The 62,364-nt window shown below is 37.3% G+C and overlaps 3 protein-coding genes and 2 pseudogenes across 5 annotated transcripts; 3 read left to right on the top strand and 2 right to left on the bottom strand.

The window, feature by feature from the left end:
• Positions 1–1,766: 1,766 nt before the first annotated feature.
• LOC148697485 (uncharacterized) lies at positions 1,767–8,862 on the bottom strand (annotated as a pseudogene).
• Positions 8,863–24,897: 16,035 nt separating this feature from the next.
• On the top strand, positions 24,898–28,336 carry LOC137722466 (isocitrate dehydrogenase [NAD] catalytic subunit 5, mitochondrial). 2 transcript variants are annotated; one of them, XR_011066765.2, is made up of 8 exons: positions 24,898–25,237; positions 25,779–26,099; positions 26,184–26,345; positions 26,435–26,509; positions 26,795–26,904; positions 26,987–27,059; positions 27,600–27,983; positions 28,124–28,336. XR_011066765.2 is itself a non-coding variant. In XM_068461473.2 (7 exons), exons 1-7 carry the CDS (start codon positions 25,043–25,045, stop codon positions 27,789–27,791), a joined length of 1,128 nt encoding a protein of 375 aa, XP_068317574.1. In that variant the 5' UTR covers positions 24,898–25,042; the 3' UTR covers positions 27,792–28,040. The 2 variants fall into 2 exon arrangements, 1 of the variants encoding a protein (XP_068317574.1); XM_068461473.2 differs by lacking the exon at positions 28,124–28,336 and having other exon boundaries at positions 27,600–28,040.
• Positions 28,337–38,390: 10,054 nt separating this feature from the next.
• Positions 38,391–40,670, top strand: LOC137723564 (adenosine kinase 2-like; annotated as a pseudogene). Its single transcript, XR_015961588.1, has 8 exons — positions 38,391–38,612; positions 38,858–38,984; positions 39,281–39,327; positions 39,438–39,601; positions 39,703–39,773; positions 39,864–39,930; positions 40,031–40,214; positions 40,347–40,670. The product of XR_015961588.1 is annotated as an adenosine kinase 2-like (transcript).
• Positions 40,671–56,894: 16,224 nt separating this feature from the next.
• On the top strand, positions 56,895–58,880 carry LOC137722566 (uncharacterized). Its single transcript, XM_068461598.2, has one exon. The coding sequence runs from the start codon at positions 57,110–57,112 to the stop codon at positions 58,493–58,495; it is 1,386 nt and encodes a 461-aa protein (XP_068317699.1). The 5' UTR covers positions 56,895–57,109; the 3' UTR covers positions 58,496–58,880.
• A 2,584-nt stretch (positions 58,881–61,464) lies between these two features.
• On the bottom strand, positions 61,465–62,210 carry LOC137721980 (indole-3-acetic acid-induced protein ARG7-like). Its single transcript, XM_068460994.2, has one exon. The coding sequence runs from the start codon at positions 62,005–62,007 to the stop codon at positions 61,624–61,626; it is 384 nt and encodes a 127-aa protein (XP_068317095.1). The 5' UTR covers positions 62,008–62,210; the 3' UTR covers positions 61,465–61,623.
• Between the last annotated feature and the right edge of the window lie 154 nt (positions 62,211–62,364).

Raw genomic sequence — 62,364 nt, 5'->3', positions numbered from 1 at the left:
TGAATTGTGTATTAAGTATGATACTCTCTTTGATGAGACTTGTACTACAAAAGTGGAGAAGATTGAGCTGACTAAGAAGGTTGTTGAGTTACAGAAAGAAAACAAGTCTCTTCGTCTAGTCAAAATTGAATTAGATGAAAAGATTGGTTATGTTAAAGCCCATGTTGAGGAGCTGAATGAGAAGGTTTCTAATTGCAATGACAAAGTTGAAAAAAAATGATGTTATTACTACAATTGAAGCTCAGGTTCAAAACTTGCTAAAACCTCAAGAAAACTTGATGAATCAAATTCATGTCTTAAAGAAATAATAATATGATGTATCATAAGGCTAACAGGAAACGGCTACTTGAACTAAATAAGGTGAAGGATAAGTTATTTGTCTTACTATTGGGGTTGAAAAAAGTGACAAGATGCTGAGTATTAGAAAACTACACGGTGACAAAAGTGGTCTTGGGTATGTAGAAAGTGGCTCAAGTTCTATCCCCACCAAAACAAAATTTGTGAAAGAATCTAGGTTTGTATCTCATAAAGTCAAACTATGTCCAAAGACAAGATCTGCTCCTACGTGTCATCACTATGGTGAAGTTGGGCACATTCGTCTAAAATGTAGAAAATTGTACTCTAGAAAGACCAATTTGCTGAAGGGTCAAGTGGATCGTCTGGTCATTAAAGTCAACAAAATTGCTTAGCTTGTTCATTCTTCTTCTTCTGGAAATATTAAGCAAAGTTCAAAGTGGGTTCAAAAGGTCTCAAACAGGTGCCTTGTTGTTCTAAATACTCTATCTATTATCAAACTAAATGGATTACCTAACTGAAGACAAAAAGGCTTTCTCATCTCTTGCTCTTTTTATTGGAGGTGGTGTTATGTTTAGTGGTGGGGACAAGTCTCAAATCTCATGGAAAGTTGATGTCAAGATCCCTAGATTACCTAAGCTTGAAAATGTTAGCTACATTGATGGGTTGAAGTTGAATCTCATTAGTATTTGCCAATTGTGTGATGATATCGCTGATGAAGTGTGCTTCTCAAAAAAAGGCTATTGGATTGTGGATGAATATGGAAAGAACTTGCTTGTACTCCCAAGATCTGGAGACAATTGTTACATTCTTGATGTCTCTAAAGTTGCTGAATACTCCATGTGCCACAAAGCTAATGATGAAACTAGTGTATTGTGGCATAAGAGATTTGGGCATGTGAACTTCAAAGATTTTTAGAAATTGTCCAAACATGAGGTAAGGGGGCTGCCACCTTTTTCTATTTCTGACTCCTATGTTTGCGGATCATGTCAATTGGAAAAGCAATCTAGGGTGGCTCACAAGAGAGTGACTGACATTGGAACAACTAAGCCTCTTCAATTGATTCACATGGATCTTGTTGGACCAATTCAGACCTTATCTCTTGGTGGCAAGAAGTACATCTTGGTAATTATAGATGACCACTCTAGATTCACTTAGGTATGCTTTTTAAGGAAAAAATTTACCTTTCAATAGTTCATCACTGTGTACAAAGTAATGTTGAATGGATCTCTATCTAGCCATCCTGCTTTAGTCAGAATCATAACTGATCATGGAACCAAATTTGAGAATGCTCAATTTGATGATTTCTGTTCAACAAACGGCATCAAGCATGAATTTTCTGCTACAATCACCCTTCAACAAAATGCTGTAGTGGAAAGGAAAGTTTGAGTTTTGATAAAGATGACTAGGGTGCTATTTAACAGCAAAAACTTGGCAAAACACTTTTGGGCCGAGGCCATAAACACCGCCTGCTACATCTCAAATCGAGTATTTCTCAGACCTGGCATTAATGTGACACATTAGACCATCTCCAAAGAAAATATCAAAAATGCCACATGGACATATAACGGTAACAAATGACATGTCATTTACTCCAACCCAGATGTCAAAGATGATATGGAAAAGAAGGCTAAGCTGACATGGACAAAGAGATGTCAAGTTTGAAGCTACCTTTAAATCTAATTTTGTTATTTCCAAAAGCATTCGACTTGCTGATGCGTTACGAATGTGACACACAAATTAAACCCTATTTGTGACAATTGTAGTAATGATGTAAGTAGGGATCGTTCTAACCGGGGATTAACTAGGGGTGCTAATCTAATATAAATTGACTTAAAAACACAAAAGCTAAACTTAAAGACTCTAACAAGACTACTATGACTCAAAACATATTTGAAACACTCAAAACTGCCTAAAACAATCAAATTGACTCAAACAGAATCTAAAACTTGAATTGGACTAATTTGGAAGTGTTTGTGACTCCAAATAGTTAAAAACACAAAATAAGACAGATTTGAATGATTAAGACTCAACAAAATATGGGGGGATTGTGTTTGGACGAAATTAAACTTAATGGGCAGATTGTAAAGAAAACAGATTATAAGACAAATTTGTGATGAATCAATGGATGATGGAATAGCTAAGGGGTTCTTCTCCACACATGAAATATATGCAATGTAAATCAATTTCCAGTTATCAATTCAATAAGTTATGAACCTCGACACTCCAAGTTAATTAGGTCCGCTTAAATCAACCTTCAGATTTCCCTAGAATCATTGAATTGGATGAATATGCATCGCAAACAAATTATTCCTAACAAGTTCTCTATATGAACAACATGATAAAGACACAAGTTAGAATCATTATGTTCTTTGGAAATCATAAGCATCGACAAGGCATTTGTAACTATGAAAAGCATGATACTCCTGCCAGGAATCTACTTAACACAATCGTGACTAGCGACCTTCACTACTTGTGGATATAAATTCATAACTATTAGGTGAAACAAATTTATATCCTAGCACCAAATTCAAGCATGCAAATTAAGCGTGCACTCTCAATCAACATACAAGAATAAGTTCTAAATCAAACAGTTAAGCAAATTGTATTCAAGACTTATGCAACGATAACTGGAAGTAATCAACTTATTTCACATATATAATCATGGTTTCGAATACACCCTTAGCCAAAACGAATTTAGCCAATCATTCTCAAAGCAAAACAAAGATTACATGAATTAGACATTGAAATATAAGATAGAATACACCTAAAATTGTTCAACAACTCAAAATGAAGAGCCAAACAATTGAGTGAAACTGTCTCCTTTCCTTTGCTTGCGGCAGATTGGATGATGATGGTTCCTGGGCTGTTTTGATGATGTAGAATGGATTTTGGGGGGTGTAGAGGCACGGCAAGGGGTGTAGGTTGAGTGTGGATGAGTGTTTGATGGTTGGAAGGTGGTGGAGAACTCGGCAAAAAAGGGTGGAAGGAGGTGGAGCGGCTGCTTGTATTTTCTGGGCGCTAGAATGGTGTTTTGGGGTGTTTTTCTGCCCTAGGGTGTGAATGGACGAATTTCTGTGATGAATGATGGATGGCTGCCTAGGTTATGTGTTAGGGGGTGCGGCAACTTAAGGTTCATATATATATATATATATATATATATATATATATATAGCATGGTAAAAACCCTAGGAATCAGAATTAGGGTTAAACCTAGCAGATACAAGTGATTAGGGCCCTTAGGGCTTGCGGCAAAGGTTGGGAACTTAAGTCCTAGCCCAATTGGTTTCAGATATGGACTTAAACAATCCAAATCCAAGAGAAAAAGGGCCAAATAAAATCAGAATCCAATTAGAAATAGGTTTAAGAATTTTCGTCCAAAATTGGGCCTTCTAGAAACTAAGTGTCTTATGGCTGATTTTGGGTATTCTATAAGGCATAAAAGAGGGGGGGGAAGGTGTGGCACCCTTTTAGGGTCAGATAGGGCTTCTAGAAATTAGGTTTTTAGGTCCACTTGTAGCTAGGATTAAGGTGGAACAAGAATAGGTTACGACAAGATAGGATAAGGTTTGGATAAGATAAGATTGGATAAGGTTTTGGATAATGTTTCCTCTTTTCTTGCACTTTCCTTATCTTCTTTGTCATGAACTTGCCTTTTCTGATTTGTAGCATGCTTCTAACCTCTTTTGATTCCAAATTCGTCCATCCACCTTGCTCCATATACAAGCTATCCATAATAAGCCCAAAACTGCTCTAAAAGGCTCCAAAATGCATCATTTCGCCAAATACGTCTTATGAACCTGAAAACACACAAAAGAAGCTTAAAGAACTAAAATAACTAAGAACTAATAACATAAAAGCACTAAAACAAGCAAACTAAGTCGCATAAATATACTCCTATCAAATTCCCCCACACTTAGCTTTTGCTAGTCCTCGAGTAAAACGGAAAAACAAAACAAAACCTAAACCTTCCAACAATGGTCTCAGGGATTCTTAATGCACATGACATATTTAAGATCATTACTCACATAGATTTTAGTCATCCTTACGCTTAGGCATATACGTAATTATAATCACTACTTACTAGTTCTCATTTAATCAATTTAAAACAACATTTGAATGTAGTAATATGCCTTAGAGAATTCACTTAATTCCTTACAAGATACTCTCTTATTTTCACAAGAATTTCTGGTTACACACCCTACACTAAGTACATGTGAGAAGATTGATGTAAATATGACACTAAACACCCACATATGTTTATAACAAGGAAAGCACTTTTCTGGAATGTATATGAATATGATCTCATGAAAGGAATGCTACTAATTAGATGCGAGAACCAGGGACACCATATGCTTACATAAATTCCAAACTCCACATTACTGAAAACATAATGATCAAGATTGAAGCATAAGGGTTGTAACGGGTTAAGGGTGATTGGCTAACAATGAAAGGTAAGGATAACAAACGTTCTTTAAGCAATAGCAAGCAAAGTAATGAAATTTGACACTTAGAAGCACTTATGATTGCAGAAACTCACTTAGACACACAAGGGGAAAATTCACACAACTCTTAGGGCCATATTCCACGTTTTGGACCCTTTCTTCAACTACCACAAACATGTGAGCATATTTTCACTTATTTCATACTCTTTTTCTTTCTTTTCACAACTTTTTCTTTTCTTTTTCTTTTTCCACGATTTTTTTTCCTTTTTTTTTTTTTTCATGCCTTATTTCTTTTCGTGGCATATCAACACACACACACAAATTCCCCTACACTTGTTGTTTTGCATAATCGAAAGGATTCCCTCTAAGTCATGCTTACTATGCTTCACGAACAAGGGTATGGGTGGTCCTAATCTAGGCTAGGTAGGGATGATATGGGTAAACAAAGAACAAAGTCTAACAATGGCTCAATGGGGTTTATGACCTACAATATATAGTGCATGGGTTGGCTGTTTGGTTGATGGCTTCACTACACACTTCATCTTGATATATATTATGCAATCATGCTTTGAATGGAATGGATGCAAGTTCTACCATTTGGAACTAAGTGATGAAATGCCTTCTAATTAGCAACCAAGCAAGAATAATGAGATCATGCAACAAGTTTGAAAACAAGAATCACAGATTAATACTCTCCAAAGAATGTTTAAAGCTCAAGTCTCTCAGGGTTGTAATGTTATTCTAAGTTCCTTCCTTCAAGCATATTACAAAAAAAAATTTGTTTTTTTTCTTTGGGATTAAACATGAATTCATAAACAACAACTATAACCAAGTATAAACCAAGAATATATCAAACTTCTATCCATGTTTATAACTCTCTTTCACAGCCATGCACATAAAAATCAAATCCTCATCATTGTGTTGGAAGGTATCCTAAGACACAAACACACAAAAACAAACACAAAACTGACTCTTTTTAGTTGTTTCAAACTGTTTTTCGGATTTTTTCAAAGTAACACATAAAAATACTTCAAAACATGTTAAAAACACTTAAAACAGTGGCAAACAAGTTTAGACATGTTAGATGGTAATACCTTACGAATTTCATGCAAAAAATAGCTCAAAACAGAATGTTACCCCCCCCCCCACACTTAAACTAAACATTGTCCTCAATGTTTTAGACTAAACTAACAGCAAAAGAACACACAAATAAACACATCACACAAAACATAAAGTAAGCAACAAAGGAAAAGGTTTAGGGACGCAAATCTGAGTTTGGAGCGATTCCTAAGTTCTTCCTTTGTTGATTGCATGGGTTGCCTCCCAAGTAGCGTTTTCTTTTACGTCTTGCAGCCGGACGATGCCACATTGATCAACCTTCATGGGAACCCACGGCATAGTGGGTGGTCTCCTCCACAACCTGCCCTTCAACATTTGCATAATATGGCTCAATGAATAGGAGGGGATAGTGATCCTCCTTGATGGTGACGTTTTGGTTCCGAAAGTCCATGTAAATGCTCCCACCACCTTGAAATCGGTTGGGCACCTGCACCAAAGAAGGTAACAACCTATTAGTTGAAATGGGAATTGAAATTAGGATTGAAGACTTACAAACATATTGTGGTGAAGGCTCAAAAACGGCAGCCCTATCAATAATGTCACTATGGCTACTTTCGGCCATATTGGGTGGTTGTAGGGCAATCACTCCAAGTTCCTCTCCAATGGTGGTTCTTGATACATTCTTCTTGATAGGTGTGGATCCTTTCGGCCCTATATCCTTATGCACATCAATGGCAAAACAAGAATGACCATTATTAAGATTCTTAATAGAGTCATAAACATTGAATTTAATTATATCACCACCAAACTCCATTGTTAGTGCTCCCTTGGTCACATCAATCTTTGTTTGGGCTGTTTTCATGAACGGACGGCCTATCAAGATTGGCAATGATGGAGCATGGCTCGAATCCTCCATTTCTAAGACATGAAAATCTGCAGGAAAGATGAGATGATTGACCTGCACTAAAACATCCTCAAGGACTCCCTTGGGATAAACGTTAGAACGATTGGCCAATTGAATTATAACGCCATCTTGTTTTAACTCACCAAGGTTCATAGATGCATAAATGGAATATGGCATGACATTAATAGAAGCACCTAAATCTAACATGCATTGTTCAAATCTAGTGTTTCCAATTATGCATGGGATAGTAAAGCTCCCTGGATCCTTACACTTTGGAGGTAACTTTCGTTGCAAAACCGCGGATACATTTTCACTTACTTTCACAACTTCTTTGTTTGAAATTCTTTTCCTAGTTGTGCATAACTCTTTTAAAAACTTTGCTTACCTGGGCACTTGCTTAATAGCATCAAGTAAAGGAATGTTTACTTGGACTTTTCGAAAGGTATCCAAAATGTCCTTTTCGCTTTCTTCCTTCTTCGATTGTGCAAATCTGCGAGGGGAGGGAACATTGGGCAGATTAGTGTTCGAACTCACAACATTTGGGACAACCTTACCTGAGGTGGACGGATGGGAGTGCTTAGATGGCTGCAGCATGGGTGGTGCCACCCTTGCCGTGGGGTAAGTTTGTTCCTCTTCTTCGATTTGTGTCTTCTCATTTTCCTTGTTTCCCACTTCTTTTCCACTTCTTAGTGTGATAGCTTTTGCAGATTCGAAACCACCCTTGGGATTGACCACCGTAGTGCTTGGTAACTTACCATTTTCATGGAATTGTCCCAAAAATTCGGTCATTTGGCCCATTTGCTTCTTTAGCTCATTAACCTTCTTTGCTTGGTTCTGCATTCCCTGCACCATTGTGGTTAGTAACTGATATGTTTTATCGTCATTCATAGACGTACCTGAGTTGGTTTGGGATGATTGTGCTTGAGGAGGTGGTTGTGGTGCCATTGGCCTTGGAAAGAAACCCGGGGGTTGTCGGAATCCACCTTGTTGGGCATATTGTGGTGCATCTCTCCATCTGAAATTGGGGTGGTCACGCCATCCCTGATTGTATGTATTGTAGAAATGATCACCCCTTGGTTGGTTTTGATTCCCATAACCCACGGCATTGGCAGATTCCCACCTTCCATTCTCAATTAATTGAGGGCATTGATCAGATTGGTGTCCTTGAATGGAGCATACACCACAGATTGTAGTTCCTTGCGTTTTGGGGCCTTCAACAAACTGCGATAACATAGACGTAAGGTTAGCCATATGGGATTGTAACTCAGAAATAGAACTTACCTCATTTACATGATGTGGCCGTGAGGTGTCTTTCTGCCCAACACCTTCATATTGTTGTGCATTGAGTGCTCGATTAGCAATGAGAGTTTTGGCTTCCCTGGGTGTTTTGTCCACTAGAGCTCCTCCCGCAGATGCATCCAACATTTGCCGTTCAAGTGGTAAAAGACCTTCGTAAAAATATTGAAGAAGTAGCTCCTTCTTCATTTGGTGTTGTGGACATGAAGCAACAAGAGTTTTAAAACGTTCATAATAAGTTGGAAAAGATTCACCTTGGCTTTGCTGAATTGCACTAATCTTTTTGCGAAGAAGAATGACTCGTGATGTCGGAAAGAACTTCTCTAAGAAGGCTCGCTTCATACTCTCCCATGATGTGACAGTTCCGGGAGCCAACTCATACAACCAATCCTTGGCCTTCTCCAACAAAGAAAAAGGAAAAGCCTTCATCTTCAATATGTTGTTGTCCACGTTCACCGGTGTCATACTTGAGCATACGACTTCGAACTCCTTTAAATGCTTATTAGGATCCTCCATTGATAACCCATGGAACTTGGGTATATGATGTAGCAAACTAGACTTCAACTCAAACTCATCGGTCTTCTCAGGGGCTGCCCTAGGGTATTGGATGCAAAGAGGGGCTGCATTGGCCAAACCCAAGGCAGAAAGCTCCTTGATGGTTCGATTGTCTGCTGCCATGGTTGGTACTTCCTCTTCAAACCTTGTCGTGGCCTCCTCTTCAACCTCAACTTCTTGCTCTTCTAATTCAAGTTCGGGACTAGGAGGAGTAGACTCTTGCAATTTCTTTTTCCTTCTCAAAGTCCTCTCGAAATCACCGTCAAAGTCGAAGATATGCTCACGAACAGGTTGTGAGCTACGGATCATAAACTAGTACCTGCACACAAGAGCAAACAAGGTTAGTAACCAACTTAATAGACTCGGCACAAGTAAGGAAATAATGTGCCTATACACGGCACAAAAACAAAACACACACACACGGTGCAAAATTTAAAAACAAAACAGAAAACTAAACAATTTAAACAAGACTCAAGACAAGGGATTAGCAACTTTGCTAATCCCCGGCAACGGCGCCAAAATTTGATGCGTTACGAATGTGACACACAAATTAAACCCTATTTGTGACAATTGTAGTAATGATGTAAGTAGGGATCGTTCTAACCGGGGATTAACTAGGGGTGCTAATCTAATATAAATTGACTTAAAAACACCAAAACTAAACTTAAAGACTCTAACAAGACTACTCTGACTCAAAACAGATTTGAAACACTCAAAACTGCCTAAAACATTCAAATTGACTCAAACAGAAACTAAAACTTGAATTGGACGAATTTGGAAGTGTTTGTGACTCCAAATACTTAAAAACACAAAATAAGACAGATTTGAATGATTAAGACTCAACAAAATATGGGGGGATTGCGTTTGGACGAAATTAAACTTAATGGGCAGATTGTAAAGAAAACAGATTAGAAGACAAATTTGTGATGAATCAATGGATGATGGAATAGCTAAGGGGTTCTTCTCCACACATAAAATATATGCAATGTAAATCAATTTCCAGTTATCAATTCAATAAGTTATGAACCTCGACACTCCAAGTTAATTAGGTCCGCTTAAATCAACCTTCAGATTTCCCTAGAATCATTGAATTGGATGAATATGCATCGCAAACAAATTATTCCTAACAAGTTCTCTATATGAATAGCATGATAAAGACACAAGTTAGAATCATTACGTTCTTTGGAAATCATAAGCATCGACAAGGCATTTGTAACTATGAAAAGCATGATACTCCTGCCAGGAATCTACTTAACACGATCGTGACTAGCGACCTTCACTACTTGTGGATATAAATTCATAACTATTAGGTGAAACAAATTTATATCCTAGCACCAAATTCAAGCATGCAAATTAAGCGTGCACTCTCAATCAACATACAAGAATAAGTTCTAAATCAAACGGTTAAGCAAATTGTATTCAAGACTTATGCAACGATAACTGGAAGTAATCAACTTATTTCACATATTTTCATGGTTTCAAATACACCCTTAGCCAAAATGAATTTAGCCAATCATTCGCAAAGCAAAACAAAGATTACATGAATTAGACATTGAAATATAAGATAGAATACACCTAAAATTGTTCAACAACTCAAAATGAAGAGCCAAACAATTGTGTGAAACTGTCTCCTTTCCTTTTCTTGCGGCAGATTGGATGATGATGGTTCCTGGGCTGTTTTGATGATGTAGAATGGATTCTGGGGGGTGTAGAGGCACGACAAGGGGTGTAGGTTGAGTGTGGATGAGTGTTTGATGGTTGGAAGGTGGTGGAGAACTCGGCAAAAAAGGGTGGAAGGAGGTGGAGCGGCTGCTTGTATTTTCTGGGCGCTTGAATGGTGTTTTGGGGTGTTTTTCTGCCCTAGGGTGTGAATGGACGAATTTATGTGATGAATGATGGATGGCTGCCTAGGTTATGTGTTAGGGGGTGCGGCAACTTAAGGTTCATATATATATAGCATGGTAAAAACCCTAGGAATCAGAATTAGGGTTAAACCTAGCAGATACAAGTGATTAGGGCCCTTAGGGCTTGCAGCAAAGGTTGGGAACTTAAGTCCTAGCCCAATTGGTTTCAGATATGGACTTAAACAATCCAAATCCAAGAGAAAAAGGGCCAAATAAAATCAGAATCCAATTAGAAATAGGTTTAAGAATTTTCGTCCAAAATTGGGCCTTCTAGAAACTAAGTGTCTTATGGCTGATTTTAGGTATTCTAGAAGGCATAAAAGAGGGGGGAAGGTGTGGCACCCTTTTAGGGTTAGATAGGGCTTCTAGAAATTAGGTTTTTAGGTCAACTTGTAGCTAGGATTAAGGTGGAACAAGATTAGGTTAGGACAAGATTGGATAAGGTTTGGATAAGATAAGGTTGGATAAGGTTTTGGATAATGTTTCCTCTTTTCTTGCACTTGCCTTATCTTCTTTGTCATGAACTTTCCTTTTCTGATTTGTAGCATGCTTCTAACCTCTTTTGATTCCAAATCCGTCCATCCACCTTGCTCCATATACAAGCTATCCATAATAAGCCCAAAACTGCTCTAAAAGGCTCCAAAATGCATCCTTTCGCCAAATACGTCTTATGAACCTGAAAACACACAAAAGAAGCTTAAAGAACTAAAATAACTAAGAACTAATAACATAAAAGCACTAAAACAAGCAAACTAAGTCGCATAAATATGCTCTTATCACTTGCCTTACCTTAAATGCTAGCATATTTAAGTATTATTTTAATATTTTTAAACCAACAATAATCCAACTTTTATTATTTTTGTTTTTAAAAAAAATATAAGTGAAGCAATTAATTTTGGCATACTGGGTGGAAGAAAAATGTTGACAATATGTCAAATTACCAAGTCAGCCACCAAATTTAAATATGATGTTTTGAATTTAACATCTCATTTGGAGATGCTCTTATGAACTCTGGAGGGGTAAAAAGTCAATGGTAAAGTATTTCAAAGTCTTTGGGAGTGTTTATTACATTCTATGTGATTGAGAACATCTAGCAAAGTTTGATACTAAGAGTGATGAAGGAATGTTCTTGGGGTACTCCAACACAAGTTGGGCTTATAGGGTTTACAATCTGAGAACCAAAAACCATCATGGAGTCCATAAATGTCAAGATTGATGACACTGATATCCCTCCCTTTTTGGTAGCTGAAAATGATGATGTATTATTTTCCTCTAGTAAGGATAATGGTGATGCTTCTGTTGAGTCAAGTATGGTGTCAAAAAAGTGACAATGGGAGTGAATCAAGCACTGATTAAGATTCTCGTGTCCTATTAAAGATAAACCGAAGTGGGCCAGAGGTCATCGTGATGAGGAAATTGTGGGTCTGATTGACCAAAGGCGTTAGAACTTGAAGAAAAATAGCTGATGAAGTTGCAAATGTTTGCTATGTCTCCCAGATAGAGCCCAAGAATATCAAAAATGCCTTAACTGATGAGGAATGGATATTAGCCATACAGGAAGAGTTGAATCAGTTTAAGATGAATGAAGTCTGGTCCCTTGTCGATCCTTCATCGAATGCTAACTTTATTAATAGTAAATGGATTTACAAGAACAAGTCTGATGAGTCCGAAAATGTGATTAGAAATAATAAGTCTGATAAGTCTGGTCCCTTGTTGCTCAACGATACTCTTAACTTGAAGATGTTGATTTTGATGAAACCTTCGTTCTTGTTGCTCCTCTTAAATCAATCAGATTTCTTTATGTTATTGCACGCCATTTAAAGTTCAAGCTTTTTCAAATGGATGTCAAAACTGCATTCCTTAATAGATATCTTAATGAGGAAGTCTACGTGGAACAACCTAAGTGTTCTGAGGATCCTCACAAGCCAGATGGGGTGTACAAAGTAAAGATGGCTCTCTACAGTCTTAAACAAACCCCACATGCTTGGTGTGACAGGTTGTCTTCTCATCTTCTTACCCATGGTTATACTCGTGGCTCTATTGATAAAACATTGTTTATTAAAAAGGTTAAATATCATGTTGTGATTGCTTAAGTATATGTGGATGACATAGTTGTCGAGTCTACTTCTAATTCTCTTGTGAAAAATTTATTGATATGATGACAAGTGAATTTGAGATGAGCTTGGTTAGTGAATTAAACTACTTCCTTATACTTCAAGTGAAACATGAAAAGGATGTCATCTTCATCTCTCAAACAAAGTATGCCAAGAACTTGGTGAAGAAGTTTGGCCTTGAGGGTTCAAAAGCTGCTAGATCTTTAATGAGCACATATGCTAAAATTCACAAGGACTCAAGTGGTAAGGATGTTGATTAAACTCTATATAGAAGCATGATTAAAAGCTTACTCTACCTGACTGCCAATAGACCAAACATCACATTTGTTAATGGGGTGTGTGCACGGTTTCAAAGTTGTCATAAGGAGTCTCACTTACAAGCAGTCAAGAGGGTTATCAAGTATGAGTGTGGTACCACTAATTATGGACTTCAATATACTTATGACACCAACAAAAACCTAGTTATGTTCAGTGATGCTGATTAGGCTGGTTGCATTGATGATCGAAATAGTACCTTAGGAGGAGCTTTCTATGTTGGGAACAATTTGGTTGCTTGGCACAGTAAGAAGCAAAATTATGTCTCTTGGTCTATTGCCAAGGCAGAATATGTGGCTGCGGGGAGTTGTTGCACTCAACTGATGTGGTTAAAACAAATGCTCAGTGACTACGATATATCTCAATCCACTTTTCTTGTTTATTGTGATAACATGAGGCAATTGATATTTCTAAGAATCATGTCCAACATTCGAGAACCAAACATATTGATTTTAAGCATCACTTCATTAGAGATCTAGTGGAAGGTAAGATGATTACCCTAAACTTTGTGCCAATTGAAAAACAACTAGCTGCCATATTCACTAAAGCCGTAGATAATCAAAGGTATGAAGATCTTCTACAGCCTATTGATCTTTCTGCTATGAATTAAATTGTTTGAATTGCTACGTTTCCAGGTCATGTCTGTCTTGTCATCATGCTCATCAAATACCTACGTTTTATCATCGATCAAGGTAAAATCTCTTCAAAAGTATCCTTTCATGCAATGTCATCGGATGTTTCAATGTCTCAAATTCCCTTCCTCAGGTCATAAATCAATCTTTTCATTGTTTAGAATGGTGGTTCATAAACTATACACCTTCTCTCAAATGACCTTGATATCTTTCAATTGGTGTGTCACAAAATGTGCTCCCTTAATTCAAGGCCTTTGCCTTATTTTGCTTGTCTTGTCCTTTGTTTATATTATGTAGGAAGTGTTATCTCTTAAGGTCAATGAATTTTTAAAAGCTTGGTTAAAATTGGCATGACCTTTTTGGTTAATTGCTTGGATCTATGATTTTAAGATGGCTATCCCAAATCCTTTCTCCCATACCTTGACACATCACTACAAGATTATGAGCTTGTATTAATCTCATTATTGATGTTTGTCTATGCCTTTGAAGATTTGTCCATTGAGAATTGCATTGCACGTCTACTTTTTGTGTTCTTCAAATTACATATCTCTTGGAAGCATAAATATTCAAGCTACATCTTAGTTCATTCTCTTACTGGTTGTTATGTTTTTTGTTGTCTATTGGTGCAAATCTCTAATTTTGTGTGGTAATCTTGTTCAAGAGTTTGTCATATTGCAAGCATCATTTCTGGGGGAGTTTTCATTATGGGGGAGTTCAGTTAAACGACATGCATTTTTTTGTCCTTACTTGTTGCTTGTCTAATTGTTGCTACACTTTACTTGGGCATATCCATATGTGCAAATTCTTTATCTATTGTGCTCTGGTTGTTTTTGTCCTGTGTATTTGCAGCAATTTTGACTATTCATTGCGATTTTTCACCTTGTCTTTGCCTTACCATGACAAAATAGGGGAGAAAAATTTTAGTTGTATTTCATACCTTGCAAGCCTTTGTTACCCATGATAAATTTCACTTGTTCTTGTCAAGAGTTGTTCATATGCAGGATTCATTCTTTGGTTCTTCTCCTTAGTATGGGTGAGTGAAATTAGTTATAGGCTTGGTGTATTTCGTCAAGGAAAGCCAAATAGGGAGATTGTAAAGTCTAGTCTTAAGTGTTTAGTTTTCCTTGTCAAATATTGTATTTATGTACCACATGCTCAATTTAGTTTTAGACTACATTCTCTGGTTATGGGCTACTGTTGCTGGGAATAAATGTTCAAGGTTGTGACACATCTCACTTTAAAAGGTTTAGTCATGCATGTGCATTTCATGTTTAAATTCATGTTACTTCCTAACTAGCTTAGTTGTCTCATCAGTTTCGCACGCCTATTTCCAGTTGTTGGGTACACAATTTAAGGTATGCCACATAGCCCTTTTAATAGCTTTTTGCTGATGGGCAAATCTCAGTCCTTGATCAATTTTGATCAGTTTGTAGTTCGACAAGTGTCATTGGTAGGTGAAAAACAAACTAATGCTTTTGGGTTAAGATCCCCAGCTAAAGTTCTTTGTTTTTTTGGGGGTACATTTCTGTCTAGAGAAAAGTTAGAGAGAGAAAGAGCATTTATGCTTCTACCTTATTCTTCCTCCCCATTTATGAAACACTAGTTGCAAAACCAAGTTCATGCATTAAACACCCAATCGTTATATATTAGGGTTGCATTGTTTTAAGGTTTTGCATTAAGTTCTTGGTCAGGTTTTAAGCCTTAAATCCGTTTTTAGACTAAACTTTTAGATTCAAGTTAGATTCTTCCTTCAACTGTTTGACTGGAGAATCTGACTGGTCGTTTGAATCCAAATTTTATATGCATATCATAATATCATATCATTTCGTGATTTGAGTTGATATCAGTGCCACAAGGTGAAGAGCTTAGGAGGAGCTAGCATTTCGTGAAGACCAAAGGAGTTCATCACGTGTAAGGCAAGGTTGCACAAAGGTAAACCTACTCTGTAGATAGAGATCTAGGAATTAAGTTTGTATGGTCTTTGTATGAACCTTGTTTACACTAATGGATTGGACTCAGTGGAGAGTCCCTGATTTTTTTAACCCATAAGGGGGTTTTTTTTCAGCCAAAAACATCTTGTGTTCAAAGTTATTATATTGTGTCACACATCTCACATACACATACATGGTACATAAATCTCTTGAACATTTAAATGATATGTGCTCACAATTATGCTCATTTGACACGTTAATAACTTGTAATGAACTGAGGCCTTGCTGACTATGATAGTTTTTGGAAATTGAATCTTTGATTTATTGACTAACAAATCTATCTTAGTTAACTAGTGGGGTTGACTAGTCAGTCCAGCGGATTATAATTTTTATATACAAGATATTCTGCCTAGTACCAAATTCAACGCCTCTTCAAATTACATTTGTCTATTTATTCAAGCTACGCGTCCCGTTATTTTATTTCTTTAATGTTATATATTTATTTCAAACTTATCATTTTAGTTGTTTGAAGATTTGTTTCTGGCATGTTAGGATTTATGACCTTTTTATCAAGAGATATTGTTATTCATCTTCGAAACTATTGATTTATTTCCTTTATCATACTTTCTGAAATTTGAATATTAGGTCAATAAAAATTTTACCCTATAGAAGATAGATTCTTGTGGTGTGTTTGATTGAATCGACGTCAAATTTTATATTGTTACAGTTGATTGTATTCTTGGTTTTATTTTTGTGGGTACCCTTGAGTAATTGGGTATGTTTAGTTTGTGATCAATTGGTTTTAGGTACCTACTGATTTCATACGAGCATGTATATTTTTAGTGTTTTGGAATATTTTATAAAATAAAAATAAAAACAAAAAAATAAAAAGTAAATTAAAAAAAAGAAGACAAAAGTCGTGTGCTAAATTGCAGGAAAAGATATGCGTACATATATGAAAATGGGAACTGATGTATTATCTTGTTATTGTATTTCAAGGAGAATATCTAAGTACATAGTAAATTGGTTAGGCCGGTGCACAAGAAAGTCCACAGTGAAGGAGAAGAACATAATGCAGTGCTCATGTAGTCACACGAACGGCGGAGGTGGCATTGGCTTACAATTATGAGGCTAGACTAAGAGTTTTCATGGGAAACTTGGCACTTTCTCTAGGTCAGATCTACATATTTGAACTAAAACCATACACTGGCAAGCATAATGATCCATCATCTTCATGTGAAGAAAATGAGATGGAAGGTGCTGTATTATTTTATCAGGTTTCTGTCATGTCTATTTCAATAGATAGTTTTCATGACCACGATATAATGTTGGAAAAATTTTGGCGAATCGACAGTGACAAATCCAAGAAATTATTTTCCTGGGTGGGTTAAGTATAAAAGCTTCCAATAGATAACAAAGAAGTTTTAAAAGTCTATTATGGGAACATAAAATATCTCAACCAATGGAGACACACCATATGTACAACTTATCAAATATGACTACTCTACCCTTGACGGAATACTAAGATCATTAATCAAACCCTAACATGTTAACAGGCCACATTTTCTATGAAGGCCCTAGAAGCCCACAATCAACAAGCCCCCTAAGCCCAACTCATCGTCAACGGTCCAAGTCGATCGCCACCGACTTACACATATTACTCTGATATGCAATGAGTTTGCCTATCAGTCTCTTAGCAAGGTAAGACCCTCCAAAGCATATTTTAGGAATCTCAGAGGAATATTCTTCTATTTGTGTGCATACTAGAGAACACTCTGCTAACATGTTCAACAAACATTGATGCTAGTGTTAACTCCTTATTTCTTTGTCAATAACCAATGCCATCCACTTTATTCTAGTAATCAAGAACTCTCACCACACTTTTATTACTTCCTACAGTCTTTCTAACTTAGACAGCAGTCATTTTGTCTCTTTTCTTTGTATGTAGGTTTTTTATCAATTCAATGCGTGACGAAAATTTGCTTCCACAATTATCATTCAACACAAACGTCAATGATGAGTTTTGATACAATGAAAATGTTGCATGATTGTTTCATTATCCATACAAGCAAAAACATTTTTCTTAATGTAAACAAGCAATCTATCACTCAACCATTGATCTTCCATTTTGTTGCAGAGTCGACTTTTAATAATTTTCGTAGCAGAAAAAGCTCTCTCCACTAACACAGTTGCAATCAGAACATTAAAGCCAATGTAATAAGCTTATACACTTGATGTGGTGTTGAATTTTGACTAACTTGCTTAACTTGCTTAACTTGCTTCCTTTATGAGCAGATCTTAGTGCTAGGCAGTGAAGAGGTTTGGAAAGGAAGTTGAAATGAAGAATTTTGCATGAAAGGGGTGAATTAGGTTGAAATTAGATTGAAATGGGAGATGAATAACTATTGCCTCCTATTAGGTCAAAGAGATGTTGATCTGATGTTTAAAATACAAACTACATGTAGTTTATTTTTTTTAAGTGCAATAGCTAACTATCTCACTTTTAAAAATTTTAAAAAAAAATTAATTAATTAATTGTACCAAACAGCCCAACAAAATTAGCCGAACTGCCATTTTTTTTTTCCACTTTTCCTTTCCTTTTCACCCCGGCCCCATCCCTTTTCTCTTTCTCTATGTTTCTCTTATCTCTTCTGGTCCACCTCTCTCTTCTCTTTCCCTTCTCTTCTCTTCCACCTGGCTTCACCTCTTTTCTCTCTTTCTTTCTTTCTCTTCCTCTCATCCGCCCACTTCTCCTCTCTCCTATTCCACATGTTCATTTCCTCTCTTTATATCTTAAAAGATTATAACTTGTTTTGTAGTTTATTTGTCACACCCCGACCGAGATCAGGGAGTGCTGGCCGTCACGCGAAGGTGACGTAGCCATGTGCGCGTGCGGAAGCTAATAAGATAGTAATATAAAGTACGAATAATTAAAAACTACTAGCATACAAAGTACTAAAACAAGTGCTAGCGTATGTGAGACACAATTTCAGAGCAAGTCTACAGCAGTCAAAAAGGAAAGATGCGACATAAATACACCCGAAGGTGACCCTACAATGGTGAGAGTCTGTCAGAAATGCCGGGACACCCTCTGGGAAAAACCACCGAACCTGCTAGACCTCTAGAACCTGGAGGGGCGCAAAAACAAAAGCGTGAGTGGGCAAAAACAAAGCTCTTTGAAAACTCTTTAGCAAAATACATTCTAACCCCTCGCCGTAAAACCTGTATACTTCCCAGAAAATGAACATATATACGTATGTATAGGTATGTCAATCATGCTCCAAAATATGCCATTCATGCTCGAGAATATGCCACAACAGAATCTCATAATCAAATGTAAATGCTCAAGCGTAATTCACATCAATAGCATACAATCTGACAGCCGGGAGTCACCTAACGTGACTTGTACGGGTGCATATAGAGCTCCAATCTCAACTCAATAACTGAATCTGCACACGAGTCGGAACCACCTAACGTGGTCTGTACGACAGGCTTGGTGTAATATATATATGTATGCTCTAGTGCTACGATCACGTGAAGCTGGGCGATAAATTGCGGGTCACCTACAAGTCGGAACCACCTAATGTGGTCTGTACGACAGGCCTATGCACCTAACTTGGATCCAAGGCGAGCATGCGGTGCGGGTGAACATACACGTGAAGGCTATGCCCCAACTCTGGGCGGGAGCACTAACACCGGGGGTGCAGATTATGAGCTCTCTAAGCATCTCAAACTACTATTGCATACAAACATGAATACCACTTACCTGGCACTTACCTGTGCGTCCACAGCACCAATACACATATATAAATGTATGCCGCTACTAATGCATGTGATGATGCATAAGTGATAATAATAAAGTGCATGGCATAAATCAATTACTCTTTTTAATCTATTTCTGGGAATTTAAATGTATATAGGTATATACGGAAAACAAAAGCCCACTCACTGATACGTGGAAGGGTCGTAGCCCCCCTGCCTCGAGTGCGTACGCTCGTCCTCGGAATACGTATCACCTATACGCGCAAAAGCTACGAAAACGTTAATTTAAAAGCACATAACCAACTTTTCGTAATAACTTCTCATACATTGCTCAAAATGGACAATTGAATATACCAACGTGCTCTACACAACCTCAGGATCACACCCATATTTTTAAAATAATTTTTGGACCCCGCACGCGCCCACACGCGCCGTCCAAGGCACGGACCTACGAGCCCCCCACGCGCGGCCACGTGCCATGCACACTAACGGTGTCAATAGACGCCGTCAGGAATATTCCGTTAAACTGACGGAATATTCCGTTAAACTTAACTGACGCCGTCACTGCCGTTAGGAATATTCCGTTAAACTTAACGGAATATTCTCCTTTCTTCTCCGGCGAGACTCCGGCGCCGGCGACGGCGTCGGAAAACTGGGAAAATTTCCAACCGTGTTTTCTCACTCATTTTTCAACCATTTTTCACGATCTTTATACCAAAATGAAGCTTAGGACTAGTAGAATCACGATAGGCTAGTTTTAAGGCCTAAAAATCACACGATCATACCTGTCTTCAAGCTCAAAACTCGGCCAACTTTGAACCAAGCTTTCCCGACGTCCAAACTCGTCCAACGAAGCACTCCCAAGCTCCTTGGGACCTCACCAACACATCTACAAGCTTCAAAAGTCCAAAAACCTGCTAGATTAGGTTTGCATGAACAGTGTTCAAAACGGATTACCTCGAATTTACGTGAAAACGGCTACATCCTTACCTGAAAATGGTACCACTGGACTCCTCTCAGCCCCACGAGCACGAGGGTGGTCTTGGTTTCTTGATTGGTGAAGGTTTGAGTATGTTTGTGTGTGTGTCCGTATGTAGAATGAAGAAGAAGAAGAACTCGGGGAGAGAGAGAGAGAGAGACAGAGAAGAGACAATGGGAGAGGGAATCCCGGGAGAAAAATAGAGGGTATGAGTGTGTGTGGTCCTACAACACCACACAACACAACACTAATGTGATAAAAACGAACTAGGGGGTAAAATTGTAATTTCATACGTACGTTTCGTTAGTTTCGGGACGGGATGTTACATTATTATTTAGAACTTGTTTTGTCAAATTTTAAAAGATTAGACTGAAATTATTATTAAGTGCCAAAAAAAATAAGAGCACATTGATTTTTTTTTTAAAGTAATTTTTATTATTTTAATAGAAATAGTTTTACTATCTCTAGAAAATAGTTTCGCTATCTCTAGAAAAAGTTTCACTCTAAAAATGTTGACACCGCTTTTAAAAATAGTGTCACTGTCAAGAAATGGTAACCAGTATTTCAATAAATTGTTACCATTTTTAGAAATAGTGACCATATACTAGAAATGTTGACCACTATTTTTAGAAATAGTGACACCGTTTCCAAAAATAGTGTCACTATTTCTAAAAATAGTACATTGGTTTTAGAAATATTTTTAGAAATAATAACACCGATTCTTAAAATAGTGTAACTATTTCTAGGCATAGTGGCATCGTTTCTAAAAAAGAAAAAAAAACAGACCAATATAATAAGAAAAGAGCATGACTTTTCATTAGTTTTTGTAGAAATATATTATTTTTAAGAAATAATATTTCTTATTAATAAAATTTATTAAGTGTTTTTATTAAAAATTTATTGATAAGAAAGAAAAAAAGAGGGAGGAAGGTGTGACATGAGGGAAAGAAGATAATGGGTGAAGGAGGAGAGAGATGATGGTGATGAGTGAAAGAGGAGAGAGATGATGGTGATAAATGAAAGATGAGAGATAAATGATGGTAATGTGTGAAGAGAGAGATGATGATGATGATAGGTGATAGAGGTTGGAAGAGAGAGAAAATGGGATACAAGGGTTCCACACATAAATGTTTATATACATACATACATACATATATATATATATATATATATATTAAACTTTTGTTCTTTGATTTCAATTCAAACCATTTTCATGAAGCTCTGTAATATATTTATGATATTTCTATCACTTTTATTTATTTGGATTTTGTGAGAATTAGCTAGTTAATGAGAAATTTGTAGTTTGACACACAATTCGAATACTAGCAAATTAGGTCAATTAGAAGACTGAAACATTGGACCAGATCACAAACCCTATTACCGCTTTAAGATCACGCCAAAACTTATATTTTTGTCTTTTCCTTTTCTTTCTTTTTTTTCTTTTTTTTTTATTCTTTTCATTTATCACCTTTTAGGATTAAGGTGTTTAGTCAGCACTTCAAGTTTTGACAGCTGGTAACTATAAGTGCTGAGGTGGATAGAAACAAGATTCTAAAAAACGTTAGGCGCTAGTCAGGTTGCGAACTGGGCCTAACGCCTAGGCGGCTAGGCAAGGAAGAAGATGAGACTCTCTCTTCCTTTCACACCAACCCACGTGGCCACTCTCAAATCTTTTTTATTTAATTTTTTCTTGGTTTCTATCCAATCAAGTTTGGATAGCTAGCATCAAGTTGCTTAATTTTTCAAAAAAAAAAAAATCATAGGTTGTTAGTCCCTAGCATAGAAAGTCTCAATATATTGAGTGCGACAGGGACACATAATCATTGAAAACGAATATGCGATTAGGGTTTGGGAGGTACCATAAAGATGTATTGGTTTTTGGTTTCTCAACGCAGCTTAAGTGCAAGAACGACCTAGCCACCTGCGTGAATTAGCTTTTGAAAACCCTTTTTTTTTTTAAGAAAATTAATGAATAGGGTCTCACAAATTTTATTTTATTTTTTTACCAAAAATACCTAATGAACTTTTATTAATAACAAGGAAAATGTGTGGCATTTTTGTAAATAAGTTGAAGTTTGGGGCATTGCCATTTTTATAAATAAGTTGAACTTTGGTAGCACTTACTATTTCTACATAATATAGGTCAATAGTTTGTTAATCTAAAGAAAATAAACCACCACCTCTTTGTTTTTCTAAACTTCAACTTATTTACTATATTGCACTATTCTAAAAATTCTCGCCTAGCGTCACCTAAGCCCCGCCTAGGCGCTAGGCAGTTGACCACCATCCCGATTAATGCCTAGGCGTTTGAAAATTTAGAAATGGCGCCTAGACCTGCTGAGGCACCAGCCTAGACTACCTAGCTCGCCCAAACACACCTAGACACCCACCTAGGTTGCGACTCACTTACACAGAAAATAGATAACTTTCATTTTGCATTATTTTGTTTAATAAATTGTAAGAAACTTGTTGAATACTAAAATGAACACAAATTATATGTTTGTTCCCCATGTTTTCATTATGTTTCAATACTTCATAATATATATGTCATTCTATTTGTAATTTATGAGTAATTATATATATTTTAAGTATAAACAGACACTTATTTACACGAAATATAATAGATTTACTTAAATCCACCTAGTCCCCCTAAGCGCCCGCCTAGATCCCGCCTAGCCACCTAGGCACTAGGCCCCAGCCCACCGCCCGATTAGTGACTAGCGTCTTTTAGAACCTTGCTACATTGTCATCAAATTCATGTTGGTGTTTACTTGAAAAATTCTACGTGCAAAAACTACAGTAGAGCGAACATGACTTGGGAAATTCTGTGAACAATACTACAATAGAACGAACATGACACTTTTTAACAGCCAGCAACGCTGACTCTGAATAGGATCTAACAACAAATCAATTAATATCCAAACCAACATAAACTTTTGTGATCAACACCAACAAAGCTACCAAAAACATTGAAGTAGACCTAAGATGAGTCGATAACATACTAACACAAAACTAAAACACTTACTACAAGAGACTCATGACTAAACACATTGAGACTGCACTTATTGACAGTAATAAACGAAAATCAAATCTACAACAATCCATGACAAAAGGGAAAAGGAAGACTAGGCGAAAAGGGAAAGTGATTGCCATCGGCTCAAAGCCAAAGCAACAGATCGGCTATCAAATTTGAATTTTAAGACCGTGTGTTTGCCATTTTAGTTGTGATTGAATGAAAGGAGAAAAAAATTATAATCTAAACTACATATCAATAGAACTCCATTTGTCAACCAAAAACCAATGAAAATACAATTTAACCCTTAACACATAATTGAAAAAATGTTAGAAAAGAAAAAAAATGTGACATCCCACATCGCCCAGGGGAGTAATCCTTAAATGTATATTCCCATCCTTACCTAGCACGAGGCCTTTTGGGAGCTCACTGGCTTCGGGTTTCGTAGGAACTCCGAAGTTAAGCGAGAAGGGGGCTAGAGCAATCCTATGATGGGTGACCCACTGGGAAGTTGCTCGTGAGTTCCCAAAAACAAAACCGTGAGGGAATGGTAAGCCCAAAGCGGACAATATCGTGCTACGGTGGTGGAGCGGGCCCGGGAAGTGATCCGCCCCGGACCGGAATGTGACAAAAAATGTGAGCACTAAAGTAGTTTTGCATAAACAAATTTTTACTCTTTTTTTTTTTTTTTGTAAACCTCTCAGCCACATCACTTTATCATCCTCTAAACTAACTCTCTCTCTCTCTCTCTCTCTTCCCCCCCCCCCAAATGTCACCTCCTTTTTTTCCAAATGCCTGCCAATTTCAGTTAAAAAAATTTGACTCCTCTCATAAAAAAATTATAGAACAATATTTGAGAAAAATATAAATAAAAAATTATATTTCTGCAATGTATGCCTTTTGCTACAAATAATTGAAGAAAGATTAGGGAAATTTTATTTGAACCCATGTAACCTTTTTCTACATCCAATTTAAATTTAAATTGTTAATTGTCTATTTTGGCCTATTGTATAATTACTATTAAGTACAAAATGAAATTAATAATAAAAATTTATCAATAAACCCATTAAACCCCACCATCACTTCTTGTTTATCCTACGTTCATTCTAGCTAAAACCCTAATAGGTCTTGTACAGAAAAACAAATTTTTTTATTGATGGATGATGATTTTGAAGTTTTAAATCCTCCATCTAAGGTATGGCTCAATTTATGAATATTTGTTCGTTTGATTTCAATTTTTTTAAAAGTTTAGAAGATGAGTATTTGAGTTTCAATTTTTTCATCAATCCTGAATGGTTTGTTAAACTTTATGCAATTGGAAAATTCTAAGGGAAAACTTCTTACCAATATTCTTAGATTATAAACTTCCTTGCTAGTTGATAAATATAAGGGGATGACTTGTTTGATTTGTTGCTTATGCACATCAGTAGAAATAAAAAAAAGCAAATGTTTGGATTTGGTAGCAGAAAGAACAAAAAAAAAAAAAGCAACCATGGAAATGCTATTGGAAAGAGGAAATTCAATTACAGATGTTATCTTATAAAATGAATGAGTATAAAGATAATTTAACATTTTGAATTGGGTTTGAGAGGGTAGTTTTGGTAATAAATTTGGGTTTACAAAGAGATTAATTCTTTAATAAAAGAAAAACAATATAGGTGAAGAGAGTAAATTGAAAGTAGAAAGAAGTTGATTGGGTTCAAATAAAATTTTCCTAATAATATTACTAGTCAAAGAAATAAAAAAAATTATTTTTAAACAACCAAATATTCCTCCACTCTGGTTGTAAGAAGAAGACCAAAAGTTTCCGATCGCCAAATTACACGCAATCAGCTGCAAATGGCTTCCCACCTATTGAGGCACGCCTCCAGCCACTTCCTCTCCGGCGCCGTCAACCCTGCCCATAGCTTGCTGTCGTCATCGTCCCCGTTGTCTCAGGCAGCTAGGGTTTTCTCCTCCGCTTCCACTCCGATCCGAGCTACCCTCTTCCCCGGCGACGGTATCGGCCCCGAGATTGCCGAGTCCGTCAAACAGGTCAATCTCCGATCTCCATCGCTTCCTTCTTATCAATGTTTCGTTTACGCTCCGTTTCTTTTCCGTCAAGATTGTTTGTATATGTATGTGTTACACAGATACGCACACTGGCTCTGACAAGTCAAATCCACTTTAAATTTAGGGTTTTGAAATCTAGTGAATTTTGTATCTTTCATGGAATGTTAGACTGCGATTAAGATAATATTATTTTTTTTTGCTGATCGAGTATGTATGTATTTGTCGTTTATTCGAAAACGTTTATAGTTGAATGATATGATCTGTTGTGAAGATTTTCAACCCAATTGTCTTTGTTTGTTGATGTGGTTATCCATTTTTGTATATGCGAATTCAGGAGCTAGCTACTCATCGTAAAGATGTGATTACATCAAAGATCGATAATTTAAATGCGAAAGGTTGATAGCAGTGTGTTATTAGTACAATGTCCTAGGTGAATAACCATCGGTGTGCAATGGAATTTGTTTGTATTTTACTTTGTTATGGTTTGAAGGGTTGATGCAGTTTGCAATTTGCACTGGTGCAGGTGTTCAGAGAAGCTGACGTGCCAATTGAATGGGAAGAACATTATGTTGGCACCGAAATAGATCCGAGAACGCAGAGTTTCCTAACATGGGAAAGTTTAGAGTCGGTGCGGAAAAATGGGGTAGGCTTGAAAGGGCCAATGGCCACACCAATTGGGAAAGGTCATCGTTCCTTGAACCTTACTCTCAGGAAAGAACTTAATTTGTATGCAAATGTCAGGCCTTGTTACAGCCTTCCTGGCTACAAAACTCGATATGACAATGTCGATCTTATCACTATTCGTGAAAATACAGAGGGAGAGTATAGTGGACTTGAGCATCAAGTAAGTGTTTAAAGAACAAGCGGATAAATATAGTCAAATATTCTATGTACAAAAGTTTGATTTAGTTCTTTGATTTGGTGGTAGGTGGTAAGAGGTGTTGTTGAGAGCCTTAAGATCATCACCCGTCAGGCAAGCTTGAGGGTTGCTGAGTATGCTTTTCATTATGCTAAGGCCCATGGAAGAGAGAGAGTCTCTGCAATTCACAAAGCAAACATTATGCAGAAAACTGATGGTCTTTTTCTTAAGGTCTGCCAATTGTTCATGCAAAAATTTTATTCTTCTCGATTGTTTTTCTAAGTATGCTCATATCAAAACTGGTTTGGTCTTTGTTTCAGTGTTGTCGTGAGGTTGCAGAGAAGTACCCTGAAATCAAATATGAGGAAGTTGTCATTGATAATTGCTGTATGATGGTATGAATAAATTTCTTGATAAAACTTTTATGGAAAGACTATTTGTGTGCATGTAAAACTTGGTACTTTGTGTCAAATGATGCAACAGTCTTTGATCTAAGGGAGCATTTACGATATGCCTCTCATACTTTTAACAACAATACATTGAGAAATTTTGAAAAATACACATTAAACATGTAGTTTTGGATTTTTCTTTAAAAAAACAAAAGAACAGAACTAAGGCAACACCACACTAACTAATGATAAAACTAAGGCAACACTAACTGAAGGATTTATTTTATGCAGCTTGTGAAGAATCCAGCACTTTTTGATGTGTTAGTGATGCCTAACCTTTATGGTGATATTATAAGTGATCTTTGTGCTGGGTTGATAGGCGGTTTGGGCCTGACGCCAAGGTATGGTGTATATATGCATTTTTTATCACATACTGTAATAAGAATAAAATATCATCTAACGTTGGATGCCTTTCATATGCAGCTGCAATATTGGAGAGGGAGGCATCGCCCTTGCTGAAGCTGTACATGGTTCAGCACCTGATATTGCTGGAAAGGTGAACATTCTTGAACCTTTTGATGTTCAATCTGCTATGTATATAATTTCATTCTCTGCGGGCAAGGAAAGTGCTTATGTGAGGCCAAAGTCTCTTTCTAAGTTTTCTTTAGGGAGAGGCTCATCTCATCTGTCCTATCCCGTAATTGTATATGGTAACTGTAGGTGTAGACCTCCTAAAGAGGATTAACATAGAAAACTGCTTGGTATGGCTCTCGAATGGGAGGAATTGACTATGTTTTCCTTGTTCCAAAAGTTGTATGAAATTGAAGGCTTTTCATCTGTTTCCTTCCGCTTGAGATTCTGTATAGATTTGTTTTTTACACTACCCAGATTCTGAAATTTGTTGCTCATAGTTATATCGCGGTGCACCAGCCGGTAACTTGATAATAAAAGTCATTCTAGTATTCAAATCATTGATTACATTTTACTGTGATTTGTTTCGTTTTTTAATTTGTTCATTACTTAGGAAGCTCTCCCGTAGAAATATCTTTTACCAATATATTTCCGCCCAATTCATTCTTTGGTTGAAATTTTGTAGAATTTGGCAAATCCGACCGCCCTGCTTTTAAGTTCTGTTACAATGCTACGCCATTTGGAGCTCCATGATAAAGCAGATCGGATCCAAAATGCAATCCTCAGCACAATTGCAGAGGGGAAGTTCCGAACCGCTGACCTTGGTGGCTCTTCATCAACTTCTGACTTTACGCAGGCAATCGTCGATCATCTTTGAAAGGATGGGCTAAGTAGGATTTGTAGTCAACAGATTGTTGCGACTCCTTTCGGAGAGCCCTTCCGAAACCTTTTTATTTATTCAGTTTTTTTTTGAAGAGGAATAATATCACTTCGCTTCGATGATCCAGAAGAGATTTGGTCAGTCGAGGAGAGATTTGAAGGGCAAAAGTGGAGAAATTAACATAATCTGGTATCCACATATTCATCTTCGTATACATAAGTTTTGAAATAAACTTATTATGTTCAAGAGGCTTTCTCCCATGCTATTGGTATTCGTTTATTTTGTCAATAATTCATGAAATAATTAGACAATGATATGTCGTTGTAAAGGTGACTGGATGGCTGGCCACTAATCATTATGTTGCTTGTGATTTGCTTCTATAAAGGCAAGTATTATGGAACACAACACACCTAAGGATGAAAGTAAGAAGCTCACGGAAGAGGAAGAGAGAAAAGAGAGGAAGAGGAAAGGGGATAACAGGGAGAGTTATTTTGTACTCTTATTATTCTAAATTTTAATGGAAGCATCACTGCTGCTTCGAGGACGTACTTCAGTCACACTGACTGTAGACAGACTGTAGAGGAACCTTGTAAATTTTGTGTCTTGTTTCTTTTATTCCACTGCACACAATTTCGATTTTACAACACGTTATCAACATGAGAAGCTCTCATGTCAGTGGAAAGTACAATGCCACAAATCCTGTTCACGTCTGTCGTCTGGAATCTTACAGATAAGAAAATCTTTTCATTTCATCTTAAAATCTTTGTACTACTAATTTTCTTGAAGCAAATATATATATGTTGTTGTATGACTGTATATCATCCTTTGCAGAAGCAAAAGAGTATAGACTCAAAATTCGTAGAGAATCTGACAACCATGTAAACAGCCTCGGAACTCCAACTTGCAGACATCGGATTGAAATACTTTCTTCTTCAAAGTTGTTCGTCCGCCCAGTATCTACAATATATCAAATTTTCAAAAAATTCCAACGGTGCGATCATCGCAGATGCCTGAAATACCAAATCAGTTTCCAATTTCCGTAGAAAATTGGACAGGCACCTTATGAGTACCAAAACTCCATTTCGGTAGCTCAGATTGAAATTGTTTCTTCATGAAAGTTGTTCAGTATCCTCTTATCCATATCATACTAAAATTTGAACTAAATCTAACGGTTTGATCTTCTCATAAGTTGCAGACACTCTTGACTCCAAAACTCATAAGAACCGTTTCGACTTTTTCGAAACTCACTGAAGGAGGAACACCAATTGGAACTTATTGTTACTATTACTTCCTGAATAACTAAAAGGACTTAGAATTGTGAAATGCAAATAATAAAATAAAAGGTAAAATGATGGTGCGTTAGACACCATGTGGAAACCAAGAAAAAAAACAAAGGTTTTTTAGATTGTTGCAACATGTGAATGAATAAGAAAAAATAATAATAATAAAGAAGTAAAGGCTTTTGGATGGTGTTGCACCATCTGAAAAGAAAGAAGAAAATATATATGTATTTGTTTATGTAAATGGTGTTGGTTTAAAATCTTTTCACAAGTTCTATTTACTTTAAAGCAATTTATTTATCATGGACGGTTTTACCGCCTACTGCTTTAAGTTTTAATTTATGTGAATGATGTTGAATTAAAACCCTTGTCACAAGCTTTATTTACTTAAATGCAATTTATTTATTATGGTTGGAATTACCGCATATTACTTTAATTTATTTATTGTACTTATCTTTGATACGATGAGCATTTATAGGACCCGAAGTTCCTTGATCAGATCAGAACCTGCAGTTTCTTGATCCTCATCGTATAAAAATGATTGGACCTGAAGTTCCATCATGCAAAAAGATTGGGCATGAAGTCCCTAGATCCTCAAGATCAGGACATAAAGTTCATTGATGAGTACAGTAAGTTTGAAGTGCCGCAATGCCTTAATTGTAATAAAAGTCATAAGAGTCTCAGTCCATAGACTATTAAATAAGGACTAGAAGTTCCTTACGTCCATACTCAAAATGGTTTAGCAGAAGCATTTATTAAGCTGATGAAATTGATTACCCGCACTCTGCTCATGAAAACAAAATTGCCAGTTTTTACATGGGTACATGCTATTTTGCATTATGCAATATTAATTCGGTTGAGACCTATTGCCAACCATCAATACTTTTTAGTACAACTCGTGTTTGGGCACAAACCAAACATTACACATTTACGAGTTTTTGGTTGTGTTATACATGTGCCTGTTATACTGCCACAACGTACTAAAATAAGGCTTCAATACAAACTGGGAATTTATGTTGAATTTGATTCACCATCTATCATTCAACATTTGGAACCCTTAACTGGGGATGGAACCCTTAACTGGGGATATGTTTACCGCGCTATTTGCAGACTATGATTTTGATAAGACAATTTTCCCGCCGTTAGGAGGAGAAAATAACATCGTTTCAGAAGTATGATGAGAAAATATCATTCCAGAATAATGATAAGAAAAGACCGTTCCATAATAACGAAGAGAATTTGTCTTATTTTGATTCACGAAGCAATCAATATAAAAATGAAGTAAGAATAATTGAATGATGCAATGATGTGTCAATCAAATGCCAGATGCATTTAATGATGCAATGAAAGTGATGAAATCACATATACTTGTTGCAAATGTGCCTACATGAATTGATGTTCCTGTTGGACAAAATAATGTGGTAGTAAATTTGTTACACGCCTGAAGCGTGGCAGATCTTTAGACTCAAAAGGTTTAGTCATTTGAAAGAAGAAGAATATGACACTACTAAACTATTGCATTCCCGAAGCATAACTGTTGCATGCCAGAAGCATGACAGTCACCGCATGGATACACATCCCAGAATGGACAATACGCGGACATGGGAATTTTGATGTCTCATGCATGAAACATGATAAACATATAGGTTCCAATGACTCAACTCTTGAAAGTGGAGATTAAAATCCAAGCTCTATAACGCTCAAGAGGAGATTATGATCCACATTCTCTAAATTATGACTATCCTGGAAAAGATAGAGTAATGCCCTTGAAGAGGCAATGGATATCCAAATAAATGAAAAGCTTTTATGCATGTGCATGCACATGAGAATATGGGATCACAGATTGATGATAACCTTGGTTTTTACAAGTAGCTACTAAATTAATCAATGAGCTATATTGATATTGAGTCACGTTCTTTTGTTCGTCGACGAAAGGAAATATTATTTGCCAAAAAAAATGGAGAAAGGCAATTCCATTTGTACTTGTAAGAATGTGGGAAAATGGACCTATATACTTGAATATAATACAAACAACCAAAAGATATTGAACCAAGGAGGTTGCATTGGGCATTTGTATACCTGGTTTGGTACTGAGGTGATTCTGAAAAAAGCTGCTATCAAAAAAAGCTGGGAGCTGTTTTTGTGTTTGGTAAACACTCAGTTTCAGTTTTTTTTCACAGTTTTGGATGAAAAAAAGCCAAAAACAAGAAGCTGCAAAACCTAGCTTTGAAAAACCGGCTTTTTTTCACAACTGTTTTACATAAAAGTTTACTAAACACTCTAATACTGCTTTTTTTTTCTTTTTTCAAAAGCACTTTTACAAAAAAGTTTACCAAACACTCTGCTGCTTTATTTCACAGCTGCTTATTCTCACAGCACAGCAGAAGCAGCTTTTTTTCAAAGCACAGTAATACCAAACCAGCCCGTAATACAGTGAAATACACTCACATGATATGACACAAGATTACTAATTGAAACCTGAAATTATACTCTTGTAAACGAGTTTATATGAATGGAGAATTATATACAAAGGGTTGTGGGTTGCCCACATCATATCTCCACAAGTAAATCCCTCAAGTATACATGGGAGTAAATTGCTCTGTATAAATTCCAAAGGAAAATGTGTTATGAAGTATAGAAAATCCCTGAAGGATTCAAATTACTTGAAGCAAGCCCTGAAGGGTAAAGCATAAAATATGTACTCAATACCAATGGATGGTATAAATTGCCTCAGTGAGTACTATCATTATGATATTGTTGCAACATACTAAAATCTCTTGCAAGAGTCGATGACATTAGATTGGGACTCCTGAAGAGTCTAGAAGGATTATAAAGTGTTGAGAGAAATATTATCTCGAACTGCAGATCGAACAATATGCCAACACGAATCTTATCCATGATGTTTATGATATTAAAGAATCATATGGATTGAAGATTATGAGTTGAATACTTAAATGATGTAGACACTAAGAACGATTATTTATCTTCGAAAGGGTAAACATAAATTGATATTTGGTCCAGAAGTACCACATCTTAGTGAAGTATATGCTTTATTGTATTTGGCACAATACATTGAATGAAATAAAGCTTACATATTAATATCTCCGAGAAATTACAGATATGTGCATACACATGAGTTAAAACAAACAAACAGGATGAAGCCTTCACAAGGGTTGCTCATGTGAAGCCTCAGTACTCAACAATACCCCAGAAAAGGGAGGCACTGGAGATTGATCATGTGGCACCCCAGTACTTGGCAAAACACCAGAAGGGGAAGGCATAAGTTGCTTTTGGAATCTAACAACAAACCTTTGGTGATCACTTTGAATCTGACTTTCAGATTCTTGTAGCTGGTCGAGCTTTCTTTTCATGTTCGTCGAGTAATTATTTGCAAGAACGTGTAACACTATATTCTCGTGCTTGAGCCCATTGATCTCTTATTTAAGACTTGCCACCTCAACCATCAATGATTCAACTTGGTGAGTTCGAGCAAGTAGGCGTTGTCTCATATTGGATACAGAGCCCACACATTGAACACTGTGAGCCAAAGAGTCTTGAACAGCCGACTCATCAAACCGTTTTGAAAGGATTTTGTTATCCTTTAAAGTGAGAAGATTCCTTGCTACCACAGTAACGGTTATGTTATTCTTCATCACAGAGTCCCCAACCATAAGAGAACCATTAGAAGATAAGAAGGACGAGCGCCATATATTATCCTGACGTTGCTCGTCTGTATCACTCCTAAGACTCAAATCTAAGCAAATGCTAGATGGGCAAGCCATTTTCAAAAATGATGAAGGGAAAAGGAGACCAAATAAAATCTCAGAAGTGCAAGAAGGGGAAAATTTCTACAGGCAACAATTTTCTGAGCATACTCTTTAACACAATTGATGTCTCTATAAAAGAAGAGGCAACAAAGCCACTTGCTCAGAGATTGAAGAGGCATTGCTCTCCGAATTTCAAAAGCCAGATTTTCCTAAATAAAGTTCGTTGGCATTTTTCAGACGCAATCTCAACTTTTTTAGATATCGCGTGCAACTTTGTCAAAGATTTCTGACAAAGTTGAAAACGCGTAAATCTTACAATTCTATTTACACCACAGTTGCTGACAAGAGTAAAGGCACGTCACCACTACTTCCTATTAAAAAAATCTCTATATATGTCAACCTTCATTCTGCATAACAAGGTAGACTTGCAAGAATACCTAACTCTTCCTCATCTTCGAGAATGAATCTTCAACAAAGCATCTCAAAATACTCAGTTTTCTTCATCTTCGAGAATACCTTTTTCAAAACCAGTCACACAAGAGCAAGATTATCTTATATCATCAGGGACAAGAGCAAGAGTATCTCATATCATGCAATCTCCCTGTCCTTTCCTTTGTCCTTGTTCTTACCTGGAAAGACAAGGATAAAGAAAGCAATATGTCGGAACCTCCACTCAAACTTTCGGTAAGGAACCGACTGCCTGGAACCTTTCCTGATTGCTTACCTAGAATTGCTCTCAAGTATTCATCTTCAACTGTTGATGGAGCTGGGTCTCAAGTCATCAACACCGCAAAATAATTGGCCCGTTGTTGGCTCTTTACACTAAAGCTGCCACGCATGGATGAGTCACCAAGAAGTGAATGACCATTCAAATGCAAGGTTTGCATTCCACTCCTGCATCAGAGAACAAATACTACAAGAGAAGATGCCAAACCTACACATGGAAAATACCACTTTTGCAAGGGGAACAGATAAGGCAAGTGAAAATGATACATTGAAGCATGTGGAGACAAGCACAACAAAACACGAACTGATTTATCCTCGACGGAGCCGAAGATCACTTGTCATGTGGAGCTGCTCATGGTTCCATTTCATTCAAGGAAAAGTCCCAAGGATTTTGAAGAAATCACAAGTCCAATTCAAGATCAAGTGTCCACCACCCTTGAATCAAATTTAGCTCCAGATAAATGAAGTAAATTCAAACTTTTGAAGGAAATCAGAATACCCTCAAGCCCAGTTCAAGAACAAGCCTATGGAAAGTTAACAACAAGTAAAGCACATCTTTCGACAACTCTTCTCGCTAAGAGACTGAAGTAGAATGATCAATTATCAGCCTAAATGATTTGAAATCAGGGGGAGATACTCATCAAGGGGAGCATCCAAAAACAGATCAAGATTTTAACGAGTTAATCAAAGACTTGTGACCATCCAAGGGGGAGTGTTGTAAAGGTGACTGGATGGCTGGCCACTAATCACTATGTTGCTCGTGATTTGCTTCTATAAAAACAAGTCTTATGGAACACAACACATCTAAGGATGAAAGTAAGAAGTTCACGGAAGAGGAAGAGAGAAAAGAGAGGAATATGAGAGGGGATAATAGAGAGAGTTATTTTGTACTCTTATTATTCTAAATTATAATGGAAGCACCACTGCTGCTCCGAGGACGTACTCCAGTCACACTGACTGTAGAGAAACCTCGTAAATTTTGTGTCTTGTTTCTTTTATTCCACTGCACACACCATCAATTTTACAACAATGTCTTTTTTCCCCTCTCTCCCCTTAAGTTATAGAGAAATGCTAAGGAGACTCTCAATGGACGTTTTTGGCATAATGTTTTATAATGTTAGCATGGTAATTTTGCTAAAAACATAAGATAACGGAAAGTCTAATTTTTTTGAGTCTCCTTAATTTGACCGGCACAACAAGAAAAGAAAAAAAGAATTTTACACTTAATTTATCGTCTATTTATTTTTTATATCCTACACTAGTTTACATTTAATGCAGTGGAAGGTTTGAATACGGGACACAAAGAAAGGGCGATTTTGAATTCAAGACACAGTTGGATATATTCTAACAAATTTTAGATGAATTGGCACTAGGTTAATTGCATTTTACACCACAAGGTTTTTTGGGGTGGGTTTAAATTGCAATATTTTAACCTCTCCGTCAATTTTACCGTCTAATTAGACATTAAGTACTGTTGTGGTATAGACTTAACCAACATTTTAAGCACTCGTGGAATGTCAATTTCAATGTTTAGTGTTTTACTCTTTTAATCATTTTATGGAACTAATAGTTAACAAGTGCTTAAACGTGGGCCAACATATGCCACATCAACAATTAGACAGTGAAATTAAAAGAGAGGTTAAATTACTGCAATTCAGAAACAACATGGTGTAAAAGGCAAAATTAAAACCTTATAACTTATTTTGCAAAGAACATCCAAACTTTTGTGTGTAAAATGCAGTTAAACCATCAATAATCAACTTAGTGTTTGACATAATGTACAAATTATTTAGGCATATTTGACAATTTGCCCCCGAATTTGTATAGAGCTATCAATTTCCTCCTTGAACTTTTATTTTAGCCGATTACCCTCCCCCGAACTTTTATAAATAACCAATTTCCCCACTAATGCTAGATTTTAAAATTTTTCATTAAATTTTTGATCCATTTTGATCATGTGGTCAACACATTACAAATGCATGGGGCCAAAAGAATGGAAAATTGGATGAATTTTTTAAAAAAGTCCAACACTACGAGAGAAATTAGCTATTTTTATAAAATTTTAAGGGGGTAATCGGCTAAATTTAAAGTTTAGGGGGATAGTTGGCTAATTACAAAAGTTCAGGGAAGTAATAGGCTAAAATTAAAGTTCAAGGGTGAAATTGGCAACTCAATACAAGTTCATGAGATAAACCGAAAAATTCCTCAATTGGTGAAGTGAAGTCATGGGTGTGGATGGATGATATCACAAATATTATTGCAATTTTGTGTACTAGTTGTACCTATCAAACTTTGTCTCTTAAATGGTATTGGTATATATATATATATATATATATATATATTGTGACATCCCGTCCCGAAGATTTTGAAAACATGCGTGTGAAATGACACTTTTACCCCTAGTTCGTTATCGTTACATTATTGGTTGTTTTGTGTGGTGTGGCATGTGTTGGGCCACACACACACACACTGTCACTCTCACTCTCACTGTCTCTCTGTCCCTTTCCCTGTCTTTCCCCCCGAGAACCCCATTCCTTATTCCTTCTGGAAACGTACGGACAAGCCCAAAACCCCTCAAACCTCTACAGATCGAGGAAACCAAGGTCACAGTCGAGATCGTGAAGCTCGTGGGAGTTCAGTCGTACCAATTTCAGGTGAGAACTCCGTCGTTTTCATGTCGATTCGACGATGTCCGTTTTGAGTACTATTCATGCAAAAATAATTTAGCAAGTTTTTGGGATTTTGAAGCTCGTAGGTGACTTGGTGAGGTCCCAGGGAGCCTCGGAGTGCTTCATTGGAAGAGTTTTGACGTCGGAATCACTGCGTTTGAAGTTGACCGGAGTTGGGAGGTTTGGACAGGTATGATCTAGTAGTTTTTTACCCTTAAAAATTGTATGGTCGTGTTCTACTAGTCTTAGGCTTCATTTTGGTGCAAGAATCGTGAAAAATGGTTGAAAAACGAGTGAGAAAACAAGGTTTGCAGGTTTCGCGATTTTCCGGCGCCGGCGACGGCACCGGAGGTTCGCCGGAGAAAGAGATGGAATATTCCGTCAAGTTTGACGGAATATTCCTGACGCCGTTAACGGAATCTGTCAAAACAAACGGAATATTCCTTATGGCGTCAGTTGACGCCGTCAGCGTGCCAGGCACGTGCCTGCGCGTGGCCGGCGCGTGCGGCGGTGAAAATTTTTTCTAAAAATTTGGGTGTGATCCTGAGTTTGTGTAGAGCACATTGGTATATTCATTTGTCCAATTTGAGCAATGTATGAGAAGTTATTACGAGAAGTTGGTTATGTGTTTTAAAATTGACGTTTTTATAGTTGTTTCGCATATAGGTGATACGTACCCCGAGGACGAGCATGGTCACTCGAGGCAGGGGGCTACAACCCTTTCACATACCAGTGAGTGGGCTTTTGGTTTTCCGTATATACCTATATACATTTATTTTCCCAGAAATTGTTTAAAAAGGGTTAATTGTTTTATGCCATGCACCATATTTTTATCGTTTATGCATCATTGCATGCATTAGTAGTGGCATACATATACATATGCATATTTGGTGCTGTGGACACACAGGTAAGTGGTATTCATGTTTATATTCTGTAGTGGTTTGAGATGCTTAGAGAGCTCATAACCTGCACACCCGGTGCTAGTGCTCCCGCCCAGAGTAGGGCACAGTCCTTCACGTGATGTTCACCTCCTGCACCACACGCTCAGCTTGGATCCAAGTTAGGTGCACAGTCCTATCGTACAGACCACTTTAGGTGGTTCCGACTCGTAGGTGACCCGCGATTATTCGCACAGCCTTCACGTGATCGTAGCACTAAAGCGTATATATGTATTACACCCAGGCCTGTCGTACAGACCACTTTAGGTGGTTCCGACTCGTGGGCAGGTTCAGTTATTGAGTTTGAGATTTGAGCTCTATACGCAGCCGTACAGGTCACGTTAGGTGACTCCGGCTGCCAGATTATATGTTATGATTACGATCTATACCTGAGCACTTGCATTTCATTATGAGATTTTGACATGGCATATTCTTGAGCATGGTTGGCATATCTATGCATACGTATATATGTTTATTTTCTGGGAAGTATACAGGTTTTACGGCGAGGGGTTAGAATGTATTTTACTAAAAGCTTTGTTTTTGCCCACTCACGCTTTTGTTTTGCGCCCCTCCAGGTTCTAGTTGCTTAGCAGTTTCGGTGGTTTCCCAGAGGGCTTTCCCGGCATTTCTGACAGACGCTCTCCAGCGTAGGGTCACCTTCGGGTGTACTGTTGTCGCATCTTTTCTTTTGGACTGCTGTAGACTTATTGCTCTGAATTTAGCGTCTCACTTACGCTAGCACTTATTTTCAGTACCTTGTATGCTAGTTTTTAATTATTAGTGCTTTTTATATTACTATCTTATTAGCTTCCGCACGTGCACATGGTTACGTCACCTCCGTGTGACGGCCAGCACGCCCTGATCTCGGTCGGGGTGTGTCATATATTTTTTTTAATGTTAAAGGTTTCTTACTCGAAACTTAATTTAATTTTTTTTTGTCGTAAAGAGCGATAACTTGAACTTAATTATATTCAACATTAAAAGAAGAAATACTACCAAACTAAGCACTATTTGGTACCTAAATTTCACATGAAGGCTTGCAATATAAGAAGAATAAAAACATAATCGGGGATGTTTCATTAGATTGAAAAAATAAAAAAAAAAATTGATTACTTATTTTAGAAGAAAACACAAGATTAAGGAAAAAGTAAAAATAAATAAAAGTCCCAAATAGTGGGAAGAACCGTCTTTCCCTTCCCCCAAATGACCCCACTGCAGCACCAAAGTCACAGCCACTTAGAAACATGCACATTTGGTTCCTTCCCATTACCAATATCCGTGGATCTGATCTGATTTCTCCATCTTTGTAATTGCTACTGTTTCTTAAGCTTCAGCTCTCGCTCTCTCTCGCTGCGATGGTGTCCGAGGGAATTCTGTTGGGGATGGGCAACCCACTGCTCGACATCTCCGCCGTCGTCGACGAGGAGTTCTTGCAAAAGTAAGTCGCATTCTCTCAAACCCCTTTTGTTCTTGTTTTTTTTGCTTTCTTTTGCTCGGGGTTTAGGTCCATGAAGCTTTATGTTACCCACCAGCCGTTTGATCTATTGCCTAGGCGTTTGGGCTTTCTAGCTCAACTGTATGGATGTAGCTTATACTCTACGCTTTGGGTCACTGTACTGTGAGCTAGAAGAACACATAACTGGTGTGGTGGCATTGATTTTATTTGCTTTTTTTGTGTCACAGATATGAACTCAAGCCCAATGATGCGATTCTTGCCGAAGACAAGCACCTGGCCATGAAAGTGATTGAGTTTTCGCCTTTCGAATTTCTACTCTTCTTGCATAAATATGAATCTGTAGAGGTTTTGTGGGTAATTTTTCTTATTCTCCATTTCAAAGAGAGGGATATCAAATTGTATTTTGGTATTGCACGGACACGAAATTATTGAACTTTAAAGTGTGTCACTATCTTAGTTAGATTCAGTGCCTTATTTATCTGAGTGACTACCCAAATAGGATTGTGTTCATATAATTTATCGGTGACAAAATGTAGTTCCATTAATGAAAATTAAGTCCCCACACTTCCGTCTGACTGCGAGACAATGTTTCATGGTTAAACATAGTTTTTACTAGATGAAATCTTGACCAACGTAGATGTTTGTCTCAGGTATGATGAAATGTCTTCCAAGTACAATGTGGAGTACATTGCTGGAGGTAGGGCACTGAATGTGTATTGTCTGGTTTTGAAATAAATATTGTTGTAGATGTGCTAAATTTGTGAATACTACGAGAATAAGTTGAGTTTTAACTTTTGAATTGTGCAGGTGCTACTCAGAATTCCATCCGAGTTGCTCAGGTACTTGATGAATTGCTGGGTTTTTTCTACATTGCTGGGATGGCCAAGTACATCTACATTGCTGGGTTTTTTCTAACTGTATCCCCAGGCTCCATTCAGCTTGTTGCTGAACATGTTGCTGCAAATAACAAGGTATTTGAAATGTTATTTCTTCAAATTGTCGTCTTATTTGCTGCTTTCAGTAGCTATTGCTAAACAGAGTCTTGACTCTTGAAAATTCCCTTTATCTGCAGGTTTTCTCGATGAACCTTTCTGCTCCATTCATGTGCGAGTTTTTCAAGGATGCTCAGGAGAAAGCCTTGCCGTAAGCTTTTCATTTTGTTTTGGGCATAATAATCAAGTAATAAGGACATACTTAAATAGGGCATGCCTTTTTTTATTTATTAAAATGTAGGTATGTGGACTATGTTTTTGGAAACGAGACAGAAGCAAGAACCTTTTCCAAAGTTCATGGCTGGGAGGTAAAATTGCCTATTACAACAAGAGGATTACTGTTAATATATGTTTTTGGAAATCGTTTACATTCATATTGTTAAATTATTTTGACTGGTTGAATCACAGACTGATGATGTCGAGCAAATAGCTCTAAAGATCTCCCAATGGCCCAAAGCATCAGGGACACACAAGAGGATTACTGTTATCACTCAGGGTGCAGATCCCGTAGCTGTTGCTGAGGATGGGAAAGTGAAAACTTTCCCAGTGGAGAAGTTGCCCAAAGAGAAATTGGTAGACACCAATGGAGCAGGTATGTTTTCTGTAACAGTTGGTAGCATGTATCAAAAATTTAATACATTTGGAAACATCTAGTAGCACACTACCAGTTGGAAACGCTCCACTGCGAGTTAATTACTAATCTATAGTGTTGCTTTTTGTCTAGGGGATGCTTTCATTGGAGGTTTTCTCTCTCACTTAGTTCAAGAGAAAGCCATCGAAGACTCTGAAAGCTGGCAACTATGCTGCAAATGTTGTTATCCAGAGGTCTGGCCGCACCTACCCAGAGAAGCCCGATTTCAATTAAGTCATCCATTCCCTTTGTTCTCTACTAAGTGTTGTTTAAATTTTGATTGCTCAGAAGTCTATTTGATTGGCTTGGCAATGTTCTATCTTTGTTTTTGCTTATTTGGAGTCGGATTTGATTTTGCACCGCTTCTTTGAACAAAGGGGTTAAATTGTGTTAGTAGAAATGAAATGTAGTTTTGCAGCTCTGCTTGATGTCTGTCCAGTAGCAGGTTTGAACATCTAATATCGGTCATAGATAGTTCAATCAAATAGTTCAAATAGTTCGAATTGGTTGTGGTGCAACCAATGACATACTAAAACAGTTGATTCTATTCAGTCAACAATTTGCAACGCATCCTTTCTAACTTCTAAGGGAACTTTGATTGTTTGAAGTGGTGCTGCGCGACGGGGGTTCTCATCCTCTATTAGAGGGGGTGTGACCTCAATGGTTCGCAAACTCTTCGAATGTGAAGAAGTGTAACCCAGATCATTTGTTGGGGAATGAACTTATCTCTTTTGTTTGGGAGCTCAGTTATAATCTTAGTTACCCCTCTTTGGCTCTGTACCGGCGAGCAAGAATTTCAATAATCTTGTTGGCTCATTTATGCGTGAGCGAATTTGAGTGTATTTGGGACTCGTGTTTGTGAGAGCTTAAACACTCTTTGTAATCTTCTTTGTTACTAGTGAAATTTATCTGCCGTCTCCCAACTAAATGTAGGCTTGATTTATTGCATTATAATTAATACCTAGTAAGAGAAACTTGTCTACTTCTGGAGATAAAAAAATCTAATGTATTGCAAGTCATGACCTAAAATACTCTAAGTGGCCCAATGGGCCTGATTAGGCCCGAAACTACATGGAGGCACATTTAAAACCTATGGACTTGGATACCCATTCTAATTAATCACATTAATTACTTCACAGTTTTTTCACCCTTGATTCTAAAATTGGGAATGTGATTAGTAAGTTCTAATTGATCAGATAGTGAGACGATTATATTACTTTAATAAATGAATTTTAAAACACCCTTTTAATTCAACTTTTTGATAAGGATAATAGAAATTATTATCCAGGGTCTCATAGACGGTGATGCCTAGCAGCATATCATACTCTCAAGTCAATGTGAAATTATAGGTGAGAACCTATTTCATTGGAATTACAGAACAATATGGTCTTTCTCTAAAACAATGCTCATAATCACTCTAATTTAGCCTATATCATGTAAATTGCTTAAGTGATCGATCATCTAATGTTTCCACGAGTTGTGTGATTTGGAACTTTCTTATATTGCTCTAGCAAGAGACTACTGAATCATGTAGAATAAGCTTTTGACTATGTTGTATAATTACAAAGTCGATTTATCCATAGAAACAACTATGATGCCTCGGGTTTAATGATAAATTTGTATTACAATGAACAATTTCTTATTGTCATGAGTGTATCTTGTATACACACATAATGACTCTTATTATATGCTCGTGTTGAGTGAACTTATTCTTCATCAAGCACCTATGGGTCTGTTTTAGGCTATTTCCAATGCATCAGAGAAGTTAAAAAGTCACATATATGTTTTGACTTTAAATTTGACAATTTTTTTCTAATGCAGTTAAAAAGTCACATATATGTGGAGTCATACGACTCTAGAGACAAGTACAAAAAACATATATGATTAGGCATTTCGCTCAAATATTTATATATGACCATGCATTTGACTTTTATTTGATGTGCATTCAAGAGATTATACAGTATTTGAAGTGAACTTTGACTTTAAATTTAATTTTATAACTTTTAATTATTAGATTGAAGATATCCCATCTCATGTCATCCGACACTTGCTCCTTCAAACTTGCACATTACTAATCAAACTCTTGGGTTTCTTACCTGAAATCTACCAATACATGTTTGACTTAGAAGTGAGTCGACATAACTCACCGTGGATCAAGCGCCAAAGTAAAGCCAAATCCTCAAAGAGAAAACAATAGTGGGACATGGATAGCTCGGATGGAGGTAAACTGTCTACGGGATTTTTGACTAAGAGCATTAGCTATGACATTGTTACCAGCTTTTACAGCAAGGGAAATTGTTACCAGCTCTAGGCCATGAATAGGATAATTCTTTCCGTGAGGTTTGAGATGTCCGGGAGCATAGGCGATGACCTTCCTATGCTACATCAGAAAACAACCCCAAATGTGACAAGGATGCAAAACAAGAGACTTAAAACTCACCACCAACGTCAAGAAAAACAGGGATGGGAGCATGAGTAAGACGATGTTCCAAACTCCAAAAATTTTCGTTCCCAACTTTCGTCCCACATAAATTTCTACAAAGAAAGGGTGTCATTAGGTTTTTAAGTAAGACGATAACCATTGGCTCAAGGCCGAAGATAGGATGGTTCACTTCATGCGGTTCCAACCGTCAAGAGGCACACACGTTACTCGGTCATGATGCACTAGCGTGCATCCAAACATTCAATAAACATCACCATAGAATTCAAAATTTATTGATGTCATCGAAAAGTGTAAGAACAATGATGAAGTGAGACAATACTTCAGTTATCAGAAACTTCATTCACCTTCAACATCTCAAACAACATTGACTTGTTTCTTAGCCAAAAAGGAAATAGGGCTATGCTCAAAGACTCGTTAAGAACTCCTGATAAAAATTGAAAAGACCAAAGATATTTCGTATTTCACAACACCTTGTGAGGATTTTCAATTTTCAACAGTCACAACCTTTTTAGAAATTGATAAGAATAGATTATGCTGCAATAGAGTCTCCCAAAAAAAGTATCTATTCTAAACAAAACCAGTGTTTAAAGAATTTGGTGTAAAGCTGACTGTCGATGTTTAGTGAATTTGACCTCATTGTTGGAATAGACAAGAAGATTATCAATAAGAAAATCATAGAACCGTCGGAATATGGGTGGAATAGCAGGTCAGTTAGGTTCATGAACGTCGTTGGAGCATTCATCCACTTGTTAGGAAAAGCAATCACTGAGAAATCTTCTAAGGGTCCACACGAATTCCCTCAGTGGAAACAACAAGCTCAAGGACATTGATTCGGTCCAACCAAACTAACATTTGCTAAACTTTGCATACAACTTGCTTACTCACTTTCTCCGCACGAACTTCAAATGTTTCGAGCAATCTCCAATAGATACGACTCTGCCGGGCATTCCTAGGGAACGCAAGTTGCAGAGTATAATCCTTGTTTTAGATCTTCAGCTAGTCTTAACCAGACTTACTCTCACTAAGATTTTTCTATTTCATGCCACTTCAATGAATAGGTCCAAACAAAGGAATAGGTCCTACACCAAGAAGACTCTAAGATGCCGATGCAAGAGTGCCCTGACGCTAGGATTGTACGCCTTGATTCTAAGTCCTAAAGGGGGCACAAAACAAAGCATGAGTGGACCAAGTTTATATATAAGCAATACTAAAACAATTACTCTTCAAACGTCAAACCCCCAGTTTTAGAAAAACTCATATAGCTAATAAGTAATAGGTTTTCCATAGCATGCCATAAAAACTTCGTAAAACATATATCGTATATAATGTGCTTAGTAGTGGTATCACAATCACCGGAAGACACTATATCGCCCTCCCGAAGACATATATATTTTCCGCCCGAAGGCATTACATCATCCACCCAAAGGCATATATATCTTCCTCCCGAAGGCACTACATCACCTGCCCGAAGACATATATATCTTATGCCCAAATGCACTACATCGCCAGTCTGAAGGCACATATATCATTAAATATCCACTAAGTAAACACAGAAAATCATGAACATAATCTTTCCAAAATATATACCATTGGAGCTTAATAGCTCAAACATCATATCATAAATCATATTCACAAATATCTCAGTAACGTAAATTCGATAAAGCATGATATTTCATAAAGCGTAAATCCGATAACTCAGTAAATATTTCATAAAATAGACATAAAAATCATGCTTTTCATGTATGCATTTTTAGTAATAAAAACATGCATTTTGGAAGGGGGACATTCACAGTACTCCGTCACCGAAGAACCGTTCAAACTAGTGATGCGAGTTTTATACGCGCACAAATTAAACCCTCTTTTTGTCAAATTGTAGTATAGGTGCAAGTAGGGATCGTTCTGGACCGGGGATTAGGAGGGATTGTTAATCTCTTGGAAACTGACTTAAAAACGTAAAAACAATATAAAACACTAAACTAGACTCAAAGAATTCAAAAATACTTTAAAACATAAACTAAACAGATTCTAACAAGTTCAAAAGACTCAAAACTCTTAAAAACACAAACTAAATTGATTTCTAACTAATTTGACATTAAAGTAAAGGGGGATTTAGGTTTTGACAAAATTAAACTAAATGAACAAATTGCAATTAAAACAGAATGTAAATATGAATGTGAATAAAATATGGATGATTGAATAGCCAAGGGGTTCTTCTCCACACATGTTACACTTGCATACAAGATTGATTCTCAGTTGGTCTTTCGATAAATTATGAAACTCAATGCTCCAAGTTAATTAGGTCCGCTTAAATTAACTTTCAGATTTCCCTAGATTCGTTGGATTGAATGGAATACGCATTACAACCAAATTATTCTTAACCAAAGTCCCTAACTATGGAATACGCATGATAGAGACATTCAACAAAGATCATTAAGTTCAACGGAAATCATAAACATCGACGAGGCATTCGTTACTATGGAATACGCATGAAACTTATGCCAAGAATTCGTTTAACGCGATTGTTTATAAGCAACCTCCACTACTTGTGAATATAAGTTCATTACGATTAGGTGAAATTCACTTATATTCTAGCGTCATATTTATGCATGAAAATTAAGCGCGCATTCTTAATAAACATTCATAAATAAGTTATCAATCAAACGGTTAAACAAATTGAATCCACAACTTATTAAATTCCAACCAAAAGTAATCAATTCATATTGCAAATATAAACATAGTTTCGAATCACCCCCTAGCTAAAGGGGTTTAGTTCCTCATAACTTTGAAATCAAAGAAACACCTAAACATTCCAACAACTCACACTTGAATTGTATGAACGTTTAGGCACTCTTCTCTTCCATTCCTCATACATACAAAACAAAGAGAATTAAATTTAAACTTTGAAATCAAAGAAACACCTAAACATTCCAACAACTCACACTTGAATTGTATGAACGTTTAGGCCCTCTTATCTTCCTCGTTGTTGTAGCACAAGGTCTAAGGTGAGGTTTGGGGGATTATGGAAATGGATGAGGAGTGGTGTTTGGATTATAAGGGAATGGATGGGAAGCTCACGGCTAGGGAAGGGAGAATGTGTTTGTAATGTGTTGTGTATGAAATGAGATGTTTTGAATGAATGAATGCAAGGGTATTTATAGGAGTAGTGGAGGGAACATATGGCTATGTCATTTGTAGGTGAAGTAGGTGGATGTTGTAGGTGAAGTAGGTGGATGTTGTAGGTGATTATGAGTGATAAGTGATAAGTGTATGATATGTTAAGTGATAAGTGAATGATTATGATAAGTGATAAATGAATGTATGATATGATAAGTGGTGAATGATATGTGGTGAATGATAAGTGGTAGTGTTTAAGTATTTAAAATAGGGAACAAAGCCCTTCCTTGCATGGCAAGGAAGGGAGACACAAGGAAACACACGACAATGTCCTAAGGTTGCTAGGAATGTTGTTTTTGTGTTCTAAAATGCGTAGGAGTTTTCAATGATGCTCAAACATGAGGTCTTTTTAGGATTTAACTTTCCTACTTCAAGTCTTCAATTTCGTCCATCCTTTTGGCTCCAAGCATATGATATCCATTCCAATCTCTAATTTGCTCCAAAAGGCTCCAAAAGGCATCCTTTTGCATACTTTGCCCTTAGAACCTGAAAACACACAAAAGAAGCATAAAGAACTAAAATAACTAAAGAAACATAACGTAAATGTACGAGAACAAGCCATTTAAGTCGCATAAATATGCTCCTATCAAATACCCCCACACTTAGCTTTTGCTAGTCCTCGAGCAAAACAGAAAAACAAAACAAAAAGAACAAAACACAACCTACACCTTCCAACAATCGTATCAGGGACTTCCAATGCACATGACAAATTAAAAATCATTATTCTCACATATTTGAGCCATCTTTACACTTAAGTACATTCTTACTCATAGTCACCACATACTAGTTCACAATTAAGCATTTAAAACCATGTTTTGAATGTAGTAACATGCCTTAGAGAATTCCCTCAATTTCTTACTAGATGTACTCTCGTTTTTCACACAGATTTTTTGACTACACACCCTACACTAGGTATATGTGAGAAGATTGATGTAAACATGTAGACGAACACTCACATATGTTATAATAAGGAAAGCATTTTCTGGAGTTAATAAGCATGTTTAGATATGATCTCATGAATGGAATGCTACTACTTAGACGCGAGAACCAGTGACACCATAAGCCCATACCAAGTTCAAACTCCACAAATTGAAATACACAACACTCAAGATAGAAGTCAAGGGTTGTAACAGGGCTTGGGGTATGTGGATAACAAAGAAGGGATATGGAAAACAAAGGTTTTTAAAGAAATAGTGAGCAAAGCATTTGAATCAACTTAGAATTCACTTTTGAATGAAAACTCAACTTTTGAACAAAAAGGGAGAGTTTAGACAATTTACACCCAGAATTGGTGTTTTGGAACCTTTCTTCAATCACTTATTCTTTCATTTTTTTCTTTTCTTTTTTTTTTTTTCTTTTTTTTTTTTTTTTCTTTTCTTTTGAATCTCAAAACATCAACACTTAAACATTCTCTCCCCCACACTTATTTTCTTTCATAATGTAACTCAAAAGGAATTCAATTAAGTCATGCTCACTATCTTTTAAGAACAAGGGTGGGGATTGTCCTAAACTAGGCTAGGTGAGGAAAATGTGGGTAAACAAAGAATAAAGGCTAAACAAGGCTCAACGGGGTTAAAACTTACAACATATACGAAGTATGGGAAGTAAGGCTATTTGGCTATGGTGGTGGTCACTACACAACTTCTTCTTGAATATGTGTTATGCAAATCAATAACATGCTTTGAATGAAATGGGCATGAGTTCTAGCATTTGGAACTATATGATGAAACGCCTTCTAAGTAGTAACCAAGCAAAGAATAATGAGATCATGCAACGACTTTAGAAAACAAGAAATCACAGATTAAACTCTCCAAAGAACGTTATAGGCTCAAGTCTCTCAGGGTTGTAGCGTTTATTTGAGTTCCTTCCTTCAAGCATGTTACAAAAACGAATTTTTTTTCTTTTATGATTGCATGTGAAGTCATACATTATAACCATAACCAAGCATATACCAAGAGTAAATCATACTTTTCTCTATGTTTATAACTCTTTCTAACCGTCATGCAATTATAAACCAAATCCTTATCATTGTGTTGGAAGGTACCCTAAGACACAAACACACAAAAACGACTCAAAACACTCTTTTTAGGGTTTTTAAAACAAGTTTTTCAAATTTTTATGTGATTTTCGGAGTTATAAAACAAAACACACTAAAACACTCTAAAACAACTTAAAAACACCTTAAAACAGCAAGGAACAACATTTGAAGTTATGGGTGATAAAATCCCACGAATTTGCATTAAATAAACTTAGTTACCCCCCCACACTTAAATCAAACATTGTCCTCAATGTTTTAAGCATATGGTTCACACAAAACATAAGTAAACACACAAAAAACATTTAAACATACTAAACATGGCAGAATGTAATTAACAAAGAGAAGAGTTTAGGGACGCAAATCTGGTTATGGAGTGTAAATTCCCTCTTCTCCTTGGTGATTGCATTGAGGCTTTGATCTTTGTGATTCCACAGGCTTACTCTTGAACTGGTTTCCGCCCATCGTTGATTTTCCTTTGTGCTACTTCTTGAACTGGGCAGCATGATGGTTCATTTGGTCTCCCCCGAAGGTCTGAGCTTATCCCTTTTATCTGTTTCTTTGTTCAATCTTTCCAATTCGTATTGAAAAGGGTTGGAGGATAACTCAGCCTATGTTTGTCTCCACATGCTTCAATGTATCATTTTCACTTGCCTTACTCGCTCCCCTTTGCAGAAGTGGTCCCTTCTTCGGAAGTGTATCAACCGTTGAAGATGACTACTCGAGAGCAACGCTAGGTAAGCAATCAGGAATAGGTTCCAGGCAGTTGGCTCCAGATCGGAAGATTGACTCCAAGTGCCGGCTGATTGCTTCTTTTACTTTGCCATGCGAGTAAGAACAAGGACAAAGAAAAAGACAGGGAAAGAGCATGATATGAGATACTTTTGCTTTTGACCTTGATGATATGAGATACCTTTGCTTTTGAAGAAGCGGTGCATGAATCAGCACATGTATTTCCTCCTGGGTCATCTTTACTCCAGGCATCTAGTATCATCTTTGGGGAAGAAGAAAAAATTTAGTATTTCGAAAGGCTTTGCTGGGAGTGCGCCCTCAGAGGTGAGGGAGAGTTGGGCATTTTCTTCAGGTTTGTCCTGCCATAAAAGACGAAGGTCGACATATATAGAGATAATATCAAGTGGTGGTACTTTTTACCCTTGTCGACAAACGTTTTGATCCCGCAATTCCGGCTTTTTGAAATAGTGGCGCCTCTTCGATCTCTAAATACGCCTCTTCGATTTCTGAGCAGGCGCCCCTTCGATTTCTGAACGACGCCCCTTCGCTTTATGAACGACACGTGGTAGTGCAGATGCGGCTCCTTTTGACAAAGCTGCACACGTCTTCTGAAAAGCAGAGAAAGCGTCGCCGAACTTTGCGCTTGTCGGCTAAAGATATGTAGTTGCGGTGATGGCCTCCACGTGTTGTCTGAAAAGAAGAAATCTTTTGACAAAGTTGAACGCGTCTTCTGAAAAGCCGAGAAAGCGTCGCCAAAATTACGCCGGAAATTCCGGCTTTTTGAATCGGTGGACGCGTCGCCTTGGCTTTTTTATTGAGCTATCAATCACCACAACAAACACTCTCTGAAGATTTCCCATTCTTGAAGATCGACTCTGGCCCTTTGAAATTTAACTCCATCCCTTTTCTTTGAACACTTTTGAAAAATGGCAAACTCATCGAACCTTAGCTTGGAATTGAGCCTTAGCAGTGATACGGGCGCGCCGCGTCAAGGTAACGTATGGCGCCCTTCTTTCTTATCTTCTAACGGTCTTCTTACAGGTGAAGACTCCGTGATGCAGGACGCCACAACAGCTACAATAGTAGCTAGGAACCTCCTCACTCCAAAAGATAGTAGGCTGCTGTCAGGACGGTCCGATGAGTTGGCCGTTCAAGAGTCCCTCGCACTTAGTGTTCAGTGTGCGAGTTCTGTGTCCAACATGGGCCAACGCCTGCTTGCCCGCTCCCGTCAGGTGGAATCATTGATGGCAGAGGTGGAGAGTCTTAAGCAAGAGATCCAGCAGCTTAAGTACGAGAATAGAAGTTTGCATGTGCTTGCAAATAACTATTCGTCGGGCATGAAGAGAAAGCTTGATGAGCTGCAAGAATCTGAGGGTCGAATTCACAGTGACCGTCAAAGGCTTGATGCTTGTCTCCAGAGGCACCTTTTTCCTGGGTCATCCAGCGCTTGGCCAAGTATTGAGGCCTGGAATGCTCTAGCTCCGATGGCTTCCGCTCCGATGCCTCCCGCTTCTGCGCCTTCCGCTCCTATGCCTTCCGCTTCTATTCCTTCTGCTTCGACGCCTCGTAGCGGGGCTTCACGTAAACATCCTCTGTGAAGGCTCCATCTTTCTCCATGTTTAGTATCTTTTTTTTTTTTTTTTTTTTTTTTTTTACATAAATAAAATCAAACGGCATGGAATTTATCTTTGAATGGGCGGTGATACTTGAAATGATCCGGTAATAGTTTAAATTCCAGATTGGGTGCCTGAATCATTAACCACATGTTAGTATAAAAGAAAATTGAAATTCGGGGAGGCGGCTTACCTGTGTGCTCCAAAATGAACTCCAGAATAAACACCCCTTCGAAAGTTATGACTTGTCCCGTGTCATAAAATCCAACTTCCTTGGGAATTGTGGTTTCAAATATGTCCTCTTTGATGCCTTCTACATCTTCTCCAGCCACTACCTTCTCTTGAATCATTCTTCTTGGTGTACAAAGTCCTTTGAAGAATTCAACACCATCTAAAACTTGCTGTGTTGCACCAAGAATTTGAATAGCATTTTGCACCTTTGGGAAGGCTTCCACGATGTCCTTTTTACTCTCTTCTTGGTTAGGAATCAAAAACCTGCTAGGAAAAGGGACATTGGGTGGAATAACATCAGAATAACATGGAATTGGGACGTCCTTACTGGTGGTGGGTGGTTTAGAGGGCTTAGGGGGCTGCGGCAAGGGTTGTTCTACCCTTGCCGTGTGCATGTCTTCTTCCTCCTCCTCAATTAGCAGCTCTTCATCCACTTCTAGGCTATGTTTGGACATTTTTAGGTCAGCTCCAACCTCCATAGCACTTCCCAAAGTGATAGCATTATGGATTTCAAAATCTTCCTTCGAGTTTTCAATAGTTGAGTTGGAGAGTTCACTTTGCTCTTGAATTTGTTTCATGAACTCCATAATCTGCCCAAATTGCTCGTCCAATTTACCCAACTTCTTGTCTTGATTTTGTTCGTCCTGCGTCAAAGAGGTTAGTAATTGAAAATTTTTATCATTATCCATGGACATACTTGAACTTGATTGGAATTGTTGTGGGGGAGGTTGTGGTGGCTGCATAGGTGTTGTATTGAACTCCTCATATGGTTGCCAATATGCTTCTTGTTGAGCCTCCTTGGCTTGATTTTGTGACCCCTGCGCCAAAGAATTTATTTCATTAAGAATTTGATTATAATCTATTGGCGAACTTGAATTTAATTGAGCATATTGCATATGAAGTTGTGGTGGCTGCATAGGTCTTGAATAGAACTCCTCATATGGTTGCCAATATGCTTCACGTTGAACTTGTTGATCTTCCCACCATATAGAGTTTGAATGATCCCTCCAATCTCTTTGTGGACATTGATTGGCTTGAAATCCTTGCCTATATGAAGCACCAAATGTAGGGACACTCTGCATTGTGGTCCTTTCGGCATACGGCGACAATTTAGAAGTAAGATTTGCCAATTGAGCTTGAATGCTAGCAAAATCCATATCTTACTTCTCTAGTACCTAAAATCAAAGAAAGAGAACTAAATCAAATATCAAAAGTAACAACAAACAAAGAAAACAACACTAAGTTAGAAACTAAAACGAAAACAACTAAACCAAAAAAAAGAAAACCAAGGGATTAGCAAAGTTGCTAATCCCCGGCAACGGTGCCAAAATTTGATGCGAGTTTTATACGCGCACAAATTAAACCCTCTTTTTGTCAAATTGTAGTATAGGTGCAAGTAGGGATCGTTCTGGACCAGGGATTAGGAGGGATTGTTAATCTCTTGGAAACTGACTTAAAAACGTAAAAACAATATAAAACACTAAACTAGACTCAAAGAATTCAAAAATACTTGAAAACATAAACTAAACAGATTCTAACAAGTTCAAAAGACTCAAAACTCTTAAAAACACAAACTAAATTGATTTCTAACTAATTTGACATTAAAGTAAAGGGGGATTTAGGTTTTGACAAAATTAAACTAAATGAACAAATTGCAATTAAAACAGAATGTAAATATGAATGTGAATAAAATATGGATGATGGAATAGCCAAGGGGTTCTTCTCCACAGATGTTACACTTGCATACAAGATTGATTCTCAGTTGGTCTTTCGATAAATTATGAAACTCAATGCTCCAAGTTAATTAGGTCCGCTTAAATTAACTTTCAGATTTCCCTAGATTCGTTGGATTGAATGGAATACGCATTACAACCAAATTATTCTTAATCAAAGTCCCTAACTATGGAATACGCATGATAGAGACATTCAACAAAGATCATTAAGTTCAACGGAAATCATAAACATCGACGAGGCATTCGTTACTATGGAATACGCATGAAACTTATGCCAAGAATTCGTTTAACGCGATTGTTTATAAGCAACCTCCACTACTTGTGAATATAAGTTCATTACGATTAGGTGAAATTCACTTATATTCTAGCGTCATATTTATGCATGAAAATTAAGCGCGCATTCTTAATAAACATTCATAAATAAGTTATCAATCAAACGGTTAAACAAATTGAATCCACAACTTATTAAATTCCAACCAAAAGTAATCAATTCATATTGCAAATATAAACATAGTTTCGAATCACCCCCTAGCTAAAGGGGGTTTAGTTCCTCATAACTTTGAAATCAAAGAAACATCTAAACATTCCAACAACTCACACTTGAATTGTATGAACGTTTAGGCACTCTTCTCTTCCATTCCTCATACATACAAAACAAAGAGAATTAAATTTAAACTTTGAAATCAAAGAAACACCTAAACATTCCAACAACTCACACTTGAATTGTATGAACGTTTAGGCCCTCTTATCTTCCTCGTTGTTGTAGCACAAGGTCTAAGGTGAGGTTTGGGGGATTATGGAAATGGATGAGGAGTGGTGTTTGGATTATAAGGGAATGGATGGGAAGCTCACGGCTAGGGAAGGGAGAATGTGTTTGTAATGTGTTGTGTATGAAATGAGATGTTTTGAATGAATGAATGCAAGGGTATTTATAGGAGTAGTGGAGGGAACATATGGCTATGTCATTTGTAGGTGAAGTAGGTGGATGTTGTAGGTGATTATGAGTGATAAGTGATAAGTGTATGATATGTTAAGTGATAAGTGAATGATTATGATAAGTGATAAATGAATGTATGATATGATAAGTGGTGAATGATATGTGGTGAATGATAAGTGGTAGTGTTTAAGTATTTAAAATAGGGAACAAAGCCCTTCCTTGCCATGCAAGGAAGGGAGACACAAGGAAACACACGACAATGTCCTAAGGTTGCTAGGAATGTTGTTTTTGTGTTCTAAAATGCGTAGGAGTTTTCAATGATGCTCAAACATGAGGTCTTTTTAGGATTTAACTTTCCTACTTCAAGTCTTCAATTTCGTCCATCCTTTTGGCTCCAAGCATATGATATCCATTCCAATCTCTAATTTGCTCCAAAAGGCTCCAAAAGGCATCCTTTTGCATACTTTGCCCTTAGAACCTGAAAACACACAAAAGAAGCATAAAGAACTAAAATAACTAAAGAAACATAACGTAAATGTACGAGAACAAGCCATTTAAGTCGCATAAATATGCTCCTATCAACTAGGGAGGATAGAATCACCACTAACAAACGCACCTAAGCACATAAAATGGCCAATTAGTAAAACCCATTAAGACGATTAAATTTGGGAAAACGGAGCGCGAATTTAGAATCAGGGCGTCGAATTATCCTAAGTAAGGTCCCGGGAAAATTTCGTAAAAGTCAATGCAAAGTCAACGTAAGGAATATCCCCTCATAGAATATTCCCCAAAGAATATGCCCTAACGGAATATTCCCCAAAGAATATTCCAACCGGATCCGGCATTGACCCGGTTCGCCGGAAACCCACCAGGAACTGGGTTTTGGCTGAATTTTTGGGTATTATTCAAAGCTCCATAGCTTCTTCAATACTCAATGAAATTGAGTGATTCAAAAATGAAAATCACACCTTGGAACGAGATGAACAAATTAGTACCCTTCTCGATGGCTAACTCATCGTGATTTGACCAAAAAATGGTCTGAAAACCACGGAGGTCATCGGAAACTGGGTAAACTTTAAAAGGTTATAACTTCCTAATTTCTTAGCCAAATCGGACCCATAATATGTCAAAACGAAGCTTAAGATGAGAGAAATAAGATTATACCTATTTAGAAGCCAAAAGGTGGTCCGAGATGGCCAAAAAATGCCTGCAACCTCACGAGTCTCGTCGAAAAACTGGGGAAGAAAACCCTTGCCCTTTTTGGGTTTGTGGGGTTCACATAAAGGGTGAGGGATGGTGGTGTGCAGCTGCTGGTGTTGTTGTTGTGCTTGTATGCTTTCCTGGAGAGGGGAGGTTAGAAAGGGATGAGAGAAATGAGAAAAGAGAGAGTTTTAGAGAGAGTGAAGGGAGGGAAAGAGAGTGACGGGGAGAGAAGGAAAAAGGAAAGAGGGCCGACAGACAAGGGAACATGTAGGCCCCTAGTGGCTCACAAGACAAGGTCCACTAAAGACAAAAATAAAAGATATCTCCCAAACGTGAAATTACAAAATTACCCTCGAAGTTCCATGTTTCATAAAATCTAGGATGGGTCGTTACATAATCACTCTAATTTAGCCTATATCATGTAAACTGCCTAAGTGATCGATCATCTAATGATTCCACGAGTTGTGTGACTTAGAACTTTCTTCTAATGCTCTAACGAGGACTACTGAATCGTGTAGGATAAGCTTTTGACAATGTTGTAGAATTACAAAGTCAATGATTTATCCACAGGACAACCAAGGTTCTAAAAGACGCTAAGCACTTGTCGAGTAGCGAGCTGGGGTCTAGGGCCTAGGCGGCTAAGCAGGGTCTAGACGGGGGCCCAGGTAGACTAGGCGGATTTAAGTAAATTTATTGTATGTTGTACAAATAAGTGCCTATTTATACTTTAAAAACATACATAATTATATTGAGATACCTAAATTGCAAAATAAAATGACGTATAAATTATAAAATATTAGAACATATTGAAAACATGGGGAATAAGCGTATAATGAGTGTTCTTCGAAGTATTCAACAAGTCTCTTACATTTTATTGAAAAATTAAAATGCAAAATAAAAGTGATTTATTTTCTGTCTAAGTTTATTGAAAACATGGGGAATAAGCGTATAATGAGTGTTCATCCAAGTATTCAACAAGTCTCTTACATTTTATTGAAAACTTAAAATGCAAAATGAAGGTTATCTATTTTCTGTCTAAGTGAGAGTCGAGACCTAGGCGGGCTAGGCATATGCCTTAGCCGATTTTGGCGCACTTTCTTAATTTTTGAACGCATAGGAACTAATCGGGGAGTTGGGCAGCCGCCTTGCATCTAGGCAGGGCCTAAGCGGCACTAGGCGGGAATTTTTAGAACAATGAGGACAACTATGATGCCTTAGGTTTAATGATAAATTTGTATTACAATGAACAATGTCTTATTGACATTAGTGTATCTTGTATCCACACATAATGACTTATTATATGCTTGCATTGAGTGAACTTAATCTTCATTAAGCACCTATGGGTCATTTTTAGGCTATTTCCAATGCACTAGAAAAATTAAAAAGTCACATGTAAGTTTTAACTTCAAATTTGACAATTTCTTTCTACTGCAGTTAAAAAGTTAGAGTCATACGACTCTAGAGCGAAGTGCAAAATCATTATTTGTTTAGGCACTTCACTCAAATATTTATATATGACCATGCATTTGACTTTTATTTGATGTGCATTAGAGGCAAGGTTCTAAAAGACGCTATGCGTTAGTCAAGCGGCGAGCTGAGGTTTAGCACCTAGGTGGACTAAGCAGATTTAAGTAAATTTATTATATTTCATGTAAATAAGTGTAAGTTTATACTTAAAATATATATAATTACATCATAAATTACAAAATAGAATGTCATATATATATTATGAAGTATTGAAATATAATGAAAACATGGGGAACAAACATATAATGTGTGTTCGTTTAAGTATTCAACAATTCTCTTACAATTTATTAAAAGAAAAATAATGTAAAATGAAAGTTATTTATTTTCTGTCTAAGTGAGTCGCAACCTAGGCGGGTCTAGGTAGGCTGGGCAGACACCTCAACAAGTCTAGACGCCCTTTTTAATTTTTCAAACGCCTAAGCATTAATCGGGACAGTGGCTAACCGCCTAGCGCCTAGGCTCCTAGGCGGTGCTAAGCGGAAATTTTTAGAACACTGTTAGAGTGTTTATACAATATTTAGAGTGAACTTTAACTTTAAATTTAATTATATAACCTTTAATTATTAGATTGAAGATAACCAAAAAAATTCAAAACCAATTAGTACTTGACATATTGTAATATTCTCATCCACTTCTTGGGTTAATATATTTAACTTTAAATTTAATTATATAACCTTTAATTATTAGATTAAAGATAACCAAAAAAATTCAAAACCAATTAGTACTTGACATATTGTAATATTCTCATCCACTTCTTTGGTTAATATATCAAAACAAAATTCAAAATTAATTAGTACTATGACATGGACATGGTAATACAGGAAGAAATTTGAAATGTTTGTATCCCTTATCTTATTTTCGTTCATTTCGTCTTACTTTTATAAAAAAAAAATTTAATGTATCTAGAATATAAAGTGGTATATTATATGTCATCATTATTTATATGTAATTTTTTTTTTTTCAAGTATTGGTTTACTTATAAAATAACATATGATTACATGCGGCTTACTAGCCTCATTACGAACAAACTAAAAATCTCTCCACCTTTTGCATCAGTGTTGTGAACACACGCCACTCGCTTTCTCACTCTCCCTCTCTATCTCCTCACAAAGTCACCGCCACGACAACTAACACCAACGAACAACACCACAAACAAATAAATAGAAACGCCGAGAAATACCAAAAATAAATAAAAAAGGAGAAACGTTTCTTTTCTAAAAAAACTGCGATGAGCGATCAGCATCCACGGCTGAACCACCTCCGCAGCACCTCCCAGCTCCTCCGACAAGCCACGACGTCGTTCGCTGGCAACCTCTTCACCTTCGTCTTCCTCTCCCTCCTCATCTTCTCCTTCCGCACGGTCGTCGAAAATGGGACCCACCTTCTCACCTCCTTCGTCGACCGCGACCCTTCTCTCAAATCCCTCCTCTCCCGCCTCGACCTCGCCGGCGCCGGCAATACCAACCACCGCTCTCCCAGATCTCCAGCCGAGACCCCTTCTCCAATCACTCTCCGCCGGCGACACCGCCCATTTCTTCACCTCACCCGCGTCGGAACCTTAGACGACGATTTCTTCTCCGGCGATGACGACGACGCTCGCTCCCTCTTCGGCCCCAATCGGATCGCCCCAATCCTCATTTTCTCCTCCTCCTCTCACTCCACCTCCAAATTAGGGTTTAATGGAACTTACGGGACTAGGGTTTCTGAAATCGTGCGCTCCAGCCTCACGTTCAAGGCCGAGAAATTCACCATTTCTGATGACAGAGCTAGAGGCAGAGATGGCGACGGAGAAAGCAATGAAGGGGAGGAGAAAGGCGGCGATGAAGAAATGGACGATCGGGCCGTCGATTTGCAATTCTTGATCAACGGATTGGAGCTGGGTCGCCGGGACGTGGCGACGTTGTTCTTCCTTGTGAGTTTCTTATCTGCAGCTTACGGTTGGGTAATTCTAGGGTTTCTTGTAACGTATTCATGGGTTCTTGGCATTGTTTTTACAACAGTTGTGAATGATCTGATCGGGCGGTTTACTTCGTTTTTTGGTCTGGTTTGGGATGGGTCCAGATTGGGCATCAAGAGGCTCTCTGGGTTCATTCTCATGAGGTGGGCGGTGAGAGATGCTCTCACTCAGCTTCTGGGATTGTGGTATTTCGGTGAAATTGAGGACCAGTACTCTTTTTTCAAGCTGTTTATTAGGTTAAAGTTGATGCCTTTTTCGGTTATGCCTCCCTGGATTCGAGGTTATGAGAAGGAGCTTACTGGGTTTTTGTTTGTGTGGTACTTGTTGGATACATTTGTGGCATTCATATTTGCTGTCGATGCTTGGGTTGCTATAGTGGATTCGAGGAAGAGTGGGAGAGAAATTGTCAAGGAAGGCTGTTATTTAATGTTGTCAATGTTGAGCCAAGCTATCCAAATCAAGTGTTTGGAATCTGTACTTTGTGGGGGATCTGTAAGATGGGTTTTAACTCGAATTTGTGGAAGATCGTTTGCCAAGCTCTTTCAGTCGACTGTTGAAGTTTATTTTATGGTATCCTGGCTCATATTTTACTTTGCAGCTAGGGCGAGGTGTCGAGATGCTAGTTCTCAGGGGGAGAGGATTGGAGCACTAGATTGAGGGCCTTAGGTGATACTTGGCAGTAATTGGCTGGCAGTTTCTCTTGCAGGCTTCAATAGCAACACTACATTACTGGTAATCTTTCAGTGCTCTGTGTTCCTGCTTTGGATTCGCTGATATTCCGCACTGCCATTGTTTGGTGTAGTTTGCTAGACAGATGTTGAATGTACTTTACCTTGAGCCAGTATACCACTTGTGTATTACCTTGCACAAGAATCCTTCATGTGTAAATGACGTTGCTATCATTGTTTTAATTCTCCGCAGTTTATGTTACTTTTTATGATGATAATGAAAGAAATCAGAGTTGTCATTGTGATAGTGACTTAGATTGTTGTAGTATTGATCTTTATGTCATTTTAATTATGGAAGAATTTCTTTTTAAGTATTCCATTTTTTCATGTTTGTTATACACATTGCACAGAATTTCTGATGCGCCTTAATTTACTGTTATGGATCACCATATATGGATGTATTAGTGTTTGTCGAGAAAACTAGAGGACCCTTGGGAGTGTATATATATTTGCATATTCTTCAGGTCTGCTGTGCAGGTGGACGAGTCTAGGGTTATTTTGCTACAACAATCATATGAAATGCGTACAAGTATCAAAGACCGTTTTCAGAGGTGGACTCCGAATACTGTGTACTTTTAATTTGGTCTTTGCTGATTGAATAGGTTTTTTGTTGGACATGCCAATCGTTGATTTAATGTATTTTTACTTTAAGAAGTATTTAAATAGTGAAATTGTTTATAACCAGCGTGGATTCATTTTTGGTCTTCTTTAAGGATGAAGAATTTATGTTGGAATAAAAGTGACTGGCACCGATTGGAGATTACCATGTATATGTAGATACTTGAGTTCCCCTGCTTTTCTGTGGACCTTCGTAGGGTTGGTGGATGCTCTGGAAAATGATTTAAGCTTTGGGTGTAGAATCATTCATAATATTGCCATATATATATATATATATATATGCATATACAACTAATCCATTGGACTTGATTATTCTAGCAAACAAATGCAAATGCTTCCAATGCTCGTCTATTGACTTTGAATAAATCAAGACATCATCAATATAAACAATCGAAAAATGATTGTATTGATTAAAAATTTCATTCATGATATTTTGAAATTCACTTGGGGCATTCTTTAGGCCGAAAGACATTACATTCCATTCATAGTGTCCGAAAGGAGTTACAAAAGGTGTTTTGTATTTATCAGATTCATGAACTTGAATTTGCCAAAAACCTGATTTCATATCAAATTTGGAAAAAATAACTGCTTGAGAAAGTCTCTTTATCAAATCTCTTTTGTTGGGGATTGGATACCGAATCCATTCCAAAACTTCATTCAATGGTTTATAGTTAATGACTAATCGAGGAGTACCTCTTTCTAATCCTGTGTTCTTTTGAACATAAAATGCAGGGCATGACCATGGTGACTTACTTTTACGGATAATTCTTTTATATACACACACACACACATATGTATTCATTATTTACAAGGACTGTTTACATAGGATTAGGACCCCTGACTTTGGTGTTGGATCCTTTAGATCACTGTCAAACTTATTTCTCCTATCTTGAATGTGTTCGTTTGCTATTCCTCTTGCATGTTCAAGCTGCATCAGTCAAGGCTATGCGAATTTGGCATGCGGTTAAGGTGCTAAAAAATGCAATGAATTGAGCTAAACAGTTGAGAGGTCTGGTGCTCTAAATGTAGATGAACATAGTTTACAATCATATATTTTGAAGTTTCTTCTCTTCTTTTATGTGGTGGGAGTACAATTTGAGGTCTCTAATAGCCTGTTTTATGTAGAAACAGACTTCGATGTTGAAGAAGGCAAGTCTATATCGTCTCCTTGCTAGAATTGAAGCCGCCGCTTGGCTGAAACCCAGTTTTTAAACCAATTTCGCGGCAGTGATGACCGATGAACACTCACTCCATTAGTGATGTTCAAGTCGTCGTTCCACTCAGACAAAATCAAGAAAGAATTTTTTGTTAGTCGATAACAAGTCCCGTCTCTTCAAACAAACATAGAATCTGGTCATTGCGGTGCTTTGAAATTTCTTCCAGCTTCCACTGTTGAATTTGATAGAGTTTATGTTTGAATAAGTGATGAGCTTTGTAGGTTTAACTTGTCCTTGGCTTCTCTGTTCATTTCCTAATTGGCAGCATTCCTCTCTGTAATTTCATGTCCATATGACCTTGGCTTGAATTCTGCAGATCCCACACTGCTGACAAACAATGACTTCAATATTTTGTATATCAGGAAGCTCATTAAGTTGTCATATTTTCAGGAATTAATACGACAAACATGTCACTTAGTACTAGTGGTATTATTCTTTATTTGTAAGTGAAAGGTCTTAGGTTCGATTCTCGCAAAAGCAAATTTGAATCACCTTATTTCTAGTTCATTGTAAGGCTAAGTTCATATCTCCCTTTTAGTGAGATAATATCGTTTGTTCCAAAAAAAAAAGAAAAAATTCCAATAGACATAAAAAAATTAAATAAAAATCTCAAATATTTAGACAGCAACTACAATGTGGGAGATGAGAAATCATGTGGTTTAAATTAAGAGGAATAACTCGTGAAACAATGAAGGGCATAAAGAGAAATGGTAGTGCAAAAATCATTTTATTTTCCTTTTATTTTCAGTGAAATACTTGCAACTATTTCAACTGTTTCAACGCTCTTGACTTCCTTTTCTTCAATATTAAAGATTGCGAGATGATTATTTTAGAGTGCTGATAATGATTTTTCTGTAACAATGTCGTACCAATAGAAGTGGGAGTTTCGCTCATAAAAGTTGAGCAGTGGTCTAGTACTGTACTTCAGTTTTGGTGCTGATGTACATAGTTTGGAATCTGGACCACTCCAGTTATGTTTCATACACAACAAATTCCAAGCCTATTGAAACAGCAGAGGAAGCAGAACAGAACTTACTAATTTTTGAACTGAATCACAATTAGGTAACCTACAAATTAGAATAATATTAATCTCTTACAACTCTACATATTGTACAACAACAATAAGGCCATATATTTCTCCTGATTTATTATCATTGGAGCAGAGACCTCATGAGTCAACTAAATACCTCAGTGTTCTTTGTTAGTGCACTCAATTGAATTCTCAGAGACACAGATGAATCCTTTGATGATCATCCGGCGAGCTAGCGCAGCGAACGATGTCAAGGAAAAGGCTCTCATCACACGGGATGTAGAGCTTCGAATCAGCATTGTAATCGTATTCTTCTTGAGCTTGATCGAGCAATGCCTTGAGGAGAGGGTGGTTAAGCAAGGTGATTTTGATCACAAACCTCTTGTGATTTTCACCTACGTAGATTACTAAGTGACCCTTTGGGACATCTTTTGGGATGGAGTTTTCTTCTTGCATGGAAGGCCAGAGAGGCCATTGGCAGCAATTTTCACAGCACGTGGAAGAAGGTATGCTCCCTCCACTCCCTATCTTCCTCCACTTGTTTCCACACACCCTTACAAACTTTCCCTTCATCATTGTTCTTTTTTTCTTTAGCTAAGTATACCCAGAGAGAGAGAGAGATGAAATAGGTGAGGTGGTAGTGGTTAGTACAAAGATGAAAGGTATATATAGAGGTGGGAGAGGAAGCACTATTTTGGAGCAATAAATGGTTGAAATGATATGTTAGCTATGAGGGAAGCTGAGATGTGATAATTGTGATCATCATGGGGCAACTTCTAAGTGATGGTGTTCTTTCCTTTTAGATTTGCATATTTGCTATCACCGGTTAGATCTGTTATTAACATTTTAAAAGATTGTTCTGCAATATTTCTTATTGCTTGTAGAAAAGAACAAAAGTATACAAAATGACTATTTTGAAATGCTAATACCATA

Source organism: Pyrus communis, chromosome 4 (assembly GCF_041283825.1).
Source record: "Pyrus communis isolate YQ-2024b chromosome 4, ASM4128382v1, whole genome shotgun sequence".
Classification (NCBI taxonomy): Eukaryota; Viridiplantae; Streptophyta; class Magnoliopsida; order Rosales; family Rosaceae; genus Pyrus; species Pyrus communis.
Note: the sequence above shows the minus strand (reverse complement) of the source record. Positions and strands in the feature narration are given on the sequence as shown.

Coding starts and splice junctions, on each gene's coding strand:
- LOC137721980 (XM_068460994.2), bottom strand. CDS start 62,007: ATGATGAAGGGAAAGTTTGTAAGGGTGTGTGGAAACAAGTGGAGGAAG.
- LOC137722466 (XM_068461473.2), top strand. CDS start 25,043: ATGGCTTCCCACCTATTGAGGCACGCCTCCAGCCACTTCCTCTCCGGC. Junction 26,905..26,986: donor GGTTTGGGCCTGACGCCAAG/GTATGGTGTATA, acceptor TTTCATATGCAG/CTGCAATATTGGAGAGGGAG. Junction 27,060..27,599: donor CACCTGATATTGCTGGAAAG/GTGAACATTCTT, acceptor GAAATTTTGTAG/AATTTGGCAAATCCGACCGC.
- LOC137722566 (XM_068461598.2), top strand. CDS start 57,110: ATGAGCGATCAGCATCCACGGCTGAACCACCTCCGCAGCACCTCCCAG.